General features: G+C 36.5%; 3 protein-coding genes, 1 long non-coding RNA gene and 1 pseudogene across 5 annotated transcripts; 1 reads left to right on the plus strand and 4 right to left on the minus strand.

The window, feature by feature from the left end:
• Positions 1-26,994: 26,994 nt before the first annotated feature.
• Positions 26,995-33,638, minus strand: LOC113317871. 2 transcript variants are annotated; one of them, XR_003344074.1, is made up of 8 exons: positions 33,326-33,638; positions 32,650-33,229; positions 29,982-30,971; positions 29,805-29,897; positions 28,649-29,718; positions 28,268-28,574; positions 27,574-28,190; positions 26,995-27,482 (listed from the first exon to the last, which is right to left on the minus strand). It is a non-coding gene; the product is annotated as an uncharacterized LOC113317871 (long non-coding RNA). The 2 variants fall into 2 exon arrangements; XR_003344073.1 differs by having other exon boundaries at positions 27,574-28,574.
• A 3,741-nt stretch (positions 33,639-37,379) lies between these two features.
• Positions 37,380-37,955, minus strand: LOC113317969. Its single transcript, XM_026566085.1, has 2 exons — positions 37,776-37,955; positions 37,380-37,686 (listed from the first exon to the last, which is right to left on the minus strand). The coding sequence occupies exons 1-2, from the start codon at positions 37,899-37,901 to the stop codon at positions 37,396-37,398; spliced, it is 417 nt and encodes a 138-aa protein (XP_026421870.1). The 5' UTR covers positions 37,902-37,955; the 3' UTR covers positions 37,380-37,395.
• Positions 37,956-38,649: 694 nt separating this feature from the next.
• On the plus strand, positions 38,650-42,101 carry LOC113317074 (putative F-box protein At1g67623). The gene is made up of 3 exons (XM_026565222.1): positions 38,650-40,492; positions 40,793-40,955; positions 41,595-42,101. Exons 1-3 carry the CDS (start codon positions 40,362-40,364, stop codon positions 42,030-42,032), a joined length of 732 nt encoding a protein of 243 aa, XP_026421007.1. The 5' UTR covers positions 38,650-40,361; the 3' UTR covers positions 42,033-42,101.
• Positions 40,525-44,169, minus strand: LOC113317073 (annotated as a pseudogene).
• A 21,355-nt stretch (positions 44,170-65,524) lies between these two features.
• Positions 65,525-67,628, minus strand: LOC113315307 (protein POOR HOMOLOGOUS SYNAPSIS 1-like). The gene is made up of 5 exons (XM_026563601.1): positions 67,491-67,628; positions 66,993-67,091; positions 66,783-66,886; positions 66,195-66,664; positions 65,525-66,091 (listed from the first exon to the last, which is right to left on the minus strand). The coding sequence occupies exons 1-4, from the start codon at positions 67,626-67,628 to the stop codon at positions 66,517-66,519; spliced, it is 489 nt and encodes a 162-aa protein (XP_026419386.1). The 3' UTR covers positions 65,525-66,091; positions 66,195-66,516.
• Between the last annotated feature and the right edge of the window lie 4,461 nt (positions 67,629-72,089).

The following is a 72,089-nucleotide window of genomic DNA, read 5'->3' on the forward strand; positions in this document are numbered from 1 at the left end:
GTTTGTTTTCCGATCCTATTTTAATGATACGCGTGTAGTTGTGATCCCAAACTATCTTCTCAAATTCTTGCATAACGGTCCTCCCTTCCCATTCCACCCTTATAATGGTTGCTTGTGCGCTATAAATTGTACTTAGGGAAGAAACGTTTTGATCATCCTTTTCCTTGAAGCCTCTGAGAATTACTCTTGGTTTGATACATGCTTTGGTCATTATCTTTACATCCTCGAATTCATGAGTTTTTAGCTCCGAAACTAGGGAGTGACCAACAAAATCTTTCGGATCCCAGTGGTTATGACGGCAAACCACACCGTACAATCCCATTTCTTTTCTTTGTCTCTTAGATAGAATACAAGCTTAAAGGGGAAATTATCCTTCCTCGTACGAGTCTTGTATACCCTATTAGTCTTCTTTGGATATACATAACCCTTTCTCTTATGGCTATCCTTCTTCTTGTATTGCCCACTTCTCTCGCAAACCATCTCAAAACGATTATCTGAAAGTTGGGTATTCCTCACCAACATACACATGTTCTTAAGAGCCGTCTCTTTTTCCCAAGCAATTGCTTCCTCTGGAGATTTTATTCCCTACATAAGGACAACAATGGGAGATTATAAGGTTAATTACAAGCAATCCCCACATAAAGTTCTAAAAACTAGGTGAAAGTATTGTTTGGTAACATACCGGAGGCATTTTATAGCATTCGGACGTATCCGGACCAAGCGGTTTGGAATTTGTTGGATCAATGTATGTCACAATCTAAAGAATGAATGAAAAGAAAATTGAGTTAGTTCCAAATAAAATTAAATTACTATGTCGGGTACTAGTTCTGGCATGCTCGACAACAGTACCGCCAAAACAACCAAAGTCAGAAACATGTGCCGGCATTCTCGAATAATGATCCGGCATTCCGAAACTGCACTTGAAAAAGAGGACCTAATTTTAAACAGTATCGGCATCGTATTTTCTTGAACATTAATGCCGGAATTGGAAATACCGGCATGCTCGTTACACGAGGTTCGAAGCCAAAAAACGGCACCGACATTGTCGATAATTTTAAAACCACGCCGGTATAATACTTCTGGATGTTTTTCTAGTGGTACCGGCATGCTCTATAGGTAAGGTTTCAAGCCGATATTTGTTTCCGACGTGCTACATAATTTATAAACCACGCCGGAATTCTGTTCCGGCGTGCTCGATAATTTATATACCACGCCGGTATTTAAGTTCAAAATTCTTCAACTCCTGGATGTTTTTCTTATGGTACCGGCATAGTAAAGTTAGGAGTGAACCATGCCGGTTTGGATATTCCATGGAATATTCGGTGGTAGGTGAAAAGTTAACTGCGTGCCGGCATGGATTGTTTCAAAATGGGGGATATTTTTTGCCGGCATGGAAATAGTATGAGTACCATGCCGGTTCTAGTGGTGTCGGCGTGGTATTCACACTACGTGTATGCCGGCACCAAGCTTTTTCAGAGAAAAAAATGGCAGTTTCAAAAAAAAAATCAAATTTTCGACCTCTTAGCAACATTACCTGTGTATTGGGGATGCTTGTATGTTGAACTTGTTTACTTTCTTGGGTTGGTTCTTCAAAAAACACTTCATGCTCACGAAAATCATATTCCAAGGGTGTTGGTTCATCAGATAAGTCCAATTGTGAGTTGTTATCATTAACCGAAGATTGAAGATATGCTTCTTGTTGTAGTTGAGCTAAAGATTCAGCAGATGCAATTCTCTCCTCACAATCATCTTCCATTTTCACAAAAAAAATCCACTAAAAAATATTTTTCCCTCCTTCTACTCTCACCTTACTCACACAAATTCAAATAAAAATACACAGTAATCTATACCCCTAAATACTTAAGATTTTACTAATTATTATTAAGCACTAAACCTGATTAGTGAGGTCTAGATTAGGAATTAAAAAAATTATTACATAAGGGTTGACCCAGATTTGATATTTGGATCCAGTTTTTGTCATGTAGCTATATCCTCCAATTAGTTTTGATATCCCCAAATGGAGCGTTCTCGATTTTCCTTGGCAGAACTTTTCTTTGCCTTTTCTTAGTTGCGGTTTTGACTTGGTTGATATCCAAAACTTGGAGACTTCTTTGCTTCTTATTTCTTTATACTTATCACATATCTTTTTAACGGCACCTTCAAGCACTACTTCCGAAAAATCAAGTTGTGTTGCCGAATCAAGTTGGTTTTGAAATTGTGACATTTGAAAATTTTAAAAAAATAAATTAGATTGAGAAAGAGAGAAATGGAGAAATTTAGATTAAGAAAAAGAGAATTAGAGAAAAAAATTGTGTAAAAAAAATTGGGGTAAACTTCTGAGTTTGAAAATTACCTATTTTTATAGCGATAAAGAACTAGTCGTTGGTGCTAGAATTAATATCGACCGCTAGAATCTCCGTCCCATAGTGGCACAACTCGTTTTCCATGCTACCTGGTATGCCAAACAACATTTTTTTGCCATACCCATAGGAATAGGCCTTATAGATCAACTTCCAAATCCAAGTCTTTCTCAAATCTTCCATCTCCTCTTTCCAAATTCAAGCCAAATTCTTCATCCAAGTCCAAGTCCAAGTCCAAATCTTTACACCCATGAGTCTGGAATACTCTTCACAAAATTCTGCACATATTGGTTCGACGGAATATTATTGGTACCGCCGGAATAGTGCTACTGGTCATTGGAATATTCATATCTGATAAAGGAATACTCCGCCAAGATACCGTTAACGATCAAATAAGTCAAACCGTCAGTCAATGGGTCAAGGCAGAAAGAGTGAATCATCCGAGTTAGCATTCTGAATCGGTCTTACTGGATCTTACTCAGTTGAGTTATAGGAGTTGATCAATCATTGCCAGGTACCGAGTTAACTCGCTGGCACAGAAAAACGGTCGAGTTTCGTATGTTTACAGGACATTCCGGCCATTGTTTCAGTCCATTCTTTCTTCATTCCCTGTATCAATCCTACACATACATCTAACTCATATTGCAGCAGCAACAACATCATGCTTGCTACCACCCATTCTTGCTTCAGATTCATCGTTCCCTGTACAACAACTCCAATTTCTCCTCCACTGCATCACCAGGACTCGAACACTTCAACTCCATCATCTCAAACACCAACGCAGTTTCATGACCAAACCCATCTCCGATATCTTCTCTTTCGAACAACAGCAGAAAGAGTCGTCGATTAAACCCATTATAGACTGTAATTGCTCCGATTCGGCAAAACCCTAACCTCAATTTCTTCTTCCTCTATGCACTGCAGCAATCCATCTTCTTTATTATCTCTAACCCCATTCCAGATACCATCGTAATCCTTGAAAATCACCCACGAAGTATGGCAGGAGCATCAATTTCATATTTCTTCTCAACGAACCAGTATCATCAATTCCAGCCGGCTACAACCCTTTCATCTCTGATATCGACCAACATCTCAAATCCATGTTCTTCTCAGCTTCAAGAACACCAGCAGATCAGTCACAAACTCCATCATCTTTATTCAACAGAGATCCCCAATTTCTTCTCTCAATTTCTGAGTTCGACAGCAACATCAACTTTGTGTCCACAAATCAAACCCATGTTCTTCTCAAACCCCAAATCACATCCGTCTGTTATTCGAACAGCGAAAAACCCATGAACATCAACATCAGATCCCCTTCTTACACAACCACATCTTCTACATCATCTATCATGCCGATTTCATTCACCCTCTCTGTGTTGTTCAACAGTAACAATACCACCTTGTTTGTTTGCAGCTGACTCGGCGTCTGGTTCTGAATCAACCCCTGATTCGTGCCGAGTCAGCAGTTAGACTGTTTGTTTTCATTTTTTTGCAGCTCCTAACTCGCGATCTGACTCAGAGGTAACCCCTGACTCGGGAAATATTGAGTCAGACGTAGAAACGCCCCTGAGTCGCTATCCCTTGTCTCTGAGTTGCGGTTTATTACTGTAATAACCCTCCATCCCTTAAAAGAAAAAACTTCCATTCCTTCCTTTCTTTCACAACGACAGCATCGACAGCAAAATGGAGAAACTAAAACCCCTAGATCTCCTCCACCTCTTTCACCTGATCTCCTCCATCTCTTTAATTTGATCGGTTCATATATTTCAGATGACCTTCTTTATTTTATTGGAGCACTTTTGTCGATTTTGATTTGATAAAAAGAAAGGTTTCATTGAGGATTTTGGTTTCATCAACTGTAGGTATAACTTCTCCCATGAGTTTTCTTACTGTTTGGTTTTTATTGTGATAATATTTTAGGGTTTTCTTTATTGTGAAATCAATTTTTTTGGTTTAGGTTATAATTCCATCTTTATTGGGTCTTTTGCTTGTGTTAGAACTAGCAGATGTTGTAGCATTAGCTATTATACCTTTGCAGCGTTGTAAATTTGATTAAACCCACATTTATTTTTGTAGGTTTTACTGGAATTAATCAATTGATTCATTATTTCCTAATTTAAGTAGATTAATAATCTATATATGTAATTGCATACAAGGGGTTTGATAAAATATGTAAAAAGGATTTGGAAACCCCATTAATCAAATGTATATTTTACTGACTACAACATCAATCTAGTAAAAATTATACCAGTAAAGGTAGGAGCCCCAGTGCCCCACTACTAAAGACTTTTTACAATTGTTAAGATTATGGGCACCTAAGGAAGTACTACTAGCGCTTTGACAACCACCAAATCCTGTGTAGAAATTTACCATGCACCTGTAAAGAGCATAGCGGTTATGTAAAAATTAAGCCTTGGCCCTCTTATGATATGCTTTCGGTAACATAGACCTAAAATATATTGTTGATCAGGGGGTGAGGTAAAACTATACTACCATGATGTGGAAAGTAACTTTCTGGTAGTCTTACTTTTTTTTTCCTTTGAATGATTCTGGTCGTACATCTAAATTTTTATAAGTTCGTAAAAGCAGTCACTCTCACTCTCTATAATATGCACTGAACTATGCTTCCTGATTTAAGTAAATGATGTCCCCGGACGATCAAACCAAATAAAATGTATGGTGTGGTTGCACTACTACTAAAGAAGTAGCTATCACTCTCTCTTATATGTCCTTCGCCTTTACCTTTATTTTTAAACCCATATATGAATGCTTAGAGATCATGCTTAGTAGCTTTTATGTTTAGTGGTAATTTACTCTTTCTGGTAATTCGCAGTAGCTAGCACTCTCTCTTATGTCTTTAAATTACCCATATATTGTATTTGTTTTACATGTTTTACTTTATGCTAGTTCTCTATGGGGAAAAAAGACAGTGAGAAAGCAGATAACATAAATTTTAGTAACCCCAGAATTTAAAAGGTTATTTAAACAAGGTAAGACACTGTTTCTGTTTTGTTTGGAATTTTGTTTGCAATGAAAAAAAATTTATACTATATGTCAGTTGAACTATTAGATGATTTCTGAACTACGTATTAAGGAGATGATTTGATATTGATGGGTTGTAAAGTAGGTCAGTCAATTGCCTTCGCCCTTACCTCCAATCGTCCTTGAAGACCTATTTTGATAACTAATAGGTATTGATTATGCTTTCGTAGCTCGTTAGTGTTTCGAATACTTTCTTAACTGCAATCTGGAATTATATAATATGCCAAGTTTTCGTTTGGACTAATGGGTTTTTCAATTTTTCCAGGGTTGCTCAGGATTCTATTTCCCAACAAATGTACAACATTGGGATGGAGGAACAAACCCTAGCAACTCTTCGGATACTTTGTGGTGAGCACGTATGCAAGTAAGGATGTCTTGGCCCTGGTTTCTCTTTCCTGATCCGTCTGCTAGTCCCAAGTTTGTTTTGAGCATGTGTGCCAGTAAAAGTTGACCTGTCAAGCATTGAGCCTGGCTCTACTGTGACTATCAAGTGGCGTGAGAAAGCATTTTTCATCAGACGCCGCACTGAGGATGATATAAAACTTGCCATTAGTATCGAGTCGGTCGACCAAGGCACCCTGTGTGATCCAGAGGATGATGCAGTTAGAGTCAAGAACCCAGAATGCCTAATTGTTGTTGGTGTCTGTACTTTTCCTAATGGATGGGGATTTTGGTGGTTGTTCTGTCCATGCCATGGTTCTCACTATGTTATTTTAGGCAGGGTTCGAGAGGGCCCAGTACCAAAGAACCTGGAGTAAATGTTTACAACTTTTTGGAGGATAAGATGTTGTTTATGCTTTTAGGATTTTAAAACTAATATTTACTATGGAATTTATTGTTTTGTGATGTCTAATATGTTTGATTACATGAAAAAATATGATAGTCTAATGAATAAGTTGGTAGTGGTAAATGCTTATGGTCTAAAATGTGTACAAGGGTATTTTCTGTCCCATAAAGTGCAGTCAGTTGAGTCAGATCTGACTCACTAAACAAACATTTTTTCTGAGTCAGACCTTAGTGACTCAGACCCAGATGAGTCAGGTGATTTCACTGAGATCCAGATGATTCAGATCCAGATGAGTCAGCTGCAAACAAACAAGGTGTACATCTCGATCTTCTCTGAATCTCGGTTTAATAACAGCAGTTGCGCTGCTTTTCTTCTCTTCTAAATTTCATGTGCAAATGATTGAGAAAGAAGATGATTCTTTTAGATATAGGGTTAGGCTAGATTTGGGTGCTAACAGCATAACCATCTCCTGGATAAGGGCTACCCAAATTAGTAGCCCCTTAACATGAGCTGACTGTCTTTAATACTTCTCCAAAAGAGTTGCCCTTAACTTTGACTGGGCTCCAGATAGTTTTCGCCCATGAAATGACAATCTTGCCCTTTTTACATAAATTTGGATGATTTATTTTTCTTTTCCTTTGTACGATTCTAGAGTACCTAATAACTCGAAAACACGCGTTTAATATATAATTTACAAGAAAAATAGCAAAGAAAGCATAACCAACAAATAGTAAATCAAAGTGTATTCTACACCTATCAGATGCCTTAGCATTTATATCCTCTATTCTAAGGGACCGAAACACCACCGTCGTACAAATTGGAAGGATATACGAACCTTCGATAGAAGGACCCATCTCAGGCGCAGAAGAAACATTGTCCGTCCATACTCGGGCTATGAGAGAAGCAAACGAGGAAATAACAAACGAAGAAAAATAAAGGAATCAGACGAAGAAGTGAAACAGTCCGATGAAGATCAATTCATGCCAGAAGAAGGCGAGGGAAACGAGTCGAAAGATGATTGGAGAGTTCCAATTCACCAATACCTTGACAAAGGTACGTTACCAACCGAAATAAAAGAGGCTCGGAAACTCATGTCAAAGGAAGTCATGTATAGCCTTCGTGATGGAGTATTGTATAGGAGGTCATTTCTCGGACCCCTAATGCGGCGCCTCTCACGAACCGAAGGAAGAAGAATACTCCATGATATACACAATGGAGACGCTGGCAACCACAGCGGAAGAAAATCATTGGCAGTTAAAGCCAAAATATAAGGATACTACTGGCTAAGCATGGCTAAGCGATGTGAAAGGTTCCAAAGCTTCACCAAGAAGATCAAAGCACCAGCAACAGATCTAAACTCGGTTATCATCCCTTGGTCGTTCGTCAAATGGGGGGTTCATATAGTCGGACCTTTGATAGAGGAAAAATTAAAAAGGAAATACCTCATCGCGGCTACGGACTACTTCACTAAGTGGGTGGAGGCAAATCCTTTGGAAAGAATCATAGACACAGATGTCTTCAAATTCTTATTTGAGCAAATCATATGCAGGTTCGGAATACCAGCAACCATAGTCTCGGACAATGGAAAACAACTACAAGGAAAGAACATTGACATGTTGGTTGACACCTTCAACATTCAAAAGAACAAGTCAACTACGATCTATCCCAAAAGCAATGGAAAAGCGGAGGCAACTAACAAGACCATATAAATGAACTTGAATAAGAAGCTTGGCATGCACAAAAATAGGTGGTGTGAACAGTTACACAACGTTCTATGAGCCTATCGAATAACAAGAAGGTCAGTCACGGGAGAAACTCCATTTTTACTAACTTATAGAGCCTAAGCAGTCATCCCAATGGAGGTTATACTTCCAACAACAAAAATAGAGGCCTAGGAGAAAAATCTAACAACAGATTTAATGTTAGAATATCTGGATGAACTTGAAGAAAGAATGGAGGTGACCCTGCAAAAAATGGTGAATTATCAGCGAAGCTATTGATAGGTGTTGTAAAACACCTAATTTTATATTTAGTATTTATGCTTTCTTTGCTATTATCCTTGTGAATTGCATCTCTTATGTTTAGTTTTGAGTTATTAGGTGCAATGGAGTCCTTTTGAGCAAAAGAGAAAAAAATCGTACATTTGGAACGTAAAAGGCAAAAAGGTCAATTCACGGCGAGTGATACTTGGAGCCAGCTAAAATGATGCAGCAAAAGAGGTGAAGAATATCCGTCAATTCCGTGCAACTGACAATTAATCAAGAAAACAGAGTGGGCAGTCAGTCCTCTAAAACTGACAAGCCAAATATCACTTCGTGGCCCTTATCAAGGAGTGTAGGGTGCCAATATCCATTTTATTCATTACAGCCCTAAAACCTAGAGAATTCTCCTCATTATTGTGTCTGTCTGAAACTGAGACACTTGAGGAAATAGAGGCGCAGTCGAGAGTAATTGAGAGATCCATGAAGTTTTGATCGGAGATGATGGAAGCGGTGGTGAATACTGGTTCGAATTAAATATATATATATATATTACACGAGAAGATTGTGGTGGTGATTCTGGCAATTACAGAGAGGAAGAAGGTTTATTGTGAGAAGAACTGAGATGAATCAGCTGCTACTGGTAGGTCAAGGAAATGGAGGAAGTAATGAAGATTAGGAGATGGGTTTGTCGGATTATTGGGTTTGATGGTGTTGAATCTGATGATGGTGTTGTAATGAGAAGAAAATGATGTTAGGGTTTCTAAAGAGAAGAAGAAGATGATATCAGTGGAGATGTTCATGGAATTCGATGGATTTGAGATTGAGGCCTGAGAGATGAAATCCATGGGATTAACGGCTGAAGTTCTTGTCGATTTTGAGAAAGAATTGTTAATGGGTTCGATGGTTTATTTCAAATGGATCTGGTGGAGATAATTGTGCCATGATTTACAGGGAGTTGGTTCCTTTGTATGATTTTTAATGTCAACGGGTTTCTTTAGAAGCTAGGGATCGAAATTGATAGTGAGTTGGAGCATTCTTGGTGTTTGAACTCAATTGAAAGAATGGGTCTCTACTGTGGGGATTTTCAAGGATAGAGAACAACACGGGAAGAGATTGCAGTGCAGTGGACTGAAGTGGAATTAGGAGCTGATGCTGTAAAGATACAATGGGTCAAGATGGTGCTGTTGTGATGCTGCAAGACTCTGCAATGTAATGAAGATGTTGCAGGCAAGGACTTGTTGGTGCAGTGAGAGCTTTGGAGATTGGTTTTGAGCTGTTGAAGTGAACGTGGTCTTGTAGATGTGCAAGGAGAAGGTTCAGGCTATGTGTTGCTGCAAATGGTGATGAATTGTGCTGGAAATGAAGCTCGAATTTGAAGGAAGATGATGCTGCCAGATCGATACATATGGGTCTGAGATGGTGATGATGTTCATGGGGTTAGACCTGATAATGAGATTATGAAGTTGCATTACAGCAGAGTTGAGCTGGTAGAAGCAGTTGAGATGGAGCAGCAGAGATGAAGCGCAATGATTGCAGATTAGATTTGGCATGTGCAATGGCCTTGGCCAGAACTTACACCAGTCAGTTAGCTGAATCAGTTTGGACTCAACTATGACTCGCCCCTGACTCAGTCACTTTGACTAAGTTGACTCGAGGATCTGACCAGTTTGACCGGTGACCGGTGGACTTTGCCGGTCACTTGAGCCAACTTTCAGCGACTTTCCGACTTACTTCCGACCACTTTTCGGCAGAGTTTCTACACGGGTTTTTATGACTTTTGGGCCACGCGGATTTTCGTCTAATGGGCTTTGAAATTTTGACCTAATTTTGGGAAGCAAAGGGATATAAAAAAAAGACTTATACAACTTTTAAAGGGCATCTTATTTTATTATTCTTCTTGGAGCTTTGGAGAAAACTACTTCTAGGGTTTGCTTTGCTTTCATCTTCTTTATTATTTTATTGATCATGATGATGATGAACTCCATTATTATGAGTAACTAAATACACTTGTTGGTTATGGGATAAAAGTTGACTTCTCAATGCATGTTATTTGATTCTATGGATTAGTTTTGTCTCAACTTTATTGTTTATGATTCATGGTTTATAGTGTTTTAGGATTTGATTGTTTGATTGGTTGAGTCCGGAATCAATCTGATTTGCTTTCATCTCTAGAGCTACATTAGGGTTTTCAATACGTAAAAGTTGTTTGTCCCTGATTTTAAGTAGCATAATTGTGGTTAGTGCTTGTAGTGATATATCCTACTAGTCACATATGAATCATAACCTTGGTTAAAACAAATTAGTGCTCTTACACGTTTGTTTGCTTTGATTAGTATTATTCCATAAATCTTAAAGCTTTTAGGGAGTTAAACTTAATTGTGTTTTTACACTTTGGGTTGCTTTCTAGGAAGAATTCACATATGCATCTTTTAATGTGGTTGTGATGAAATTAGGGAATTAGCGGGATACTCTTGCGATCACGGTATTCTAGGACTTTTAATAAATAAGAGATTAAATTATCAATTCTATTCAATGATGAAAAATACATGCTTGTGAATGATACTATCCCATGACCAATGTCTTCTCTTTATTGATTATTCCAATTATTTACTTTGCATTACTTTATTTCTACTAAAACAACAAAAAAATCACTCTTGGTTATCTTAGAAACCAAAAATTGCATAACAACAAAAGCCTCCATGTGGATACGAACTCTTTCCTACCACTTTCAACATCATTGTAGTTGAGTAAGGAAGTGAAATTATATTTGTCGATTGACAACCGATCAAATTTTGGCGCCGTTGTCGGGGAGGCATCGGCTTGTTATTATGTTTTTAGTTTCTTTTCAGTATTTTTGCTTCCATATTTGCTTTTTGTTTCTTGTCTTTTTTCTTACTTGTTTGTGAGAATTGTTTTCAGGTACCTAATCCCTGGCTTTTAAAGATTGGAACTATCCAAGGTGCGGAATAGCCACTCGAAGAGGCACAATACTCCAACCAAGTCAAGGTACAACGGAAGAACAAGAGCTAGCAGTGGAAGAAGAGTTACAACAAGATGTACCGGTTGAACAAGAACCACCTTTTGAAGAAGAAGAAGAAGAAGAAGAAGCAATGGGTGATGCAAATCGTACACTCAAGGACTTGGCTTCTCACAAGTTGGATACACAACAAGGGTGTATTCAATCAAATTCTACTTTTGAGATCAAGCGGGGGTTGCTTAGAGAATTACCAAAGTTCCATGGCATGGTGAATGAAGACCCAAACAAGCATCTTATGGACTTTCACACCATTTTCATGGCCATGCTTCCAGCGGATGTTGAAGCGGGTGGTGCAATGTTGAAAGTTTTTCGATTCTCTTTGATGGATAATGCTAAGGATTGGTTGTGTTATTTACCTCCCGGAAGTATCACAACATGAAATGGGTTGAAGAAACTCTTTCTAGAGAGGTATTTTCCAGCATCCAAGGCTACTCAAATTCGCAAGGAGATTTGCGGGATGAAGCAAAATGTGGGAGAATCCTTATATGAATGTTGGGAACGATATAAGAGATTGGTGGCAAGCTGTCCTCACCATCAATTCAGCAATGCAATGATCATCCAATACTTCTATGAAGGACTCAATTCAAGTGATAGGAATCTTCTTGACGCTGCGGGTGGTGGTGCACTAGTGAACAAAACGGTGGCACAAGATAGAGAGTTGATTGAGAACATGGCATCAAACTCCCAACAATTCTTGAGTCGTGATTCGGACGTGCTCTTAAGGAGAGTAAATGAAGTGAGCGAGGTAGAGAAACTTCGTCAACAAATGGGTAACGTGACAGCAATGTTGCAATAAGTTGCAGCCGCGGTGATACCAAGTTCTTCTCAAGGGTATGAAGACTCCAATGAACAAGCTAATGTGATCTTCCCAAATCAGCAAAGACGGTATGATCCCTACTCCAACACTTATAATCCGGGATGGAGAGACCACCCCAATTTTAGCTATGCCAACAAGCAAGGAGCGGGTCAACAACCTACTTTCAACCGTCCAAGTGGATTTCAACCACAACAACAACAATTTCAGCAACCACAACAATCAATGCAAGGTCAAGGTTCGGATATTGATGCATAACTTCAAAAGATGATGCAAGGCATTGGTACCATGTTTCAAGAGAGCCAACAAGAGACTAAGAGTGCTATTAAGGAGTTGCAGACACAAATGGGATCCATGGCGATTGAGATAAAAAAATTGAAAGCACAAAATAGTGGGAAACTCCCTTCTCAACCTATTAACCCAACAGAGGGTATCAATGCAATTACGTTGAGAAGCGGTACACAACTTGTGCAACCCGAAGTTACTGATTCGGGCAAGGTGGAAACACCCCAGGAGACGGTGTTGGAGCAAAAGAGGGATGAAGTTCCCCAAACAACCGAGGTACCGATTCCTAACTCTAAAACTCCTACTCCTACTTATGTTCCTCTTTTACCTTTCCCTCGCAGATTTGCAAAGTCCAAAATGGAGGAACTAGAAAAGGGGATTTTGGACGTATTAAGGAAGATTCATGTGGACATACCCCTCATAGATGCTATAAAGCAAATTCCAAAGTATGCAAAGGTGTTAAAGGACTTGTGTACCAATAAGAAAAAGCTCCAAGGTAATGAAGTGCTAAGTGTGGGAGAGAATGCTTCGGCAATCTTACAACATAAACTCCCACTGAAATGCAAGGATCCGGGTAGCTTTGACATTCCCGTCATTATTGGTAACACTACATTTAACAAAGCAATGTTAGATTTAGGTGCATCCGTTAATTTTATGCATGCGTCCATATATAATTCACTTGATCTTGGTCCTCTTAAGAAGTCTGGAATTGTTTTGCAATTAGCCGATCGCTCTAATGTTTACCCAATGGGTATTGTTGAGGATGTTCTTGTGCAGGTTAATCAACTTGTATTTCCAGCTGACTTTTGTGTGTTAGAGATGAATGAAGGTTCACCGGACTCATCTCTTCTATTGCTACTTGGGCGTCCCTTCATGAAAACGGCGAAAACCATTATTGATGTGGATAAGGGAACGCTAACTATGGAGTTTGATGGAGAAATAATACGTTTCAACATTTTTGAGACGATGAGATATCCTTGTGACGTCCACTCTTGTTTCTCTATTGATGTTATGGATACATTAGCACAACAAGTGTTTGAATTGAATGGTGGTGATGCTTTGGAAACCGTTTTAACTACATCCATGGATAATGATGTAGAGTGTGGTAATGAAGTCAAGGAAGCCCTTGGTGATCTTAGTTCAGTACAAGGATGCCCGGAAATTCATAATATCTATTTTATTTCTTTAGCATGCAGTGATGAAAAACTTTTACCATCTATTGTTAAATCTCCAAAACTAGAATTGAAATCTCTTCCAAGTCACTTAAAGTACTTGTACTTGGGTGACAAGGAAGAGTTACATGTGATTGTTTCTAACGAGATTAGTGAATTACAGGAGTAACAACTTCTAAGGGTGCTAAGGAAGTACAAGACGACCATTGGATGGACAATCGCTGATATCAAGGGTATAAGCCCTGCTGTTTTTATGCATAAGATTCGTTTGGAGGATGATGCAAAGCCTACAAGGGAAGCGCAACGTCATTTGAACCCTCCCATGATGGAAGTTGTGAAAAAGGAGATACTCAAGCTTTTGGATGTGGGTGTTATATACCCCATATCCGACAACAAGTGGGTAAGCCCGGTATAAGTAGTACCAAAGAAATCAGGTGTGACGGTGTGGAGAATGATAAGAATGAACTTGTCCCAACTCGTGTGCAAACCGGTTGGAGGGTTTGTATTGATTATAGGAAATTGAATGCCACTACTAGAAAAGATCACTTTCCTTTACCTTTTATTGATCAAATGCTTGAACGTTTAGCTGGACACTCTTACTATTGCTTCCTTGATGGCTATTCAGGTTATAATCAGATTGTGATAGCACCGGAGGACCAAGAGAAAACCACTTTCACTTTCCTTTCGGTACTTTTGCTTATAGAAGGATGCCTTTTGGCTTGTGCAATGCTCCAGCTACTTTCCAAAGGTGTATGGTGAGTATCTTTTCAGAATATGTTGAAAACATAATCGAAGTGTTCATGGACGATTTTAGTGTCTTTGGTGATTCATTTGACCTTTGCTTGGACAACTTGTCTTTAATCCTTGAACGATGTGTTGAAACAAACCTTGTGCTAAATTGGGAGAAGTGCCATTTTATGGTAACTCATGGCATAGTTTTAGGCCATGTAATATCTTCTAAAGGCTTGGAAGTTGATAAATCTAAGATTGACCTTATTCGTGCTCTAACCCCTCCACTACTACGGTGAGGGAGATACGTTCTTTTCTTGGACACGCAGGTTTTTATCGTAGGTTCATCAAGGACTTTTCCAAGATAGCATCACCACTTTGTAACTTATTGCAAAAGGATGTGGTTTTTAACTTTGATGAAAAGTGTATGGAGGCATTCAATCGCTTGAAAGAGCTTTTGATTTCAGCCCCTATCATTAAACCACCGGATTGGAGCAAGCCTTTTGAGCTCATGTGTGATGCAAGTGACTATGCGGTTGGTGCGGTGCTTGGGCAGCGTGTGGGGAAGTTTCCTCATGCCATTTATTATGCTTCTAGAACGTTAAATGAGGCCCAACAAAACTACACAACCACTGAAAAAGAGTTATTAGCCATTGTTTTTGCTTTAGAAAAGTTTCGCTCTTATCTAATTGGTACAAAAGTTGTTGTCTTTTCTGATCATGCAACACTTAGATACTTGCTTACAAAGAAAGAGGCGAAACCGAGGCTCATACGATGGATTTTGCTCTTGCAAGAGTTTGATCTTGAAATCAAAGAAAAGAAAGGAATTGAGAACACCGTTGCGGATCATTTGAGCCGACTTGTTGTGGACAAAGAAGTTATCCCATTGCGTGAAAGCTTCCCGGATGAGCAACTATTCTCAATTGCCCTTGGAGAACCATGGTATGCGGATATTGTTAATTACTTAGTTTCTAAAAAAATCCCAAAGGACTTGTCCCGTACTGAGAGGGACAAACTTAAAAGGTTAGGTAACCAATACATACGGGATGACCCTTATTTGTGGAAACAAGGTAGTGACCAAGTATTACGTAGGTGCATTCCCGAATCTGAATTTAACTCTATATTATCTTTTTGTCACTCATATGCTTGCGGAGGACATTTTGGGAGTAAGAAAACAGCTCACAAGGTGCTTGAAAGCGGTTTCTATTGGCCAACCTTGTTTAAGGATGCACATAAATTTTGCACAACTTGTGATAGGTGCCAAAGAACAGGCAATCTAGGTGCTCGAAATCAAATGCCACAAACTTTTATTCAATTTATTGAAGTTTTTGATGTATGGGGTATTGATTTTATGAGTCCTTTTGTCAACTCTCATGGGAATTTTTACATCTTACTTGTTGTTGATTATGTGTCGAAATGGGTGGAAGCTAAGGCCACCCCAACTAATGATTCTAAAGTGGTTTCAGATTTTGTGCAAGCAAATATTTTTGCAAGGTTTGGAATTCCAAGGTCCGCAATTAGCGATGGAGGTTCTCACTTCAAAAAAAGGTTCTTGCAAAGCTTGTTAAGGAAGTACAATGTGTCGCATAAGATTGCAACACCTTATCATCCACAAACGAATGGACAAGCCGAAGTTTCCAACCGAGAGGTGAAGTTCATACTTGAAAAAACGGTGAATCCAACAAGGAAGGATTGGAGCATGCGACTTAATGATGCTTTGTGGGCTTATAGAACCGCATACAAGACACCTATTGGGATGTCTCCTTTTAGGCTTGTGTATGGTAAACCTTGTCACTTACCTGTGGAGATTGAGCATAAAGCGTTTTGGGCTATCAAGCAATGCACTATGGAGATGGATGGGGCTGGAAAGCAAAGGAAGTTACAACTCCAAGAGCTAGAGAAGCTTCGCAATGATGCATTTGAAAGCTCACGCATTTACAAGGAGAAAACTAAGGCATTTCATGATAATATGATTTCTAGAAAACAATTTTGTGTTGGGCAGAAAGTGCTTTTGTTTAATTCTCGCTTGCAATTATTTCTGGGTAAATTAAGGTCACGATGGATTGGACCTTTTGTTGTTACTAATGTGTTTTCTCATGGTGCAGTCGAAATTCGTAGTATTGCTACAGGCAAGGAGTTTAAAGTTAATGGGCACCAGTTGAAACCATACTATGAGAACTTCTCTTCCGAAGTGGTGGAAGAAGTTAATTTTGTGGATGCACTCCCTCTGGAGGAGTCATAGAAAGCAAGGAGAGAGTCGGGCTGACGACTTTAAACCAAGCGCTAAGTGGGAGGAAACTCACCGGTTTTCTATCTTTACCTTTATTTTTTTATTTTTCAGTATTCTTGTCTTGTTTTTTAGATTTTTATTTTCTTGAATTTCCCACCTTGACTTACTTTGGATGATTCAATTTACATTGAGGATAATATAAAGTTTAAGTGTGGGGGAGTGGTTAAGCTTTTGCTTTGTACCTTTTTCATGCATTTTTTCAACTTTTTTGTAAATTAGTGAATAAGAAACTCCAACTTGTAGTTAGTTTAGAGTCACATAGTATACATGTCGCTAAAATTACATCGAGAATCTCATAAGAGTGACTGAACTTAGAGATGACAGAGAACGTGATTGGGTTTCTTACTTGTATGAGAGTTAAAGTTGGATTTAACCATCCAGTGGAAAATGAGGTGCAGATTGAATTCGGTATTAGATTTGTGATCCCCTATAGTGGAGACTACCCATATTACATTATGAGAGGCACCGACCTTCAATTCTTTGTACCTGTCTAAATATGTGCTTTTAGAGTGTGTCTCACCATACGTAAACTCCGGGTAGAATGGTGATCTACCCAACCTCCCACCATAGAAGCACTATTTTGATCTCTTGAGTGCTATTTTTATCAATCATGAATGGTGACATCGAATTGCTAACTTACATACCACTTGTAATCTTGTTCGCAGTTAGCACCTTCCACTTTATCTCTCTCTACACCAACGGGTCCATAGAAACACCATCATCATCAACAAGAAAAGCATCACAAATTTGAAGGAAAGCTGAAGACGTTCAAAGTTTATGAGCAACAGTACATAAATGAACAGATTTCAGATTCAAGTAAAGCAACAAGACAATGAGCAAAAATTTTACAAGTCGAAGACTATTGTACAAGAGTGAAGATTATCAAGATGAGAATTCAAGAAGTTTATGATATCAAGACATACAAGTTGTGAAGAATTGAGTGGTAAATTACTCATACCATGGCCTTTGCATTTTCATTTGTTAGTTTGTATTTTATTTTCTCAAAAAAAAAAATCCATTGTATTATATTTTGGTTTGTTTAGTTCATTTTTGGTTTTATATTCATTCAATAAAGCCAATGGAAGAATAAATATCCATAATGAAGTTTCAAGAAACAAGGAATTAGAGGAAAGAATCACATTGTCAAGATTCTACGAAGTTTAAGAGTTATCATCAAGTGTTGAATACCGAAGACGAAGATGAAGAAAAGGATTGAAGACCGAAGACGTTTCTATGGATGCTGTGAGAGTGGTGCTAACTGCACGCCGAACGGATAACAAGGTAAGTAAGCATATTCCCACCTTCGTTAAGTGGTTGATTTCCTTTCTAAGAGATCGTCAGAAAAAATGGTTTTCAAAATGATAAAAGATGTGGGTTTTCAAAATACTTCGGAGGGTCTTTACCTTCCTACCATTCAAGGTGTCGCAGGATTTTCTCTTCATTCCTACCTGGACACATCTGTGACCCATAAAGAGCTATTTATTATTGAGAGCAATATCATAAAACCCTTTCTTGTGAGGCAGAGTCGAGACTTTTGATCACTCCAAACCCGATTTTCTTTCGGGAAGGGATGGTTATTTCTCTATCAACTTTTAAGGATGAGATTGTGTTCATTTATGTGTCTAACTTCTTATTTCTAGTGTGCATAATTTCTATGTCTTCTTAGCGCGTTGGATACTATCTTTTCGGAGAACTAGTAAGTTGGATAGTAGGTTTTGTAGGCATACCTCTTATAAACCTTCACGAGATTATAACTCGTCCACTAGGGACACCTAGGGGTTTAAAGGCTTGTTATTTATGCTAAAAGTGACCGTAGCCTCGACGACACGGAGTTGTATGTATTTTAGAATTATTTTGTTTGATTTGCTCGAGGACTAGCAAAGTCTAAGTGTGGGGGAATTTGATATGTGTTGTAAAACACCTAATTTTATATTTAGTATTTATGCTTTCTTTGCTATTACTAAATGGTGATGAATTGTGTTGTGCAAGGAGAAGGTTCAGGCTATGTGTTGCTGCAAATGGTGATGAATTGTGATGGAAATGAAGCTCGAATTTGAAGAAAGATGACGCTGCCATGGATCGATACAAATGGGTCTGAGATGGTGATGATGTTCATGGGGTTAAACCTGATAATGGGATTATGAAGTTGCATTACAGCAGAGTTGAGCTGGTAGAAGCAGTTGAGATGGAGCAGCAGAGATGAAGCGCAATGATTGCAGATTAGATTTGGCATGTGCAATGGCCTTGGCCAGAACTTACACCAATCAGTTAGCTGAATCGGTTTGGACTCAACTATGGCTCGCCCCTGACTCAGTCACTTTGACTGAGTTGACTCGAGGATCTGACCAATTTGACCGGTGACCGGGTGGACTTTGCCGGTCACCTGAGCCACTTTCCGGCTAACTTCCGGTCACTTTTCGGCGACTTTTTGGCAGAGTTTCTACACGGGTTTTTATGACTTTTGGGCCACGCGGATTTTCATCTAATGGGCTTTGAAATTTTGACCTAATTTTGGGAAGCAAAGGGATATAAAAGAAAGACTTCTACAACTTTTAAAGGGCATCTTATTTTATTATTCTTCTTGGAGCTTTGGAGAAAACTACTTCTAGGGTTTGCTTTGCTTTCATCTTCTTTATTATTTTATTGATCATGATGATGATGAAATCCATTATTATGAGTAACTAAATACACTTGTTGGTTATGGGATAAAAGTTGATTTCTCAATGCATGTTATTTGATTCTATGGATTAGTTTTGTCTCAACTTTATTGTTTACGATTCATGGTTTATAGTATTTTAGGATTTGATTGTTTGATTGAGTCCGGAATCAATCCGATTTGCTTTCATCTCTAGAGCTATATTAGGGTTTTCAATACGTAAAAGTTGTTTGTCCCTGATTTTAAGTAGAATAATTGTGGTTAGTGCTTGTAGTGATATATCCTACTAGTCACATATGAATCATAACCTTGGTTAAAACAAATTAGTGCTCTTACACGTTTGTTTGCTTTGATTAGTCTTATTCCATAAATCTTAAAGCTTTTAGGGAGTTAAACTTAATTGTGCTTTTACACTTTGGGTTGCTTTCTAGGAAGAATTCACATATGCATCTTTTAATGTGGTTGTGATGAAATTAGGGAATTAGCGGGATACTCTTGCGATCAAGGTATTCTAGGACTTTTAATAAATAAGAGATTAAATTATCAATTCTATTCAATGATGAAAAATACATGCTTGTGAATGATACTATCCGATGACCAATGTCTTCTCTTTATTGATTATTCTAATTATTTACTTTGCTTTACTTTATTTCTACTAAAATAACAAAAAAATCACTCTTGGTTATCTTAGAAACCAAAAATTGCATAACAAAAAAGGCCTCCTTGTGGATACGAACTCTTTCCTACCACTTTCTACATTATTGTAGTTGGGTAAGGAAGTGAAATTATATTTTTCGATTGACAACCGATCAGCTATCTCGGGAATACAAAAAGAAGGTCATCCCTCGAAACTTTGTGGTTGACGAATACGTACTATGTCAGATACCACCGTATCAAAGGAAGAAGGAGTAGGTCAAACTAGCTCCAACATGGGATGGACCCTACATCATACATGAAATCGCTGGGAAGGGATCTTACTACCTAAGAACCACAAAAGGAGAAGTGCTACAGCACCCTTGGAATGCGATGTACTTAAAAAGTACTACCCGTAGTAGAATGGTGATTAAATCAAGAAAAGAAAGATATGGGCGGTATCCCACCATGTTCTGTCCCTGAAAAGAAGGTATTATAAACCTTACTAATCAAAGAAAGAAGCTTTAATTGATATACATTGGGTTAGAATAGACACCCACCGTCAGGAGGGACGATGAAGCAAGGCAAGGCATAACTGTACATATGTCAATCTCGGATCCTCGTGGCTACGGTTCCTTCCATGAGGCATAAGAAAAGATAAGATATCCCCTATAGAGATAACCTGTCGAAGTAAAGCAGCCTTCACGCTGAACACGTAGGGTTACAGGAAATTATTGCCCACGTATGGACCCTCGTCACCATGGTACCTTATGGCCAAAGGATATCCTGGTAGGACGTTGAATGTTCCACCAAAGGTTAAACATATCTTAGCACCTTGTGATGACTTGATTGTGCGACCGGTAAGATACATTACGTCTAAACGAAAAAATTCATGCAAAAACATAGGTGAAATAATAATTTTACCAAAATATGTCTAACATTTCTTTAAAAAGTTGCATGGCAGATAACATGAAGGTTCAAGCAACCATAAGACATTGTTTCAAAGAACGGAGACATCTCGGCTAAAGAAGATATCTCAGCTGAGGAGATAAACAACAAAAAGAAGTTTACTTAAACAAAGTACAAACGATAGAATCAAGGGTAAGGGAGACGATCAAAGACAACTCCATCAGCTTAGCGTTCAGCTTCAACAAAGGCCTTATTTATATAATCAATATCCGAATGCTCATATTCCAATTTCATCCGCGAAGCCTGAGCCTCCAAATCAGAAGATGATTTCTGACAGAGCTCCATCATCAGAGCACTTAGCTGGTCATTGGCTTGCTGAAGTGCCTCAGCCTTGAACTTTGAAGCAGCATCAAACTGACGGGCTATCACCAATGAAGATACTTAGCTTTGAAGGTGACTGACCTTGGCGTTCACACCTATGAGTTGTTCCTGAAGATCTGAGGACATACAAGGGATAAGTGAGAAACAAAAAGGCATCAATACGGGGCATAGAAGATGATACGGAAAAAAGAAGCCCCTAAGTTACCTCCTGCGTGGCTAAGAGAATCTTCCAAACTACGCTCATCTTTGGAAAGATCTTCCTCGGTAACATTAAGATCCTCAGCCAAAGTATCACATTCGGTCCGGAGATCTTCAACATTTATCCGGAGCGAAGCATTCTCGGAGGATAAAACTCGGTAAACATCCTCTAACTCTTCCAACCTTTTGACCATAGATGCATGGGATGCGGAAGGGGACACTGAAGAAACCTCACTAAGTTTATCCTTAAGGTAACGAACCTCAGAAGATAATACGTCACGTTTTGCGGTAACTTTAGCTAAGGAAGCGCAGACATCTTCAAAGTCTGCATGATGCTTTTTCGGATAATATCTTGAGCTGAGAGACGTTTTTCAACTAAGGAAATATCCTCCTTTTGATTTAATATGAGATCCTCTTTCCACTTAAGGGTTTCGTCACACTCTTTACGAAGGAGAGCCATCTTCTTCACAAGGTTTGAGTTATGAGCAGCCTCAAGGGAGATTTGTGCCTCATCATGAACAGTCATGTTCATTAACCTATCAGACTTCTTCTGATAATACCAAATATAGGAGGTCACTTGGCCACTTGCTGACTCGGCGTCTTAGTCTGAATCAACCCCTGATTCGTGCTAAGTCAGCAGTTAGACTGTTTGTTTTTATTTTTTTGCAGCTCCTGACTCGCAATCTGACTCACAGGTAACCCCTGACTCGGGAAGTATTGAGTCAGGCGTAGAAACCCCCTGAGTCGCTGGCCCTTGTCTCTGAGTCGCGGATTGTTACTGTAATAACCCTCCATCCCTTAAAAGAAAAAACTTTCATTCCTTCCTTTCTTTCACATCGACAACATCGACAACAAAATGGAGAAACTAAAACCCCTAGATATCCTCCACCTCTTTCACCTGATCTCCTCCATTTCTTTAATTTGACCAGTTCATATATTTCAGCTGACCTTCTTTATTTTATTGGAGCACTTTTGGCGATTTTGGTTTGATAAAAAGAAAGGTTTCATTGAGGATTTTGGTTTCATCAACTGTAGGTATAACTTCTCCCATGAGTTTTCTTACTATTTGGTTTTTATTGTAATAAGATTCTAGGGTTTTCTTTATTGTGAAATCAATTTTTAGGGTTTAGGTTATAATTCCATCTTTATTGGGTCTTCTGCTTGTGTTAGAACTAGTAGATGTTGTAGCATTAGCTATTATACCTTTGCAACGTTGTAAATTTTATTAACCCCACATTTATTTTTATAGATTTTACTGGAATTAATCAACTGATTCATGATTTCCTGAATTAAGTAGATTAATAATTTATAGATGTAATTGCATACAAGGGGTTTGATGAAATGTGTAAAAAGGATTTGGAAACCTTATTAATCAAATGTATATTTTACTGACTACAACATCAATCTAGTAAAAATTACACCAGTAAAAGTAGGAGCCCCAGTGCCTCACTACTAAAGATTTTTTACAATTGTTAAGATTATGGTCACCTAAGGAAGTACTACTAGCGCTTTGACAACCACCAAATCCTGTGTAGAAATTTACCATGCACCTGTAAAGAGCATAGCGGTTATGTAACAATTAAGCCTTGGCCCTCTTATGGTATGCTTTCGGTAACATAGACCTAAAATATATTGCTGATCAGCGAGTGCGGTAAAACTATACTACCATATTGTGGAAAGTAACTTTCTGGTAGTCTTGCTTGTTTTTCCTTTGAATGATTCTGGTCGTACATCTAAATTTTTATAAGTTCCTAATAGCACTCACTCTCTATAGTATGCACTGAACTATGCTTCCTGATTTAAGTAAATGATGTCCCCAGACGATCAAACCAAATAAAATGTACGGTGTATTTGCACTACTACTAGAGAAGTAGATATCACTCTCTCTTATATGTCCTTCGCCTTTATCTTCATTTTTAAACCCATATATGAATGCGTAGAGAACATGCTTAGTAGCTTTTATGCTTAGTGGTAATTTACTCTTTCTGGTAATTAGCATTAGCTAGCACTCTCTCTTATTTTTTTAAATTACCCATGTATTGTATTTGTTTTACTTGTTTTACTTTATCCTAGTTCTCTATGGAGAAAAAAGACAGTGACAAAGCAGATAACATAAATTTTAGGAACCCTAGAATTTAAAAGGTTATTTAAACAAGGTAAGACACTGTTTCTGTTTTGTTTGGAATTTTGTTTGCAATTAAAACAAAAAAATTATACTATATGTCAGTTGAACTATTAGATGATTTCTGAACTACGTATTAAGGAGATGATTTGATATTGATGGGCTGCAAATAAGGTCAGTCAACTGCCTTCGCCCTTACCGCCAATTTCCTTGAAGACCTATTTTGATAACTAATAAGTATTGATTATGCTTTCGTAGCTCGTTAGTGTTTCGAATACTTTCTTAACTGCAATCTGGAATTATATAATATGCCAAGTTTTCGTTTGGACTAATGGGTTTTTCAATTTTTCCAGGGTTGCTCGGGATTCTATTTCCCAGCAAATGTACAACATTGGGATGGAGGAACAAACCCTAGCAACTCTTCGGATACTTTGTGGTGAGCACGTATGCAAGTAAGGATGTCTTGGCCCTGGTTTCTCTTCCCTGATCTGTCTGCTAGTCCCAAGTTTGTTTTGAGCATATATGCCAGTAAAAGTTGACATGTCAAGCATTGAGCCTGGATCTACTGTGACAGTCAAGTGGCGTGAGAAAGCAGTTTTCATCAGACGCCGCACTGAGGATGATATAAAACTTGCCATTAGTATCGAGTCTGTCGACCAAGGCACCCTGTGTGATCCAGAGGATGATGCCGTTAGAGTCAAGAACCCAGAATGCCTAATTGTTGTTGGTGTCTTACTTTGCCTAATGGCTGGGATTTTGGTGGTTGTTTTGTCCATGCCATGGTTCTCACTATGTCATTTCAGGCAAGGTTCGAGAGGGCCCAGCACCAAAGAACCTAGAGTACCTGTTTACAACTTTTTGGAGGATAAGATGTTTTTTATGCTTTTAGGATTTTAAAATTGAAACTTACTTTATAATTTATTGTTTTGCGATGTCTAATATGTTTGATTACATGAAAAAAAAAAATGGTAGTCTAATGAATAAGTTGGTAGTGGTAAATGCTTATGGTATAAAATGTGTACAAGGGTATTTTCTGTCCCATAAAGTTGAGTCAGTTGAGTCAGACCTTAGTGACTCAGACCCAGATGAGTCAGGTGATTTCACTCAGATCCAGATGATTCAGATCCAGATGACTCAGATGAGTCAGCTGCAAACAAACAAGGAGTACATCTCGATCTTCTCTGAATCTCGGTTTAATAACAGCGGTTGCGCTGCTTTTCTTCTCTTCTAAATTTCATGTGCAAATAATTGAGAAGGAAGATGATTCTTCTCGATATAGGTTTAGGCTGGATTTGGGTGCTAACAGCATAACCATATCATGGATAAGGGCTACCCAAATTAGCAACCCCTTAACATGAGCTGAATGTCTTTAATACTTCTCCAAAAGAGTTTCCCTTAACTTTGACGGGGCTCCAGATAGTGTTTGTCCATGAAATGACAATCTTGCCCTTTTTACATAAATTTGGATGATTTCTTCTTCTTTTCTTTTGTACGATTCCAGAGTACCTAATAACTCGAAAACACGCGTAAAATACATAATGTACAAGAAAAATAGCAAAGAAAGCATAACCAATAGATAGTAAATCAAAGTGTATTCTACACCTATCATATGCCTTAGCATTTATATCCTCTATGTTAAGGGACCGAAACACCACCGTCGTATAAATTGGAAGGATATACGAACCTTCGATAGAAGGACCCATCTCAGGCACAGAAGAAACATTGTTCGTCCATACTCGGGCTATGAGAGAAGCAAACGAGGAAATAACAAACGAAGAAATAAAGTAATCAGACGAAGAAGCGAAACAGTCAGACGAAGATCAATTCATGCCAGAAGAAGGCGAGGGAAATGAGTCGGAAGATGATTGGAGAGTTCCAATTCACCAATACCTTGACAAAGATACGTTACCAACCGAAATAAAAGAGGCTCGAAAACTCATGTCAAAGGAAGTCCTTTATAGACTTCGTGATGGAGTATTGTATAGGAGGTCATTTCTCGGACCCCTAATGCGACGCCTCTCACGAACCGAAGGAAGAAGAATACTCCATGATATACACAACGGAGATGCTGGCAACCACAGTGGAAGAAGATCACTGAAAGTTAAAGCCAAAATATAGGGATACTACTGGCTAAGCATGGACGAGGATTCAAATAATATGGCTTAGCGATGTGAAAGGTTTCAGAGCTTCGCCAAGAAGATCAAAGCACCAGAAACAAAGATTAACTCGGTTATCAGCCCTTGGTCGTTCGTCAAATGGGGGGTTCATATAGTCGGACCTTTGATAGAGGGAAAATTGAAAAGGAAATACCTCATCGTGGATACGGACTACTTCACTAAGTGGGTGGAGGCAAAGCCTTTGGAAAGAATCAGAAACACAGATGTCTTCAAATTCTTATTTGAGCAAATCATATGCAGGTTCGGAATACCAGCAACCATAGTCTCGGACAATGGCAAACAACTACAAGGAAAGAACATTGACATGTTGTTTGACACCTTCAACATTCAAAAGAACAAGTCAACTACGATCTATCCCAAAAGCAATGGGAAAGCGGAGGCAACTAACAAGACCATATCAATGAACTTGAATAAGAATCTTGGCGTGCACAAAAAGAGGTGGTGTGAACAGTTACACAACGTTCTATGGGCCTATCAAACAACAAGAAGGTCATCCACGGGAAAAACTCCAGTTTTACTAACCTATAGAGCCGAAGAAGTTATTCCAACGGAGGTTATACTTCCAACAACAAAAACAGAGGTCTAGGAGAAAAATCTAACAACAAATTTAATGTTAGAATATCTGGATAACCTTGAAGAAAGAAGGGAGGTGACCCTGCAAAAAATGGTGAATTATCAGCGAAGCTATCTCGGGAATACAAAAAGAAGGTCATCCCTCGGAACTTTGTGGTTGAGGAATACGTACTATGTCAGATAGCACTGTATCAAAGGAATAAGGAGTGGGTCAAACTAGCTCCAACATGGGATGGACCCTACATCATACATGATACCTCTGGGAAGGGATCTTACTACCTAAGAACCACAAAAGGAGAAGTGCTACAACACCATTGGAATGCGATGTACTTAAAAAAGTACTACCCGTAGTAGAATGGTGATTAAATCAGGAAAAGAAAGGTATGGGTAGCCCACCATGTTCTGTCCCTGAAAAGAAGGTATTATAAATCTTACTAATCAAAGAAAGAAGCTTTAATTGATATACATTGGATTAAAATAGACACCAACCGTCAGGAGTGACGATGAGGCATGGCAAGGCATAACTGTGCATATGTTAATCTCGGATCCTCGTGGCTACGGTTCCTTCCATGAGGCATAAGAAAAGATAAGATATCCCCTATAGAGATACCATGTCGAAGTAAAGCAGCCTTCACGCTGAACACGTAGGGTTACAGGAAAATTATTTCCCACGTAGGGACCCTCGCACCATGGTACCTTATGGCCAAAGGATATCCTGGTAGGACGTTGAATATTCCACCAAAGGTTAAACATACCTTAGCACCTTGTAATGACTTGATTGTGCGACCGGTTAGACACACTACGTTTAAACGAAAAAAATCATGCAAAAACATAGGTGAAATAATAATTTTACCAAAATATGTCTCACATTTCTTTAAAAAGTTGCATGGAAGATAACATGAAGGTTCAAGCAACCATAAGACATTGTTTCAAAGAACGGAGACATCTCAGCGAAAGAAGATACCTCAGCTGAGGACATAAACAACAAAAAGAAGTTTACTTAAACAAAGTACAAACGATAGAATCAAGGGTAAGGGAGACGATCAAAGACAACTCCATCAGCTTAGCGTTCAGCTTCAACAAAGGCCTTATTTATATAATCAATATCTGAATGCTCATATTCCAATTTCATCCGCGAAGCCTGAGCCTCCAAATCATAAGCTGATTTATGAAGGAGCTCCATCATCTGAGCACTTAGGTGGTCATTGGCTTGCTGAAGTGTCTCAGCATTGAACTTTGAAGCAGCATCAAACTGACGGGCTATCTCCAATGAAGATACTTAGCTTTGAAGGTGACTGACCTTGGCGTTCACACCTATGAGTTGTTCCTGAAGACCTGAGGACATACAAGGGATGAGTGAGAAACAAAAAGGCATCAATACGGGGCATAAAAGAGGATACGAAAAAAAAAGAAGCCCTTAAGCTACCTCCAGCGTGGCTAAGGGAATCTTCCAAACTACGCTCATCTTCGGCAAGATCGTCCTCGGTAGCATTAAGATCCTCAGCCAAAGTATCACGTTCGGTCTGGAGATCTTCAACATTTATCCGGAGCGAAGTATTCTCGGAGGATAAAACTCGGTAAACATCCTCTAACTCTGCCAACCTTTTGACCATATATGCATGGGATGCGGAAGGGGACACTGAAGAATCCTCACTAATCTTATCCTTAAGGGAACGAACCTCAGAAGATAATACGTTACGTTTGGTGGTAACTTTAGCTAAGGAAGTGCAGACATCTTCAAAGTCTGCATGATGCTTTTTCGGATAATCTCTTGAGCTGAGAGACGTTTTTCAACTAAGGCAATATCCTCCTTTTTCTTTAATATGAGATCCTCTTTCTACTTAAGGGTTTCGTCACACTCTTCACGAAGGAGAGCCATCTTCTTCACAAGGTCTGAGTTATGAGAAGCCTCAAGGGAGATTTGTGCCTCATTATGAACAGTCATGTTCATTAACCTATCAGACTTCTTCTGATAATACCAAACATGGGAGGTCAACTTGGCCACTTGCTCCCAAAGGTGTCTAAGCTCACCGGAGCTACCAACTGGCAGGCGTAGGTACTCTCAGTACCATGCTACCAGACAAAAATAAAAATGAAGCTAAAAGGGAGAAAGAACGAACCTATAACTTTGGAGGATTCAGAAGCCAAAGCAAAGTCAACCGCTTTGCGTCCCTCCTCAGCAACCTTTGTAGCATCATTGGCTTTTTTAAGAGCCATAAAACAAGCTTCTAAGGACCTTTGAGTCTTTCTCAACTCACTCTTCAACAAAGGTACCTTAGCAGAAGAAGCAGCATCACCTGAAGAAGACTGTTGCGCACTAACGAAGGCATAATCTTGGCGAGCACGCTCCAAAAGAGCACTCAAGTGAGTACACTTATCCCTATAGAACTTGAAAAAAGTACATCCAACATCGATTTGCTTGCGAAGCTACAAAACAATAGAACATAAGAATAAATGAAGGTTCAAAGCAATGCACAAAAGGTGGAAGAATAGTCGTTTACCGAGAACAAGGAAATGAGAGGAAGAAAGTCAGCATATGTATCCATGAAAGTCTCCATATCTTGGATGCTAACCCTGTGGATTTCACCAAAGCTCTGGCTAGAACAAAGTCAGTCTGGATCAATGAATAGGTCCTTAGCCACTCGATACTGAGCCTTCAGAGTATCCAATTTTGAATCAATCTCCCGAGAATCACTCAACTGATGACGATCAACCTCAGCAGAAAAGGGACCCTTAGCATCCCGTAATATGGATTCAAGGATGGCATCATCAGAGCTCCCAAGGCTCAAATTCTTAGGTAACTTACCTTTCCCAAGATCAGTAAAAACCCCACTAGTCGCTTGATAGCGAGCATGAGGTATCAATACTTGATCCTCACCACGACGAAGGGATGGCATGGTGGAAGATCTAGGGAAAAAATCAAGTACCTGTCTAGAAGAACCAACCAAATCCATGTCACCGGCAGAAGGAAGGATACCCATGACATTCCAATCAGGTGACGAAGGAGGTGGCCTAACAACCTTGCTAACGAGGGAAGTAGAAGCAGACTGACCACTTCCCAATGGAGCGGGCATAACATTGAAGAAGAATCTACCAAGATAAATCACAAACTTCTTCTTCGGCCGAGAATCCGAACTGCTGACCCTTACTACAGGAACAACACCCTTCGCGAACGAACCGCTTCAATGACGCGAAGTAGCAGGAGAGGACAGAGGTCCCTTAGAAGACAACACCATAGCACTAGTGACATCCGAAGCAACAAGTTGCATATCACTCGGGGAAGAAAATGCAGGCACCTCAACAAAGGAGTAGGGATCACAGCCATGTGAGAACTCGCTTGGCTCATTAGCAAAGAGCCACCGCCAACCTGAAGATTATCGCCTTCAACAGAACCACCACGAATGGGACTAGGACCTTCTTTTGAAAAATCTTCCTCAATATCCTCTAAATTAGGACTAAGGGAAGTATCATCCATGTCCTCATCATCAGGTTCCTCTTCAACAACCTTGGGATCCTCATCAGATTCTTGAACATCGATCACGGCTTTCAACTTTCCTTTCTTCTTGGAAGACTGTACAACAACACATGCGTAAGCTGAGGATTATGGGTAAAATACTAAGATACCTACGAACACTAAGGTAGGGTTATAATCCTTACCTACGCAGGTGTTGACTTAGTTGCTCCAATAGAAGCCCTCATTTTCCTTGTCCGAGTAGCTACGGAGTTACCAGCAGAAGAAGCGGGGGCAGGCTACAAAAAGAAAAGCATCAAAATACTTAGCAAAAGGCTAAATAACAAAGATGGAAAAACTGAAGAAATTCCAACGAAGCTTACCTCATCATAATCGGCAGGGTTAAAAACCCAAGGCTGGTAGCCATCATATTTAGAAGGCAGGGACGAAGCTGTACGAGGAACGTTGGGATTTGCGGTAGTAAATCCGTAGGCCCAAGGACCAACGACACGAAGAGGAGTACGTTCCAAACGATTATCATGATCAAGACGAATACGATCAGACTTCGGCAAGAAAATCCTAGCCAAGTAAGGGATAACCGTCAACCCAGTCTTGTCAATCTCCTCCAATAAATGAAGGCTATTGCCTTCCCTAATCTGCTTGGCAGAAACGTGAATGCGGCGTGGACCAACACACTAAGGAAGAAGATTGCTTTTCTGAATGGGCATCAGCATACGTGGCATTGAACTTGGAAGGGGTGTAATCCTCCTGCTTATACCTCTCAGGAGAAAAGGGGTCATAGACTCATAAGATTTCAGAGTAGTCTTACCCTTGCTACGGTACCAACTTTCACGAAGGGCACGACAGTAGTTACCGGTATACTACGTCACCCCTCGGACCTGAGTCTTGTTCACAGGGTCATCCCTGGTGGACTTTACATCGTAGTAGAAGGGATCCTTTCTATTATACAAAGGTACGAGCATACCTTCAGCCAACTGGTCAACGCTGATCAATAGGTTGTTCTCATCATAAGGAATGCTCCGAATCAGAGACTCAGTGAGAACGTCAGGACCATCAACAAAGGAATTTCAAACTTATGCAGGCGAAAAGACTTGGAGATTTCAGCAAGGGACCATCCAGAATAGCTGTCCTTGTAGAGAAGTTGCAATCTATGTAATTCATAATGTGGCAAAGGTGAAGGTCTATCTCAGGTAACTCAGTATGCTCAGCTGCCTCAGGCACCTCAATATCCTCAGTAGCCTCAGGAGGAGGGGAAGGCGTAGCGTCAAGATGATCCACACGCGGAGGAGGATCAGTCGAGGATCTATGCCTCGGATCTTTACGCGCAGGTTTCTTCGGAAGCCTCATAATTCCTAACACCAGAAGGAAGAACAGACCATCAACAATGGCGGAAAAAAATTGCAGTCAACTCAAAAATTCAATTGGGGGAAAAACGAGTGTACTTTGGGCATGGGTTTAACTAAACCAACCAAAGGAAACAAGTAGGAAACTATTTAATCAACTCATGATACGCAACGAAGAACGAATGACCCTCATGGTCAATTTAGCAGGCGAAGAACAATCATGACATAATCATGGTAAAAACGCGAAATGGGGAATAACCCATGTTCTTAAATAACATGTAAAAGCACGGGAAGATCAAAATCACTTCATGCAAGCACCACATCAACATCGACAATCAAGAGGAAAAAAATTCGAACCAAGCATGAGGAATACATAAAGCTACAGTAATCCGACAACAAATGTTTACCAACCTGCTGATGAAGATCGAGCGAGAGATTTTGGGAGTGGAAGAGAAGACCAACAGTTGAAAGCAAAAGAGAGAAGAAGAAATCTCCGTCAAAGAGACAGAGAGCGATAGTGAGAGAAGGAAAAGGAAGATAATGAATATCATTCCTTAAATTTCTTCTTATAGGAGGCGGCTGAAAAATCCAAAATTTAGTTATCTCGAAATTCAAGGGGAAGTTATTGCATGAAAGGACACATCGGTACCACCCAATCCATGCATGCAAAAATGGCGGTGTTATGGAAGTTTTTTCTTCCAATCCTACCAGTGGATAGAATAAGAAAGAAAAGGGGCAAACTGTGAATACCAATATTCAGTGGAGTACATGTCACGGTTTTAGTGACCGCATACAAAATAACTGTGTGGCCCCCGGTGAACGAAGGTACCATTTTTATGATATATCAGGATACGATGGACCCAAAGACATCAAAGATATATCTAGAACAGAAGGGGCTATAAATATCAAGCTTCACCAACAAAGAAAGGCATCCAATACCCAGGAGAGACGATCTAGTCTTAAGCTTATACCTCTTCAATGTTTAGAACTTAAGTATTTACTACAACTTGAGTTCTCTCTACTACTTTGGGAAGCATTTAAGATCTTTGTAACAACCAAAACTTAATACAAACAATCACCCATTACCCCGTGGACGTAGACGAAAGTCGAACCACGTAATCTCTTGTGTCTCATGATAAATTAGTAGCATTTACCTTATATTAGATTTCTTCGTTATTATTATTATCTTGAGTAACTTTTATTACTTAGCATTATCAGTTCAACTGAGATATCGTTACTACTTAGTATCAGATTTACTGAGATGTATACATTACGTAGACTATGGGAAAATTAGTAGTCACAGTTAGCGTATCATCAATCACGAAAACCGCAGATTTAATATTGTGATTAGGTTGATATTCTTGATTGAGGACAAAACTATTACCAAGATGATCTTGTAACTATTATATACTTAATTAAAGATCACAAAATATAACCACGACTGGCATTTCATTTAATTTTCTCATGACCTTAGTTTTACAATAACTTCACTTATTAACATTAATATTAGATTGATGAACTCCCACAACCTTAGACCATGGAAAAAATAATTCTTCAAAGCAGTTCACATCCCACAGATGAAAAAGAAGACCATGAATTCCAATGGAATGAGAAATATCATAACTATACACTCTGTTAATATAGAAATCTCTAAGCTTCCAATGACGCATAATGATTATCGACTTACCAATCTTAAATTTCCGCTCCTCGTGAAACTGACCAAAAAATCCTCTTTGACTTGGCCAAGAAGAAATATAATTTCAAATTAATACATCGTATATTCAAGATTACTAGACCAGTTAAATTTTTTAGAATTACCATTAACCAATCTTGTTCCTCGTCGAAAGAATGTTCTGAATTTCACAAGCAATATCATTATATTTAGAACCTATAAGTAGCCAAACTGAATATTCAAAACAGGAAAATAATCTGGTTAAACATAAACAGACGCTTAGCTTCAGAAAATGAAATAATCGAGGATCGTAAAGATTTCCAAATGGATCCTGAATTACCACACGAAATAAAGAAAAATATAAATCAATAATCTTTAGATAGCTCGATTCTTGATATTTTCATAAAGCACCCTTGTGAGTTAGTAACATTCCTATAAGGACTTCTAGATGAAATCTTTGAGTCAATTTCTTAGGTTTGAGAGACAAGCAGGAAACTACCTCCAAAGTAGAATTATAAACCCAATTCATTGATTTTTCCGGAAGAAACTTTGAATCTCTAGAAACTTTGAACTTTTTCTGCTTTCCTCTTTGATCCTGAGACGATTCAAAAGATTTTAAACTCAACAAAATTGTAGAACTATGATGAAAACAAAGAAAATATAAAAAGCGACGCAAGAAAACTTTACAAACCAATAAGTCCTGGCTCTAAGAAGAATGACTCAAATATCCATCTTTAGACAACAGAGAAGTTCAGTTTGCATAATCCTAACCGTATCAATTATAAGGATTGACGCGGTTAGAAGTTTAGGTTCTTGGGAAGATGCGACATGCAAGAAAAAATTCTGAAAAAAGTCGGAAAAGGAGAGAGAACATTCTATACAATGAAACAATGTGCTTTAAACTATTCCTACCATTAGAAAGTGATTTAAACACTGCTCAATGTTTGAACGATGCTTATGTTGAGGTCTATTTTATCCATCGAGCTTAATTATCTGCATGCTAAATTTAGTAATTGTTATACCATTGAAGTTTGGAAGATATGGTTTAATGTTAAATATAAGATTTTCATTGCCACCCCAAAATGGCAAATGTATCATTTTACATTATCCATCGTGGATAATTTAAAGGTCAAGCTCAAAGATGGGATTTTTTTTTTGGGAACTTCAACACAGAAATGGGTGTTCGTTTCTAAACAATACAAGAACCGGATAATACCTGAAAGAACTTCGATCTCATGGAGTGAATTATTTTACCAACCTTTTTCTTCGAATATTTTCCTCAACAAGCCTCCAATTACAAACATTCATCTAAACTACATCTCTTTTTTCCCATAATAAACCTGTCAACTTGTCATGTCATCAGAAGAAGGGTTATCATGATGGCTCTCCAAATAAATAATGATAATGGCTTAGATATGCATGATGCAAAAATATTTTCGAACGAAGAACATGATGCTACTAATATTATCCCTCCAACTGGAAATTATTGTAATATAAAAACACCATAAAGTGGGATGCAATTTGATACTATTGAAGAAACGAAGGAACATTATTATACTGAGTAGATTGACTAAATAGGTTTTCTATGAGAATTCGAACAAGTGTAGGCGAAATGACAACAATTTTTATGGTGTGCGCTCGTGAGGGAAATAAAACAAAAGAAGAAAATAAAAAATATTAAAGTTGAAATACCTTCATATCTGACTGCAAGGCAAAGATTCGATTTTTTCACGACAACGGACGGATAGTAACACAACTTTTTGATATTCACACTCACAAATTTGTTCCACTAATGAAGAGGAAGCTCATGCTCATTGAGAAATGCATGTAAGATGGCACAAAAGATCTGACAATGGCATTTTACAGGGAGCTCCAGTTTTTCAAAACCTTATCGATCTTTGGTAGTGCGGAGATATAATCTAGCCGAATAAATTGTTCGAATCATTTAGACAATGTCAGTCGTAAGAACTTGGAAGTTGCTATGCCTATTCAGTCATCAATAGTTTACGGATAATACAATTTGAAAAGCCATAGCTTTTTTATGCAGTTCAAGTTGATGAACAAGGCAGAGCAGTAAAAATTTTTTGGGTTGATGCTCGGTTACGTATTTTTCTTTGATAATACATAGTACATACAGAACAGATAAATATGAGATGTTGTTTGCTCCTTTTACAGTGATGAATCACCATCATTAACTATACGGCTTGGATGTGTATTTTTACAGGTTGAGACCGAAGTTATGTTTTCATGGTTGTTTAGTATTTGGCTTGAAGCTATGAGAGGCTAACATCAATTTTCAATTATAACAAACCAAGATGCTGCCACAGCGATTGCTATAGAGAAGGTATTCACAAACAGTTATCATTGTTTATGTCTCCAACATATTAAAAAATCAGAGAAAAGTTATCTCACGTTTACTTAGAAAAAGCAAAATTTAGGAAAGATGTGATTTTTGATAGGATAAATGGAACACCGTGATCAAAGAGTTTGGCTGAAGTAACAATAATTGGTCAAAACATTTATATGGATTCATGATTTTTTGAGTGCCCATTGTAGTTATATAAAATCACTGAGAGGCTAAAAACGAGAATCTAGGGTTTTGAAAGTGAATTACGGGAGGTTCAACATGAATGGTCTTCGCCTAAACCACACACAATGGTCGTTCAAAGGCTACTTCAGTCATAAGAGGGGCCGGTTTTAAGGAGAGAAGCGGAGATGATTAGTGACATCAAAGAATAAATAATAGGTCCGAGAGTTTATGAGAAAGTTGTGTGTTAGCTTGGAGAAATAGAAGATCTATTTAGAGCTGAATTCTTTAATCTCAGGTCAGTGAAAATAGGGATTGCATGTCGTGCTGAGAAATTTTCATGTCTTTGCATGAGTATATTGAGATAAACTAGGCGGAGAACTCTCTTCTGTGATGAAAAATAGGCAGGATATTTCTTACACGTGCCATAAACCGCCAGAAAAAATCCCTAATTGATATCCCTCATTTGCGTATGACTAAGCCAGCCTTTGTGATGATGTGTCGAAAGAGAGAAATATTCTATGTAGCCGACGCTGGCCAAGATAAAGAGATATTCTCTGTTTTGTGAACATGACTATGATGAGTCACGTGAAAATGCAAGTAATGCCTCAGAAATCATGTGTAGAGTGTGAGAGGAGATGGGATTAGACTCCATCTCTTTGTTTCCAGTCACATATGTCATGTGGAGGCCGAATTCTTGGCTGTGGGTCCCTTTGGTGAGCATGAGGAGCTTTTGGGAGTTTATCAACGTTTTTTGATAAACATGTACAGTTCATGCTCAATTTACTAGCCTTGAGCGTATTTGAGATGCTAAGAAAGAAGCATGTGCCCTAGATGAGGCTTGTGCCCGAGTCTTGTGGTTGTACGAAACTCTTCATAAGAGATGGTTCAGCTGGGACGTATACTAGAAATCGTAACTATGAGTGCCTGAAAGACCAAGAGATGAGTTTTTCTCGTGAGAGTTGAGATTTGACCTATAGAGCTGAGCTTGTCTTTTGGCAATGAGGATCGAACTTATGTTCAAGGCTCTCTTTTTACGCTCAGTCATCTCCTATTTTAGTTTTGCTAAACTTTGGAGGCAATTATTGGCTCAGAATGATGACTCGGTCCCTAGTTGTAGAATTACCATTTTGCCTCCAATCTTTAAATGACAAATATGCCCTTCATCTAAATTTCACCATTCTGGACCTGTAAACCACCGTGGAACTTTTATGGTAACATGAATATAACTGGTTGTGGCGAAGGTATAAATGCAGTTTTTAACAAATTTATCTCGCCAAAGGCCAATCTTAAAGAATTTGCAATTACATATGAACAAGCACTAGAAAAGATTGTTGACAAAGAAATTGAAAAAATTATGTTCCATAGCATACAAATCAACTTATTATTGAAAAGAACTTAATTCTAATATTAAAGCATGAGGCCGATATATACACTTGGAATATTTTTGGAAAGTTTCACGAGCAATTATATGAAATGGAAAGAGTTGATGAGTTGACACCTAATTCAACTTATGTATATCCATAATATGAACCCTACATGACGTACAACTATCCACCAATTCAGACGACGAGATGAAGCGGAGGAGGAGCATCACCATAATAACCAAGAACGAACTCAGACGAGGAACAGACTTTCTTTCGGTAACGGAAGAACAAAATGTGGAGAAAGAGAGAGATAAGATTCATTTTAGTTTCCTTTACATTATAAACTTTTTATCGACTCTGCTTGGTTGGAGCTACAAGGCTTTTGCTGGGAAAAAAAAGGATGCCACCACATCAAAATTGGTAACCGTTAACAGTTAAATGTGTAGAGATAGACGGTGAGAAACTTTTGTCCGAAGCTTTAGCTAAAATCGTGAGTCTCGTGATCCGGACCCTTAAAGCAAACAAAAATTTCACCGTAATGTTAAATGTAAAGTAACTAGAAAGCATGCGACTGAAATAAACATTATCACCATAATGTTTATGATAATAATTTTAATAATTATCACACATCAACATAAAACTGAAATCGACTCGTAAGAACTCGTCGCTATGAAAACTTTAAACATTTTTCATCAGAATAATTAAGAAATGAAAACTTCCCATTTTTTTTTAATTTATAGTTTTAAAAGATGTATGAATTAAATGATATTTTCTGATTAAAAATCACCTGTCTTATTTTGGCATTAGATTAAAAAAAAAATTATTAAAATTAAAAAAAAACTTCTGGTTGTTTTAGTACCTGGAGTTTTAGGAAAAACAATGACTACCCGTAAGGTGGATATTGTTTATCCTAGACTCTAAGTTACCAAATTCAACAAAGGAAAAGGCATGCATGGGAATGCCTCCGGTATCTCCCAACAAACAGTCAACCTCGGTATCCCATTTGAAGAATAACCGATGATCATTCTTCGATGGAAGAAATCTGGATTTCTCCGTTGTGGTGTTGAACTTGGCGAGTGTATAGAGCCCTCCTTCATGGAGCAATGGCCTGAACTTCCATATCAATTTCTTAGGGACGATGTCGTGCATGGTATCTCCCTGTGTAGGATGTAAAGATTGATTAGAATGCTATTTTATTGTATTTAAAAAAAATAGTCTCATTCAGATCGCAATAACAATATACTCACGTTTTCGTCAATCATTAGTAAATCCAAAGTAGTGACTTCGTTCGTCGCCATGAAATCGATCTCTTCCCATTTTCTCGCAACACGAAACTTGAGTTCTGAAGGTTCATTTTCATCACAATCATGCATTCTCGAAAAGGAAGCAAACACATTTTGGGTAACGCTTTTCTTGGGGCTGCAACTAATCATGTTTGACATGTTGATACTCTTAAGCTAAAAATTTCACCAAAAAAAAAAGTTGGGAATGAGTGAATGAATGAGAAATGTGTGAATGAGTGGATGGGTGTGGTTGAAGAAATACATTCCTGTATTTATATACACGCTCATTGAACAATAGTAATAAGTGTACCTTTTAATTTATTGGGCGTTTTTTTTTCTTCTACCTATTATACATGAATAATTAGGAGCAGCCGTTTCGTTGCATTGTATTTATGATGATGGGAGGATAATTAGGTGAGAAATGGTGAGATTTATTTCTTAAGCTTTAATTCTACATATTATTTGGTAAGTATTTCTATTCAAAACGGTAAGCTTTAACTCTTAAATTTGTAACGTTTGCCGAGTTGAAATGGTGAGATTTAATCCTAAATCTTAGTTGTGCATGCCCATATACTATCCGATTAGGTAAGTATTTCAAATGGTGAGATTTAATCCTTATTTAGCTGTGCACGCCTTAAGTATTAGCTCCGTTTATTATGAGTAGAAATTTATATCTTTTAATAACGTTTCCTTTTCGGTCTCTCTTCCTTTGTAAAACTATTATTATTTTTATATTATTCTAACATAATAAACTTTATCAATTGGTTTCAAAAAATGTACAAGCTTTTAAAAAATGTTTTTGAAGATCATCCATTCTTCCTTTTTTGTAGCTGTAAAGTTTCCTCGAAATAGTATGCAAACATATATTTATTCGCAAAGAGGTTGTTGCAACGTTTCCTTTCTAAGTATATATTTTTTTAAAGTTCTTTGTTCTTTGGATTTTACATATGGCAACTCTAATGTTATTTTTATTTTGCAGGTTGATTGTAGTTGGCTTATTCGATTGCCATCTTTTTGGGGGGCTTTACATATAACAACTTCCAAGGTATTGCACTCTACGTAACTTTCCTCACCTTACTCGATTGTTTCATTTTTCTAAAGTTCTTTTTTTTTGTGTTTTACATATAGAAACTCTAATGTTATTTTTATTTTGCAGGTTGATTAAGGTTGGCTTATTCGATTGCAATTTTTTTTTTTTGGGTTTTACATACTACAACTCCCAAGGTATTGCACTCCACGTAACTTTCCTCACCTCACTCGATTGTTCCATTTGTCCAATGAGTACAATGGAATCATGCTTTGTATTTTTGAAATTTTTCATGAGTAGAATAAAAATTGTTCCTATTATTTTTAAAAAGAATACATTGTTTGTGTTTTGCAGATTGTTGAAGATTGGCACCCCTTTTTTTTTTTGAAGACATGGTTAAAAGTTATTGTAGCAGTTGAAGATTCGCACCCTCTTCTTTTTTTAAGACATGGTTAAAAGTTATTGTAGCATTTATAGTTTAAATTTTTTTTGTTTGTAATGCTACCATTTAATGGTTGTAACGTTTAATTGAAAAAGAAGTAATTAAGAGGGCTAGAGGGGGTTACAAACACCACAACCGCTATATATCTTTTGCTATGATGAGACTAAGTTGGTCGGATCACATATTTGCGACCGTCCAAGACTCAAAAACCTATATTGTTTTGTATTATAGATATCACTCACAATAATCAGCTCGGAAAAGAAAGAAAATGGTAAGAAAAAAACACGACCGCGTCCATCTAGTGATACTCATTGGTGGACTACAACGCATCATCTTAGGGGCTACGGTTGCGTAGGCCTCTGGAGTTCCAGCCATTACTGGTGTGGTACGAGATATCTCGAGTTTAGTGGTCAATATTGGCCATCAACAGGTCCTACTTACAGAAGTAGTCAAAACGAACATGACTGCAGCGCTGATTAATTAACCAATGGGATCCCACTTAGTTATATAGACTATTATAGAGCGCCGCTATTTTTGTCAAGGGCTAAAACTTCAAAGGCAGCCGAGCCGATTATATTCCTAAGGTTGTTCAAAAAAAGATTATTCCCATTCAAAGTCAAAGACAGTTGCTAAAGGCAGCCAATCCTATTTCCTAAATTATCAGTCTCTGTAACTTGTTTGATGATGCCTGATTAAGTATAAGGAATATCTGACTCGTTTTACTGCGAGTGACTACCGTTAAAACGTGTAAAACTTCGTGATCACAACTAGAATATGAATGTATTTAGTGTCTTTTTACCATGACTTCCTCCTGGTTAGGAAACAAAACCAATTCCTAGATGAACTCAATGTCAATCATTCATTACAACCTATAAATATCAACTTCCCATCGTTATTCTCTTCCATTCATAAACTTTTGTTCTACCTTCTCTCTTTTTTTTTTCTCTTTCTTTACGATCAGTGGGTCATTCTTTTTTAAACTTACTACAAATTTGCAACAGAGAGGACACGGGCTTCTACTTTAAGGTCAGGGAATAAGAAAAAGTCAAGAAAAAGAATAACCAGAACCAAATCATCAACAATGGCTGATATTAAGACATGTTATAGAGGGAGTATGCTGATGATCAAATCCATACCGCATGAAGTTCTTACAGAGATATTGGCGAAGGTGGCTTCTTCATCATTAGCTGACCACTTAAACGTCAACCAAACGTAAGCAATGTTTTCAATGGTACTTTTCTTTCTTTGCTGTTTATCTTTATTAATTTTTGGGTGTAATTAAGATTCATCTAATAGCCTTCTTTTATTCTTATTGCCTCACAAAACACAACAACAAAGGCATTTAAAAAAACCAGGAACAATGTTGGACACTTTTTCTAACTCTATAGATTAACATAAAGGTTTTGAAATTACAAAACAGCAATAATTTCACTTACTGGTTTGTAGACCTTTAGGAGTATAACTTTACCTGGCTGACATCAACATGGATTCTTATCTGTCATCATACTGCAGTTGCAAGTTTTTCCATGAAGTTGCACAGGACGATTTTATACTCCGACATGCCTCCCTTGATGAAGTCCCAGTAATTCAATGGACCTCGAAGGCCGAGGTTGCATCTTTCCTGAAACGATGCGAACACGCTCAAAATCCAGAAGTTCTGTATAGGCAAGGAATGGTATGTATTTGTTTCATAAAACATTCTCTTACTTGTTGTACTAAACACTAGTGACGGTAAATCAGTTTGCGGGTTGAAAAGGCGAATACATGGTTATTGATGCATCTTTGATCTTTCTAGTGATATATCTTTGTCGGACTGACAAGAAATCAATATTTACATTAGGCTGACATAATCAAATAGCAAACTTCCTGATTTTCTGTTCCATTTTGCAACTTTCTTCTAGTCACATCACATGACAACGAACCACTGAATGGGTTGATAAAAATTAGATATCTTGTAAGCTTGCGGGTCTTATGTGGATCTTGTAATCTTTCTTGACCACCGAGCTTGCGCCTATATCAATCTTTCTTAACCTAACTTTTCTAAGATTACTTGGGGAGTGGCTTTTCTAAGTCCCACAAGAAAACCATTTAAGCTAATAATCCTTTGAAGCCTTTTGCAACAAGGTCCCTGGGGTCATTCAGATTGAAGACCACCTATTGGTGTGATGGCTTGTGCGAACAGATATCAATATACAGGACCCACAATTGACTCACATCTCAGTTTTATGAAATTCTCTTCATTAATCAGCAAACACCTAAAGTTTTGTTATCTCAATTTGTCTTAAGTTTCTTTTTTTTTTTTTTTTGGTCTTAGGTGGAGTTCTTTTATAACAACCAAATCGAGTTAGGACGGGAGTTATTGCAAAGATCATCTAATTCTGGGCATACAGTTGCCACATATGTTCTAGGAATTATATTCCTTGATTCTGGTGATAATCAATCAATCCTTAGAGGGAGAGAATTATTGAACAGAATATTAACAAAAAGATCCAATAACGAGAGATCAAGAGGTGAAGATGTCGAAGAATGTCGAAGGAAATCAAGGAGGGTTATTAGGCAATTGTGGGTTAACAATTCTCTTAATCCCTCAAATCCCTCACAAAGCCAAGCTTGCAATAGTTCAAGATGCACAACTAGTCAGAAAAATGTAAATGGATGGTCGTCGGATTACGAAGATATGTCGGATTGCGAAATATGCAGATGCAACCGCGAGTTTTCTCATTTTATTAAAATGGTACTAGGTGTCAACTAGTTAGTCATGAGTCTCGTAGTAACTAATAAACAATTTTCTTCAAATGGGTAGTTAAACTGATTATATGGCATACAACGTACCTTAAGAATATCATTCGTGTAGATTGCTTTACTAGTCTCTGAAGTTTGTTGGTACTGTCATTTCAGTGAAGTATTCCTTCTGTACGCTATCAGCAGAGCAAAATCTCACCTGCATATAAAAACTAACCATATTACCAGGCATAATAGCAATATACATCCATCGTCATACATACATTTTTGGAGCACTGACCAGGAACAAACTTGCAGAGGTAGATTTTAGTTGAACTTACAAGAGAAGCATATGATCTTAATAAGGGCTTGATTAGCTGCCAAAGCGGAAAAAACAAGAAGGGGGTATCTACAAACAGAACCTGTCCCGACCGCTTTGGATAGTAATAATAGAACACATCAAACTGTGAAATAAAGAAACAAGCCAATTAGTCATAACGTATTTGACATCTTCAAGTGGATGGTAGAATTCAACTATATAAAGTCCCTAATGCGGATGACTGTATATATATTATTCATCTTATAGTGCAATGATACAATGCCACCAGAAACTTCTATTAATTAGTTTTCGAGATGAAATCATAACTCTACGTAAAGAAAAAAAAAAAAAGAATGAAGAATGAAATGTAGTGACTGATCGAAAATTGTGAATCCAGAGTTAAGTTAACATTACCAGAAACCTCAAAAATTCAAAGTCGGAATTCTCTGTGCCAAATCCCCGGAAGTCAAATATTCCAAGTATTTCTTCTTTCCCATCTGGGAGTCTACTTAATGCCTTCTCAATCAGAAAAACACAAAGTTTCTCATTCTCAATTTGATCTTCCTTCTGCAACCACATCATTGTTGCAGTTACAAGAAAACATGATATGACAGCTTAAGAAACACCCAAAGAACCAAGTAATATCAGATACCATGAACACTGATAACGCAACAAAAGATAAAGTTCAATGCTATAAAAGAATACAACGTTTTCTTGAGATCACTAATTTATATCCATGATACTAAGAACAACGTACATAGGGAATTGACTTTTCAGTCTTACATCAGGAAAATGCTTAGAAGCCACAACCACAAGTACCGGCATGCCGTTGACATCAAGACAGTCATGCACCTAGGCTTTCCCAGATCGAGCTAGTCTCTCTACAGATTCCTCCGACAATTCTGAAACGTTAAACTCTTGACGCCATTTCTAGTTGGGTCAAGGATGAATACTACAATTTGCATGAATGACTGAAAAGAAAGTAGAATGCTATGCGAAACTGTAAAATCAAAAGCCAATAACAAAAATTTCCACCATATTTGTAAAGTTACTTACAGAATACTTGGTTCAGGTAATTGAATATAACAGGAATCTAAATACTTGAACCAAACATGATATTAATGCTAATGAAATACTTTTCCGTGCAAAACAACAGAACTTCCATGAGACTAATTGAAGCAAGCAGTCCAAAACTCCAAATGCTATTTAATATTAATGAAATCATGAATAAGGTTGTAATGGATACAATGGCTTTAGTCAAATTTGAAACAGATTCCCCAATGTCAAATTTTCTATCTTTAAGAAACCAAAGAATCATATCTTCGTCATCTCTTCCGTTCTTTCCAACTGGGAGATTTTTGTAATCTTTCTCAAGCGTTTGTTTTACTTTCATTACCATCTGCAGAACTTAAAAACATGGTTCCTATAAATTCGTACACAACTTATTCAAGAGCTCTATAGTATGAAATTGAGTTCCCTAAAAACATAATTGCATACTACTGAACTAAGTAGAGAATAATCCAATTACCTTGTGTGGTTCAACTGGTTCTGATTTTTCATTCTTAATTGAGAATTTGCGAATTCGAAGAGGTTTACTGGTATGTTGATTTGGATATAATAAATGGTGACGAAGAGGGTGACTCAGACGGATAGCCATTTCTCTCTATCTTCTAAAACTCTCTCTCCCTCGCTCGCTTATCTGCCTTTGTTTTGAAGCCTCGTACAGGAGCCTACAAATCCGATAGAGGGGCTTCTCTAGGATTCCTAGGTGACTAATCTAACGACTACAGTAGCACTTCACTAGTATGTAACCCGTGATATACACCGGGTACGATGGGAATTGCCGTTTGATGTGATGGGCTTCGCTCCGCACCCGTTACCTGCAATAAAATATCTTCAAAGAATTTATGATTTGTCTGATTATTTTTAATGGATGTGGAAGTTTGATACTCTTTAGTAATCAAACTATTTCTTTTAACAATCAAATTATATTATATATATAAGTTGCGAAGGATTTGGACGTGATGTGATGTAAGTATAAATCAAATTTTACGTTACTGATCAAAGAATTTTGTGTTAGAAAGGCTTAATCTTAATGGAATATCAACTCTAGATAATCCATGTCTTTGTATACTAAAACTTTTTCGAATCGTAGTCAAGCTCAAACGTTGCTAGTTGATTAATCACCGTCCTATTGACCACCGATGATAAAGACATGAGAATTATAAAGCACCCAATTTCTTGTAAATTGTTTGGGCTTGGTCTAAACCACCTAAGACGATTATGGACAATATTTGTTTTTTTTATGGAAAATAATAAAAGATGACCTGTGGTTAATTTAAGATGACATAAGTGTCTAACAAGAAACAACTTTTGCATGCATCAGGAAACTACTGTACTCGAATCAGTTAAAAGACTACAAATCTGTTCATCTATAGAAAGTTTTGGGCTTTATAGTACATTGAAAGGTATACTGAAAACATCAACATCCTCAGTCCAAATAGGAAATCTAAAGTAAAACATGTACATTATCTTCAACGGATACATATACGTTTAGCATGGGAGCTTCCTAGATTGTCGCGACTTGACCCTTCTGGTCGACCACTTTCACGGGACAACAAACATAATATGTATATCAAAAAGTAATTTAGTCGTTTGAAACAAATAAGATTTTGTATGTAAAGTTGTAGCATTTCTACCCCTCTAACGTAAATTAAGGTTCTATCTGACATTTCCCTGAGCTTGGAACACACATTGAAGCAGAGCTCCATTACTTGCTCAGAAAGATTTTATAGTCTAATAATATTTATGGCCAAAAACCGTATTGCCATATATAGTAGATTTATGTTCCCACTTACCAATAACAATTTTATGGAAAACATTGCAAATAAATATAGCTTGCAGGCTTATGGAAGTGATTAGGTTCGATATAGATACTAACAATAACGTGAACAGGAGGCCAAACCTCGATCTATGAGCCTTCTCTTTTATAGCCACCATTTTTTTTAAATATCTAACTGGGTGCACCAGCCGCAAAAGCTACCAAAATGAATTTGCAATATTAAAGGTGTGAATCACTGAATGTAAGTGTTTAATAGAAGCCAAAAATCAACTTGATGCATGTTTTAGCATATATAGTGCAACATTGGATATTTGACAGTAACAAAAAATCAATAACTGATATTTTCTTATTTCACCTTCAAACATAGCTACTCAGTGTTGGATATCTTATGGACTGGGAGGAGCTAAGGAGTTAAATGAGTATCTTTTTAAGCAGTTCATCACACAATTCATACCACCAAAGTTTGGAATACGCAAACATGAACGCATCAACAGATCCCAAATCTGGCTTGATGAATACTTGCAATTACACAAAAGAGAGCATTGAAAAATCTAATACATTTTTTGCCCATATACACCTGATTGGATCAGGAGGCGATTGAAAAGGGAACCCAAGCATTTAAACCTTGATGATGATCAGAACACCTCAAATTTTAGGATAAGGTTTTCTTACGAACACCTCAAATTTTAGACGCATGAAGTCAGGGAAAAAAATATAGCAAAATCAATAGTAGATAACTAATTTTCTATGAAAGATCTGTATAACTTATTGGGTATAAAGTAAAAATTTAACTCTCGTACCCATTGCATAATCTATCTAAGCATATACTTTCACTTGTTGCACATGGCAGTGAAAGTAGTCACCATTTACTCATACCTCGTATCGGAAAACCTATGTCCAGAACCTTTGTAGAAGCAACTCAAAAACGTGGGATAAATTAGAGGTTATATGACCAGAAATGGTTTAATCGGACTTTCTCAAAGAAATTTTTTGCCGCAAAGGGATTTAAAAAAGGGCCCAATTCCGCTTGTGGCAAACGTAATGTTAAATTCCAATACCAACAAACATGATCAAAAGGGCAAAATATGACCAAAATAATGTCGCTCATATCCCTGAAATGATGACATACACGACTACATGATCAATACAGTAAGAACAATTTTTGGAACGCACTAATATTGCGTCCGAAATATTAACCAATCAACTGGACTCATGTTCATTGGTCAACAACACACGACACTACGCAGTCAACAGTACGTTTTCTGAGTGTCCAGTAGGAGTACACCGGCGTATTTGGGTTAGTCAACTGGACTCAATGTTACGCAGTCAACGGTCAAAAATACGTTTGTTGTACGTTTGCTGGACTCAATGAGTCCTCGGTTGACCGAAATCGTTGAGAAAAGTCTACCGTGGAAGGTAAAAAAGGTATAATACCATTGTCAAAAGTCCAAAATGTCGTTTTTGAAATTTTTGAGCCGAAACGGTACATGCCCGAAATATCACCCTTTTCTAATCCCTTTCCCGGTAAACAACTCTTCTCAAAGAACCGGGTTTATTAGAGCCATATTGACCTCACCTAGCAATTTATTTATTTTTTTGTTTAAGTCTAGAAAAATGACAAATCCCTCCGCTCCGTGAAATAAACGCCCTTTGGTCGCATCTACATTAATCTTCATGCATACCTCCACAAGCAGAAACACAAAATAGAGTCAATATCACGACAAAGTCCTAACATTTACTAAGGCCACTTGTTTCATACTTCAAGTGAGATGACGGACCTAGATTCTAACTTCAGAAGAGATGATTTATTACTCATTGAAGTTTTGTTGCATATTACAATAGCAACAAAAGATGGAACTGCAAGTGTTAGTTCACCAATTACCCCAAGTTGTAACCTTGGCAATGTTTCTCTCATTCTTCTGCGTAGGAAGAAAAAAGTGCACCTTTCTATTCAGAGATTGAGAAAAAATACTGACCGAGGCGGAACTTTATAATTAAATATCATATGTGTCCAATGTGAAAAACTCACATATTAATACTGGCATGCGGTTTAATTTCTTAATTAATCTAAATCTAAAAGTAAGCATGTGTGACTCAACATAGCCAACGTGATACATCTATATTCTACAACATAAGTTAGAGGTTGGGAAAGAAAAGTCAACTCAACATACCTCGAATGAAAACCCACCACAGTATACTCTTATAACTCATATCCTCGTGTATCTCCCATATTGTAGCCAAGATAATTTAATGGACCAAAAAGAGATTGAACCAAACATCAAAGAATTTAATGAATAACCAACCAACCAAAGTTTAAATAATTTGAACACGATTTCAAATGGAACAAAGAAAATGCTCTTTTAACATGTAATTGACTTAGACTTTCATTATTATATCCCGATCTTTACTTTAGTATTTTGTTCAGTTTGTTATTTGGGACATGTGGAGTCATTTACTTTATATCTCTGACACTCTTTTCCTAGGTAAGTTACACTTTCAAGTTTCTCGGATGCTCTCGTATAGACTTTCCTATACCTTCAAATTGTATGATTGGTTTGTTATATTGCATTCCGAAATCATTATCTTAAATACAAAGTGTTCGATATCGTGTATTATAGGCGGATACTTAAACTTAGTCTCATTGAATTAGTTTTATGGTTACCCTGAATGACAATGATATATCCCGTGCATCGAAAGCTGAATAATTTTTTATTTTGAGTGTACATATGTTCATGGTGACACCATATATTATAGAATGAGAGTGGGTATCTATGTATAATAGCTAGGTACCTTAAATTGTATCCATATAGTTAGTTTTTGGGTACCCATAAGTATAAGATGATGATTTTTGATACATTCTCATATTATCCACCAAACCGACTAATTTGGTTTGGCAGCTTGTTGAAAACAGTAACTACACTAAGGGCCTCATTTTTGATTTTTTGTTGCTCGTACACCATTTTTATTGGCACCAAGAGCGCTAAATATTTTCTGTATCTTACGTTTCTTAGAGCATCTCCAAGAAAATGAAAATTTATTTTCTTGTGACACATAGGATTTTAGATCCTCATTTAAATTAAATTCATCTCCAACAGTAGGTCCTATAAAATAGGAGGGGTGCCAAAATAAATACAAAGGTCTTTGCGAAAGTAATATACTAATATTTAGACCTTCGGAATGACCTCCATGTCATCTTCTTAACTATTTTCTTAATTATTATTTATAAATAAAAATGTTTCAAACCAATACAATAAAATTGTTATTTTTGCCCAAAAAAATCATAAAAATAAGAACCCACACCATTAGATATGGTTTATGAGCAAAATATTGTTATTTTTTCCACATATATAAAACCCTATAAATAAGGGCCTAAATAAAAACTTCACATATAATTTTTAGCACTCACCGTTTGAGGTGCTCTTAGCTTCTCGCTTATAGCAGCAAGATAAGCTATATATAATGCTATATTGAACATTTTTTATACTTACTAGCTTGAAACTCGTGCTACGCATCGGGACTTCTGGAATTTCTTACATCATCGGTTCATGTTCACTGAGGCGGGGTTTCGGTCCGCACCCGTCCTAATAATAGTTCTAATAAGCTTATAGAATTACTATCCAACAGATTGACAGTTAACAGTTAAAATTTTATAATAATTAAGTATATAATATTATTATTATTTGAAGATCTAACATGGTTTTGAAAACTAATTTCATGCAATATAATAAAATAATAATTAAGTTTACAAATAAACTAAAATATTTTAGGCTATAAATACATAATTAATATTTTTTTAGTATTTAACCCGTGCTTCGAACCGGGTACGGCGGAATCGATCCTCAGTTGGGCGAAGCTTCACACCCATCTAAGAAGGGATCTCATTTAACAATTGCAGTATACCATGAAAACACCAATTATCATTTTTTATTTATGAATCAATCATTTAGTAGATTAACAATCAGAACCAAATTATTCACCAATTACATATTATTTAAAGTGTTGGAGATTAAGAAATCCTCTTAAATAAAATACTTTTGAAAAATTATACCGACCTTTGAAATCAATAAGTAGTTCATTACATTACATGTATCAATACTATTGGCAGTTAACTGAAATATCACACTTTTTATACAGTTGTATCAATATCTGATATTGGAGACACTAAAAAAAACACGATATTAATATAAAATAGATTGAAAACTCTAAATGGTGCACAACATATGAATTGCTTCCCGTCAAAGAAAATGTTATCAAGGAAATGTATTGATATATCTCTCTTCGAAAATCATATATTTGTGTTAAAAATTAAGGGACCAACTCAACTGCTCTTCCAAACTCCAACTTCTTATAGTTAAGTGAAAAATCACACTCATTAGCCATTATATAGGCATCAATATCTAAAGTTAGAGACACCAAAATATCGTGATATTATTATAAAATAGATTGTCAACTCTAAATTTGTCAAAGCATATGAAGTGCTTCTCGTCAAAGAAAATGTAATTAAGGAAACGTACATATATATTTTTCTTCAGAAATCACATACTTGCGTTAAAAATAAAGTGGCTAACTCAACTGTTTTTCTAGGCTCCAACTTCTTGTAGTTCTTGTAGTTGAATGAAAAATCACACATATTATGTAGTTGTGTTGATATCTGACATTAAAGACACTAAAAATAACAGGATATTAATATAAAATTGATTGCTAACCCTAAATATCGCAAAGCATGTAGAGTGCTTCCCGTCAAAGAAGTAATCAAGAAAATGTACTGATATATCTTTCTTAAGAATCATAAGCTTGTGTTAGGAACCAAGCAGCCAACTGAAGTTCTCTTCCAGGCTGCAAGTCTATATATTTAAATGAAAAATCACACTCATTATATGGTTGTATCAATACCTGATATTAGAGACATTAAAAGAACACACGATATATAACATAAAAATAGCTTGCAAATTCTAAATAGTGCAAAACAGATGAGTGCCTCCATTCAAAGAAGTTGTAATCAAGGAAATGCACTAATATCCCACTATGATCCCGTTTGAATACCCATGATTGTTGCTTTAACCATAAGGATATCTCCTATTGATAATTGGAGTGTTTTTATTGGCAAATGGAATCTAAATTATATTGGTTATGAATTCTCATCATTTTTTTCTTTTCCTATTTATGACTCATACTGGTCAGAATTGTATTTATTGTTAATATAAAATAGATTTTCAACCCTAAATATTGCAAAGCATATATATGAATTGCTTCCCGTCAAAGATGACGTAATCAAGGAAATTCACCGATCGATATTTTTAAGAATCATATATTTGCGTTAGGAATCAAGCGGTCAACTCAAGTTCTATTCCAGGATCCAAGTCCCTATTGTTAAATGAAAAATCACACTCATTGTATAGTTGTATGGATATATGGTATTAGTGATACTAAAAATCGATATTAATATAAAATATTTTTTCAACCCTAAATAGTGAAAAGAATATAAAGTGTTTCCCGTCAAAGATGATGTAATCAAGAAAATGCATTGATATATCTTTCTTCAAAAATCATATACTTGTGTTACGAATCAAGAGGTCAACCAAACCCAGGCACCAACTCCTTATAGTTAAATGAAAAATCACACTCAAATATTATTATATGATATTAGAGACACTAAAATAACACACGATATAACATAAAATAGTTTTCCAATTCTAGATGACACAAAACAGATGAAATGCTTCCCGTCAAAGAAGTTGTAATCAAGCAATGAACTAACATCCCACAAAGACTCTGTTTGAATACTCGTGATTGGTACTTTAACCGCAAGGATTATCCACTATTTAATGATTGGAGTACCTTTATTGGCAAAGAGAATCTAAATTGTATTGGTTGATTAAATAATTTGGTTGCTGGATTTTTAGTGATGCATATAGCTAATTTTATTATGTATGCGGCTTGAAACAAAACATAAAACTCTCTTGAAATTGAACGATTAAAGGGGAAAAAAAATTCACATCAACCGTAGGTCAAGTTAACGAAGTGCCGTTACAGCATGGTCTATTAAACATAGTAATTTCATGCGTATATCATGTTCGAGAAAGAAAAAGAATAATAAGAATAGGTTTCACAAAAAACTATAATTCGATAACCCCATCAAAAATATTAGAAAAATTTATAAAGGAAAGCTAAGAGAGGGTAGGATGCTCTTACGACAATAAATTAACAATGTTGCTTGGGATTTATATCCATCCTTATTTCTATTTCCCTACTTCATATTAATATTTATCCTTTTGGCTCTACATAAAATTGAAAATGATGGACGGGGCCAGTATCATCCTGGTTTATAATTATATATTCACTACTACATCATCGAAAAGACTTGTACAGATTTAAAGAATATATTTAAGATGACAGAGAATTATTCATTTTACAAATGTCCATGCCGGTGTCCTTAATATAGACCTTTGAGACTCGGCTGCAAAGAAAACAATGATAATTGAGAAATGAAATGGAATGGAATTAAATTGCTTTATGTGGCAAAAAAATATAACAAAGTAATGGAAAGATTTTTCTTCCCTAAATTAATTCGAAAAATACAGGGTAAGGAAAATATTTTTTTAACATACTAAATAGTTAAGCTAGCCGTTTGAGATTCTTTTACCATAAGTAGACCTCTAAAGATTTATTTTCCTTAAGGTTTTTTTAGATATTTTGAGTTTTATAAACACCAATTTAAAATTCTCTTTCCAGTGACAATCATCACCACAAGTACATTCCCACGACCCTCCAACAACCCATCCTTGATAGCATGAACTAAATCCCCCCATAGGGTTACTTTCATTGTAGTTCCCATAAAAATAAACAAAAATCCATCAGGATAATCCACTCAACAAAAATTATTGAATCTAAAACCCATAAGATACCATGCAGTTTACCTTTGATTCTCACTTATAATCTCCCTCATAAGCATATCACTTGATTTGTCGAATTCTTCAATTGATTTCGTCACAACATTCGACCCAGAATTTAACCTTCCAATCACAGCTGCAGGAATTATATAAGAAGAGGTTAATGTTAGCTACAATGCTTTTTGCAAAAAAAAAAAAAAAAAAAAAAAGTATATCTTATATTTTCGACTGTTCACCTGTATAATATGTAGCATCATTTTTTCTGGTACCAACATTCCCGAGAGCAAGAAAACTGAACATCTTCTGGGGAAATGTTGGAGACCAACTTTCAGATGTTCCACCTTGGTAAACCTGTTCAGCCAAATTACATGTTCAAATGACACAATTTGAGTGTGAAAAGTGAAGTCAAATTCAAAAAAGAAAACACGGGTTTAAAAAATGATTATACCGTACCATTGAATGAATTTCGAATTACCTAATCCGGAGCAAACAACAGTCTACGACAATCTTGAAGCAGATGATCAATGGTATTATCCTTGCTATCTGCATGATCTACCTAACCTGCGCAATAATTAGAGAAGGAACCCTGCTTTTCGAATCATGAAAAACCGCAAGAAAAAAAAAAACCAACGAAATCCTAAACATAGAAGAAAAGAAATGCAGAAATTGCTTAGAAAAAACGCGGGAACAGATTTAGATTTTGGGTGTATGCTTTATATATAGTGACAGAAAATCCACAAATCTCTTTGTTTTTATTATTTTTCTTTTTTAATTTGGAAATAAAGACTTTGTTTTAGAAACAATATACTATTAATGGATCTCAAAATATCAATGCTTCAAAAAATAAATCTAAAAAAATCTAAAATATTTATATTTTTTTATATTATAAGATAATTATATTTATATTTACCCGTGGAGAATATACTACACGTATATTTTAGTATTAATTAAAGGTTTTTTACCATTTAAAGAATCATTAATTTAGGTAAACCAGACTTTAAAATTTTTAAAACAGTATTTATACTATACTACAATTAAAAGATTTTTAGATTCTTAAAACCATATTAAATATCAAAATAAAAAGATTTTTAAAACTATAATTCAAAGATTGTTTACACAAAAATAATATATGAAAATATTTTTAGTCCTTTATAAATATTTTTTACCCGTGATATCATACCCTATAACCCGCAGATGACTTGCCAATGCTAAACCTTTGAATAGAATACACATTTCCCTCCTCGAATTTCCCTTCAAAAAGCTCTATGTAATCTTTCCCTACCCTAGCATGCATCTGAGTACCATGCATTACGTCCAATAAACAATTAATTTCTATACTTGATCGATCCAAAAAAAAATTTGTACCGAAGTCGACTAACCCACCTCTTGGTTAATGAGATGCAAGTCAAGACTCCATAATTGACCTGTTTTTTTGTTTTCAAATCTTCGTTTTTTCAGAACTAAAGACTGCACGGCTTTCTGATGTGTCTGATTCCTAACCAGGCGCTTGAAGGAGGTATAAACTGTCCTCGAAGGCTTCTTGCCTACTTATACACACACCAGACATTAAATTTTTGTATTTGCTTGTTACAAATAAAAATTGCTTAGAGAAAAAAAAAACAGCAACCTGGGAACCTTATTGATGCATATCCAAACTGCGACACTTGAATGGGTTTACATACCATGGAAATCAACTGCCATTGCTCCCTCTTCGATGTGATTTTTCCTGTTCGCTACCTCTTTTTTCACATAAACTAAAAGTACGTGGGTTTGTGTAGGGATGAAGAATGATTTGTATCCTTTATATAGATGTGGAAACTTGTCTCTAAAGAAAACCTTTACAATTGCTATGGAATTAATTCATGTTATATGGCAATATAAATAAATATAACACACAAATATGGTTTTAATTAATGTGACTTGAACAATGGTTACAAACTTTATCATATTAACCATTGGCTTTGTTTATATTAGTAAATTAACTGTTAATGGAGCCCGTAAGATTCTGTTCAGGTAAATAATTAGATTTTTTCAGATACTCTAAACATAAATATTAATTTAAAATATCAACTAATATAGTAATTTTTAGATGTTAGTAATTTTTTTTAGATGCTTATCATTAATATTAAAATTAATATAGTCATTTCTAGATTTTTTTCCTTATAAAAGATTCAACAAATACAAATCTTATTATTTTATTCCATAAATATGTTGAATTAATTGTTTTTATTTTAATCATAAATGTCAAAATTATATAGTAGTTTTCTTTACCATTTCCAGAGTTTTTTTCCTTACAAAAGATTCCACGAATTTAAAACTTATTATTTTTCCATAAAACATTGAGTTGATTTTTTTCAGTCATAAATGTATAAAATTAATATAGTATTTTTTATTATTTTCAGAGTTTTGTATAATAACTACATAAAATTATAAAATATTAATAAAGATTAAATATAGTAATCTTTTTGTCATTTCTATATTTTTTCTTTATTATCCTTACAAAAGATTTTAAAAATACAAATCTCGTTAATTTATCCGTAAATACGTGGAATTGATTTTTTTTTTTATTTTACTCGTAAATGTAAGAATTAATATAGTGTTTTTTTTTTATTTTCTGGATCTTCTATAATAAATACATGAAACTATAAAATATTCAAAAAATATAAGTTATATTATTTTATTTCATAAATATGTTGAATTGATTTTTTTTATTTTAATCATAAATGTCCGAAATTTATATAGTAGTTTTCTTTATTTTCTGGATTTTCACAATAAATGCACGAAATTAATATAACAATTTTTCTAAATAATGAGGGTCGTCCGTCGCGTGTGTCCCAACAATCCACCCAATCTACACCGCACATTGTCAGATCAACGTACCATATCTAACGAAACTTCATCCGACGAATACGAATGGTTTCTCAATTAGCCAATGAGAACGCAAGGTTACCTTCACCAACCAATAGGAGAGAGGATAACCTCCACCAGTACTATTTTTATTCTGGAGTGAGGAATAGTATTAAGTTTTTAGGTTGTTGATGGAACAAATACGCCGATGTCACTATTATCTCTTGACCCGTTGGATACTCCTAATCATCAACCCGTTTGTTTTCGGTTTGCTTTAAAATATATACACAAAAATGGCATGGACATCATGTTAGCTTCTACGTTACGAGGAATCATCAGTTCCTAAATAGACGTTCCATTCTCACCCATGTTATCTTAAAGTGGGAAACGGGTGATGCGAGTTTCATAATCAGCTTTGATGATTATACAACTTTTATACACAAACGGTAGAATGCATCTGAGTCGGAAGTAGTCTAATCAAAATAAAACGCGCATCAGTAATCCTAATTTTCCTGCATATCAATAATAACATTTTCGCTTCTTAGCAAAAAGAAAAAGAAAATAATAACATTTTCGCAGGATCAAGTTCAAGTCAAGTCGATTATCAAAAAAAAAAAAAAAAAGTTCAAGTCAAGTCTGGAATATATGCACAAAAATTCCTAGGGAAATTATCAAGAACATTCTCGAGGAACACCCCCTGGTTAGCTTATTTTTTGTAATACATATAAGCACCATTTAGTACCACTTAAAATGAAAAGGATAATTAATTAATAATTTTATCTAAAAGAGCTCTCAAATAGATAGGTAAATATCATTGATATTTTGACGGAGTTACCCAAATAAATAAAAATATCGAGGAAGAAAAAGGTTTTGATATTATCATTTGACGACTCCGAAGGAGGTGAGCTTATGCTTGATCGAGCTACACATGTAGTGGGTGCGGAATCGACTTCCGCATATCAAACTTCCATATATCAAACAACATATAGAACCTTGTCAAATAATCTGTCCAACAACATTTAGCCACAACAAAAATAAATATAAAGAAAATAGGCTTGAAAAGAAGCAAGGATTATTCGATAATAACGCAGGAAAAACTGCATAAACATATAGAAGGAAAAGTCTACATCACCACTGAAGAGAAGAAGAGTCTATTCAACGAGGGTATTATATACATGATACCTGTAGTCAAGGCACCTGCCAACAAACCATTTCATGCATTTTCTATGTTTTTTGCTTCCATCTTCACCATCATATCCATATATATATATACTTCATTACATAATCTGGAGCAGCCTTGGAAGCCATGAGTCTCTCAAGATATTGGTTGTCATTACTTCTATCGTCTTTCATCGTCAAGTACGTCTATACGTAGCTTTAAAACACAAAACACGCTTGCTCTTATGTACTTCCTCGGATGGAGAATTACGCAACTGTGAATATCAAATAATGGTTGTCCACGTGGCGGTCGATTATTATCAGGAATGCGGCAGCATAAGTGGACCCAGCATTAGTGTCTGCACGTCAGGGGTGGCTAAGAGGTCGACTCAGCATTAAATGCAACGGTAAAGAAAACTGGCGTGTGTTCTTCTCTCTCGTGGGGTCAATGACGTGGCACCCTTTGGATGGACAAGGTCAGGAGCCAACAAAGGTACAAGATTGATCGAAGACCATCATATCTTGATGGGTCTCAAGATAGCAAAGAGGTTTAGACAAACTAAAAGTGCTTCCAAGCAAAAATCTAAAGACAATACTTACCGACAAAAAAAACAAAAAAAAAAAACAAAGAGGTTTAGACATGAAAGAATATATACAACTACGTATCGTCCATCTACGTATAGATCGAGAGGTTGAAACGGTTAAACATAACAATAAAGTATTTATAACATTATTGAAATCTACTAAAACCTAAAATAGAAACAAAAAGTTTCGAGATCAATGAACAAATTTAAGGCATTGTAATCCTTCCCTGTGCTCTGGAAAGTTTGATTGATCACCATCTAACAACTCTTTTGACAGGGCGAAAAGATACTACATTGGCGATGTATTGCTAACAGTTCAACTGTTAAAGAATCCTTCTAATATTTTTAATATTCTTATAAAACAATAAATCTGCATTGTTGATGGTGGAATTTCGACAAAGACTATAATCGTAAAATCATGATACTGCATGTTTCTGACCCGGCTTCAAGATTGTATGTGACAATTCATATTTTATGATCCGTGAACCATTTCACAATCTCTGACTGGCGAACTTCTTCTCAGAGCTATGATGAATATGTTTATCGAAAAGCCTCTCAGATGAGCTTTCAATGTTTCACACATTTCATCATCACCTCTACATATAATCAAAATGATTGGGCGGCTCCTAGACATATTGCATGCTAGTATAGAGCCTAACGCCTTCAGGACGTCACGCTGCTCGTTGTTCCCTGACTACGTAGAGAGACCGTGAATAGAATCTCTTAATGATTGGGCGGCTCCTAGACATATTGTATTCTAGTATAGAGCCTAACGCTTTTAGGAACTCACGCTATCCGGTGTTCCCTGACTATACACCCCCCTCAGTACGAGTATGATGCTTCAATTATCTCATATCTCAATTCTGCAAACAGGTTAATTCTAGCGTGTCATTCATCAACTGAGTTCCTAGAAAATAATCTATTCTATCTCATTACTCTGTTTCATGGCTGATCCTCAGCTGGATTCCATGGATTAGTAATAGATACTCAACCCATTTTATTACTCTGTTTCATGAATTATTCTCAGTTGAATTTCATGAAGTAGTAATGAATTTTATTAGTAATAAATATTCACTGATCGGGCATCTGGTCCACCACCGAGTAAGCCCCGAGAAAATGGTGCGAGTGTACTTAGCAAATAATGTACAAACAAGCACCCGAATGCATGAACGAGCATTCAAAAATATGGACGAACGAGGAAACCTATGCAAAATATGAGAGAAAAATAATACTAGTAAAATAATAAAAGAGAGACGCCTAGGGGACCGGGCCCATCGGACGGCCGGTCATGCCACCGTGGTCGGCCCCACACCTCTCCCATTATTTTATTACTTTTCCTAATCTCATGAAAACTACTTCATTCGAGCAAAACTCCTAGTTTCTCCATATTTTCCTTCAAACGATGAAAAATAGTAAAAATAGGGAAATGTGTCAAGGGACCGGGTCACCTAGCCGGCCGGCCATGCCCTAGCCGTGACCGTGACCGGTCCCACACCTTACAATTCCTTATTTCTCATATTATTATTTCTTTCATCTAATGAAACTCATTCGTTTGAGCAAAAACCCTAGTTTTTCAATATTTTCTCAAATATTGCTCAAACCATGAAAAAGCCAAAAAGTCAAATGGTCACATGACAGACTAGGCTTCTCACGTTAAAAATTAAAATATTATTATTTTAATGTTCTCAAAACATTGGTCGCATGGGCATAGTTCTACTTACTCATTCGAGCAAAATCAAGAGTTTCAGTCAAGATCAAACTCTTCTGAACCGCAGTATCCATCTAAAAAGCAATAATGGCTACGTCCAGCTAATCTCTCTAGCATTTGGTCGATGAAGGGAAGGATAAAGTGGTCCTTCCTAGTGACCTTGTTCAATTTCCTACATTCAATACAGACACGCCAATCCGTGGTCACCCGGGTTGGGATTAACTCATTGTTATCATTCTGTACTACAGTAATACCGGATTTCTTGGGAACAACCTGAACGGGGCTGACCCACTTACTTTCTGAAACGGGGTAGATAATGCCTGCATCTAACAGCTTAAGAACCTCGGTTCGAACTATTTCTTTCATATTAGGGATCAGTCGACGTTGCATCTCCCTAGAAGGTTTGGTGCCACTCTCTAAATAGATATTATGCATACAATCAGTAGGACTTATACCCTTAATGTCTGCTATGGTCCATCCTAAAGATTCCTTGTTATTCTGAAGGACGGTCACTAGCCTACTTTCCTGATCACTATCCAATTCGGATGCTATAATCACAGGTAAAGTTTCAGATGGGCCTAAAAACACATACTTCAGGGAATCTGGTAATGGTTTAAGGTCCAACTTAGGATGCTTTTCTAACGAAGTAACTAGGGTACACTCAGAAACGGGTAGAGGTTCGAACTTGGGTTTCCAGCCATTACTAATGTCTATCAAAGGGGTTGAATCTAACAAAGCATTCACCTCATTAATCACATCGTCATCATCAAAATCAATCCCAAAGTGGGCTAGGCATTTCTCTAATAGATCTTCTAACAAAGTGTTTGGTAATGACTCCTCGACTAATGTTCCTATCATGTTCACCTCTTCTATGCTCGAGTCATCTAGTTCAGAGGGTAGCTTACTAATATTAAAAATGTTCAGCTCAATAGTCATGTTATCAAAAGACAAATTCATAATACCATTTCGACAGTTAATGATCGCGTTGGATGTAGCTAAAAAACGGGCGACCTAAAATCACTGGTATTTGGTTCTCTGGGTCAGGGACAGGTTGGGTATCTAGGATAACAAAATCCACAGGATATATAAACTTTTCGACCTCTATAAGAACATCCTCGATCACACCACGAGGAATTTTAACGGACCTATCAGCTAACTGAAGTGTCATCTGGGTAGGTTTCATCTCACCAAGTCCTAGCTTAAGGTACACATGGTATGGCAGTAAGTTCACACTTTCTCCTAAGTCAAGCAAAGCTTTATCGACACAGTATTTACCTATTGTGCAAGAAATAATAGGGGACCCTGGGTCTTTATACTTAGGAGTAGTGGTATTCTTAATAATAGAACTCACATGACTAGCTAGGAAGGCTTTCTTCTGGACACTAAGTTTTCTCTTTCGCGTACACAACTAGACACTTGAGAGGCTATAAACCTATCATCAGGTTCAACAAGAGACCTATGTTTAGGATGATTCAATTCCAAAGCTTCTAACCTTCTAGACAAAGCAGCAAACTTAGCATCATACCCGAAGCTTGTATCTACCACATTGGTGCTACCTCTATTGACCAAGAGTCTTTTGGGGGGTTCAACACAAGACTCCCATTGTTGGGATTTTTCAGCGACAGCTCCTAAGAAGGTAAAAGCATCATCAGCACTTTTACTAGTGAACTCACCAGCGCACATAAACTCAACCATGGATTTGGTTGAATAGTCTAAACCATCATAAATAATCTCTACTAGTTTCATCTTATCAAATCCATCGTGAGGACACTGGGATAGGAGATCATTGAATCTCTCTAAAAACCTATAAAGAGACTCTCCCTCTTCTTACACACTAGCACTAATTTTCTGCCTAACAGACGCAGTTTTATGCTTAGGGTAGAATTTCATATAGAAAGCATCAATAAGTTCCTGCCATGTTTCAATGGATTCATATGGTAGGTTGTTCAGCCAGGTCTTGGCTTTATCTCTCAAGAAAAAGGGAAACATCTTAAGTTTCAAGATTTCATCAGTAAGGTCTTTTATTCTAATTGTCCCACAAATTTCCTCAAAGTCCCTAATATGAAAATAAGGGTTCTCATCATCTTTCCCTAAGAATATAGGGATCATCTGAAGAATACTAGGTTTTATCTCGAAATTAGTCGTAGTGGCTGGCAATTTAATGCACGAAGCTCGGGTGGACCTAGTTGGGAACATGTAATCTTTCAAAGTTGCCGTCGCTGGCACAACTGATGTATTAGGGGTATTTTCCTCATGAAGAGACAGAGTCTCAAAACTGAAGTTTCCAAAAACAGGGATCTCAAAAGAAGAGTCTTCGAGCTCCCCGCTTTCACAAGAAGAACTACTAGGTTTATCACTAATCAAACGACCTAGAGTGTTTCTTTTCCAAGCCCGCTCTTTAATAACCTTGGGCATACACTAGAAAAAAAAAATGAAATCCTAAAAGGAAAGGAAGTTCTATGCAAACACAAACAAGGTTGACTCCACCACAGCAAACCTATAGATTTATAGCAAACAAAAAGAATGATGGCTCCACTTAGATTGTTTCTAGACCAGCTTCTAATCCTTCGAAAGGGAATTCGTTACAATTTAAGCAAACCCCTCTGGAATCAATCCGAGTTTAAGTAAGTTGAATCGAGACGAGGGAAGCTCAATGGAGCTTTGATACCCAAGGCCTCACCGACGTTACAAGGAGGCGTATTCAACTCACAGAAACCATCATGAACTTTGAAGCATGCTTAAAAGAGTAACCTATATTTTTCGAATGACTTTCCTATTAACCTCGTTACCCTATAGGCCTCTTTCTAGTCAAATTTTAGGCTTAGGTTCGTGTTTGCTTTCGTTTTCCTAAGGCGGGCAAGAAGAGAACGGTGATGAAATCCGAACCCTTATCTTGTATGGCCAGTCCTTGCCCTTTACTAGGAAATTAAAGCAACCGTTTTCAAATCCTCAGCATATATGTAAACGAAGGAATACAGTAACTCACTGACAGGGGATTCGCGAGTGTTTCGACAAACTTACCTCCCATACCAGACGGGGGATGAACCGCTGAAGTCGACTCGGGCCACGACTCCTATGTCATGTACGAACCCGAGGGGTCGAGGCGATATCGTAATCGTCGTCCTTCTCTGCAAACAGTTTATATTTAAACTACCCTTCCGTAGGGTTTTTTAAAAAAAAAATTCCCAAAGTCCACAGTCCAAAGTCCAAAAATAAAGTGCAAAGGAAAAAGATAATCTAAAAAAAAAATCTAAAAAAATTGTCTCTCTCTTTTTTTTTTTAATTAATTTTTATTCTTCTTTTCTTTCGCTCCCTTCGCTTTGCTTTTACTCCAAATCTTTAAGTATTCACCAAAAACTTTGGCAAATTTTTCTTTCGCTCCAAACTCCAAAATATGTAAGGAAAAGACAAAAACCCAAAAACGTAAAGAAGAACAAATAAAATAAAAATGAAAAACAAATAAAAACCTAAAAAAAAAAATCTAAAAACTCTAGCCTAAAGACAAGTCCGCGTCGACGGCGCCAAAAATTGATGTGATTTTTAATTAAGTTGTAGTAAAAAGTTCGCTGAGACTTGTGAAAGCAAAGATTTTAGATTTAATGAAATTTAAAAACAAACAAAACTTAATTCAAGATTATTAGGAATAACCAAGACACTGATTCCACTATCACACATGAATAAATTATGGCAAATAATCCAAAACTCTAATTATCTTTTAAGTCCCTTATTTCTTAATTCACAATTAATCAAACATATTCTCAAATATTAATTGTATTCCCCAAGCATAGACTATCAATTGATTAAACAAAGTATAATCTATCAAATTGAATCACAAGTAATTAAGAAAATTATGTAAACATTTAAAAACTCTGCAAGAGCAGTGATTGAGTGAATTATAATTAAAAATTAGAGAAAATAAAGTAGTTACCAATTATTCATGCGTAAATAGCTTCCTCATTGCCTTGGTTGTGGGAGATTTAGCTCATTATCATGTTGGAAACACACTCAAAAGTTGATTTCATTGCTCAAATGGTGTTTACAAATGATGAAAAGAGAGAAATAATTCAAGACCGGGTTTGTAACGCTTATAATCGTTGCAAACCAAAGAACGATACAAATGATGTGTCACTGTTACTGTAGCTCTAAGACTGTCGCTGAGCAGTCGCAAATACTGTAGCAAAAACGTCTGCTTCTGTGGGTCTATGTTCTTCGTGTTCTTCAATGGCAGCAGCAACAGGTTTCTCTGGTGATCGTGTTACGCCTCTGTGATGTTCCAAATCCTTCTTAAACTCTCTGTAACCCTTCTAAGATGCCAGAACACGCTTTATATACACAACAGCTTCAAAGTATCTCGTAATAATGTCTCCAAATTCTCTCACAACAAAGCCATTACTCGGGAATATATTATTTCCAAAGTTATGGTTTTAAATCCTTCTTTACATCCTTCACGTGTCTATTGCAACTCAGAGTTCTCCATACATGTGAAGTACACGAAATAGAGTCCCAGCAGCACACGAAATTCATAGCAAGTCCCGTGAAAACTCTCCCACGGACGTGTTGCTCTGTTTGCTTCAAACCCACGATGCAGCCAACTCTAACCTAAACCATCGACCATACCATCCATGTTTGGTCCAAACATGCCCAAAGCAACCAAACCCAGTGATTGATTCTCACTTAAACTCCTCGAAATTCGAAACATAGCTTTCCATTTGAAGATAAACCCGAGATTCTGTTTTTCTTCAACTCCACAATTATAGCCAATTCTGGTCGAAACCATTGATCATACCATGCATGTTAAGCTTAAACAGGCCTTCCCATGAAATTTCAACCATTGAGTCTCCTTGAATCTTATCCAAAATCGAACTGTTGAAGAAGAACCAAATTTCCCGCCAAAAACATAATTTGAATGTTGAAGATGAAGTGCCATGAATCCGTTCTGCGGGTGCCCTTATCCAAAACGAGGGTGCCTTTAGTAATTTTCCAGGGTGCCTTTAACAACTTTTCGAGCCAAAATTTCCAAAAATGCTTATTTCCCAAAAATACCTACAAATACATAAAACACCAAAATAAGTACGAAATCGAGTACCAACAATACAGAAAATTAAGGACAACTTAGACATAAAAATGTGTCTATCACGAGGCATAGTAAATAGTCTAGTTTTCATAGAGATAATATAATCAGTAAGATTAATGATGGCAAGTCTACAAAAATTCGGTCTTCTAACTGGATTCCCTTTGCTGCTTCTCCACCTAATTCGAATAAGCCTAACTATGAAGATTATGTTTATGTTAGTGATCTTATAGATGTTCAAAACAACTGCTGGAATATTAGCTTACTGAATTATTTATTTTCCCCTGATGAAGTTACAAAAATTAGAACTCTTAGGTTAAATCCTCAACACAGTGATAAAATAATGTGGGCACATACGAAGAATGGTAGTTTTTCAATAAAGTCTGCTTACAAGGTTTATATGAATTATTATAGTTCCGTAAGTAATACTGTTTTTTGGAGAAAAGTTTGGTCGTTGAATTGTTTTCCTAAAATTAAGTTATTCATCTGGAAGGTTTTTGCGCAAATGCTACATGTGAATGATTTGCTTAAGTTTTATAATCATGATATAGATGACAAATGTCCAGTTTGTAAGAATGCGGTGGAATTGGCTTTTTATTTATTTTTCCAGTGCCCTATTGCTTTACCTATTTGGTTTGGTCTTTCTCTTCAACATTTAGTTCCTGATATGTTATATCAGATGAAAGATATTTTCTTGTATTGGTTAGATAGCTCCTTAGGTGTTACTCATTTTATTGTTGGTTGGCCAAGTGTGGGTGTTGTTATTATGTGGTGCATTTGGAAATTGATGTGATTTTTAGAAGTGTTTCAGTTGATTTTGATAAGGTTATTCTTGATCTTAGAAGAATGTTAAACACTTATATTGCTCCCCCAACAACTGTTCGGGTAGTTAAGAATAAAATGAAGATCTCAATAGAAATGGTGGATAATATTATGTTTGTATATGGCTCTTATAAAGACTTTAATAATAATGCAGGTAGAATAAAGGGTTAGCGAGCTGACTTTGGGCTGATTTCTGATGCGTTTGAAGCTGAGACGTCTACTCTTGTTTTGGCTGTCAACTGGGTACGATAAATGAATCTTCCCAAGATTCTTTTTGTTAGTGATTGTCTCCAGTTAGTTGAATATTTTCAAGGAGACTATGTAAATATAAGTTGGAGAAGTAGTGATCTTCTGGAAGATTGTAGGTGTGTGTTATCTAGTAATCAGACTTTTAAGGTTGTGTATATTAAGCATGTTAAAAATCATCTAGCTGATCGACTTGCGCGTCGGGCTAGGAAGTTATGTATTAAAAACAAATGATTTTCCTTTCCTCCTTTTTTTGGACTCTCTTGTCAGGAAGGACCCTTTGATAGATGTTTGTAACTTTCTTTTCAATTAATGTATGGAGTGTTTCTCAGCAAACAAAAAGAAAAAGATATGTCACATGTGATAGATAAGAGAAAATTTTTACAGTACTTCTCTTATATTAAGTGGATAAATTTTCCCTAATTTTTTCCATCATTATTAAAGGTTTTTGCGTTCTCAGTTTTTGGGACTCAAAAATGGCTGATTCTCCGTTTTCTAAATCCGGAAATTTTTAATCTTACCAATGTAATGATTATGAAATCAAACATAGCTTATCATCATATCAGTTTCTCCACCAAAACTAGAAACATGGTATTATAGGTATAGGAAATATATGGGCAAGGGTAATTGGACATTACTTCACTGTAACCCAGTTTCGTCTAATTGGCTGTTTTTGGAATGGGTGGCTGACATATCAAAGTTCTGAAAAATCAGATATACTCTACTAGTTAGCCTTCATCTGGCCTCTCAAGATTGTTACAAGCCCCGTTAGCTACCATACTCTCTAAAGGACAAGACATTAAAAGTCTATTGAAAGTTTGAAACAATTTAACTTCTTTTGCAAGTGGGTTCAAATGTTGTTGAAAATGGTGCAAGTGTAATTATCTCGCGAAGGGTTAAAGCCTGGAATTCCGGCCATGGTTAAGTACGTAAATTCAACACCACCAGCAGAAAAAAGAAAAGAAAAGAGGCTATAGAACGGTAAAATGAGTTTTGAGCCAAAGTAGTGATCACATATTTCAAGGCATTTCTTTATCACCAGAATACAGGATACAATTCTCATGGACTAATAGCAAAATAATGCAAATCAAAGTGCAATTAGTTGGCTGATGCAAATGCAAGTATGCATTAAAATCTTGCCATAATCTGTCACATTTATCACATTGGAAACTAACAAACATCAAAAACTGAATAAAGGGGTATTTACTTTGTGACGTTGTAAGCTAACATATCATGGCATGAACCGAAGAAAAAACTACTTTATCTGTAAAACTGTGTCTGGTTATAGTGATAAAACACCCCCTACTTCGTTGATTACTTCCTATACTTTAATCAGCATCATAAAAAGAAGAAAAAACACCCCAGCAGATCAATTCTCATAAAAGGGACTATGAACAAACAAACACCGAGTAATGCACATGAAATAGGTAGATCCCAGGATAATGATGTGGTGAGGAATCGAAGCAAAATCTTGATTCTTTTTAACTTTTTTTATTAATGGACAACAACCATCCTCAGGAGGATGCTGCAATGCCAAACCTAACGATGTAAAGAAAAGCTGCAGAACACTTGCACACCATGGAAAGAAGATCCTGACATGTTGCTGCAAAAGTATTACCAAAAAAAATGTTATAATACAGCTCAATAAGTACCGGTTATCAAGAGGTTTTTAGAAAAAAAAAAAGTAATTAAGTTCAGATTGTTACCATGCTTTAAGACTTGATATCAATTTCCTCAGGAGCCAATGATAGTTGCACTAAATAACACATTATTTTAATCAAGAAATACAAACAAGTAGGAGTGTGATTAAAATACAAACAAGTAGGAGTGATGTATGTATATTGTAACCTTTATATATTATTTACCTTCTCCGGCCTCAGCATCACAGGTGGTTAATAGTGCAGAGAAGCTGGAAAGCAAGGATCCACAAAAGTTTCCAGAGTCTATGCTGAGTAATTGGGAGCATGTGTTCAGTCCAATCTCTGGAGAAACACCAACTGGTTGAATTTTAGGAATACAAGCTGCATATTATGGCATCTTTGGAGAATAAGTGGCAGCTGGTGAAAGTTCAGCACTGTCTGTTGCAACTGGTGGCAGCTCCAATAAACGAGTCGTTTCTAGAGGATTCATAAAATAGTCGGTGGGATGAGCATTCAGAGGGTTCTCTTCACTTATTCTGCAGAAAGAATACAAAAAATGAGCATTGGTAATTCTATTTAATGTTCGACATATTTGCAGAATTGATAATTCATGAGAAGATAAAGAAACGTGAAAGGTTCTTAAATGCTTTTAACCTGTAACAAGGTCCATTTGAAGAGACAAACTCATAGTCGGACGAGATTTCTGACCGTAAATCAGTTTCTGAATTCCCAATCATATTCTTGTTTGTCAAACTCTCCTGATGGACAGGAAATGTCAATCAAAAGAAAAGTAAGAAAGACTATTGAAGTACATGTGAGGGTTGTGTATCATCTCTGAGACAAGAAAAATTTACAGATCAGAACCTGTTCTATAAATGCAGGTGGTGATGGTTGCACTCTTATGAAATCCATAAACACTTGAGCATCACTTGCTACTCTAAATCGCATAGCAAACTTCTGCATCTGGAAAATTCAAATAACAAGTATTTTTAACTGATTTGGACGGCATAATAATAAATGAAATATAGTTTCTGAAACGCAAGTTGTAACATGTAAGATACATTACCATAAGGCCGAAATTCATACACTAGAACTAATAAACCAGATAAACCAACATCCCAACTCTCTGACCGTTTAATATAACCACTATCAGCAGTTGTAAGGTTTAATATAACCAGCCGTTATCAAACGAAATCAACATTAATTCTATATAACTGAGCACTACGACCACTAATACCCATGTTTATTCCCTACCACAGAAGAGGGAGTAAGAGCTATGTATCTCAAGAAAGCATATGTGAAAGAATTTTAATATCACACCAGATCTTTATAAAATATCATGGATCAGTTTTGGAAGCTTGCCTGGCTGTCGCAGTCTCTGTAGCTTGCAAATATAACTCTACTTCCTCTAGGAGGGCACTCTATGTCACATGATACCTGAGGCCATGAGAAATGCAAATTGCACACAAAATGATGTTCCTGTATCAAGTAACAAAACATTAGCACAATCCTGAACATAACCTACTTGAAAAGTATAGATTACTAAATCTTCTACTAAACCACCCCCAACACGCTAGAGTAGGAATAACATTTGAACCAAATTAGGGCCTGTTTGGTACAGTTTTGAAAATCAGTTTTCAAAAATAGTTTTCCACTGTTTTAAAAACATACCCTTTTTTCCTTGTTTTCATTTTCTAAAATTTGTTTGGTAAACTGTTTTTGAAAACAAGGAAAACCAACTAAATCGGATCAAATGTAAAGATTCGTCTAAGAGATAGTGATATTAGCCATGACTCACTTGCAGTCATTCCCCATCTCTTACTTTGTTCTGAAAAGAAGAAAAGAATAAAGAAAAGAAAAAAAGAGAAAACACAGAAAACAATAATTTGTTGTTTTCATTTTTTTGTTTTTAAAAACAGAAAACAGATAGAAAACATTTTCTGAAAATGTCCTTACCAAACGCGTTTTCTCCTGTTTTCCGTTTTCTCTGTTTTTGAAAACTATACCAAACATGACCTAAGGTTCGGGAGTTTTTAACTTCCTAAGCGAGACCCTGAATAACATCGCACTACATTGTAAGATGGAATCAACTAATTGAAAGCAGATTTGCTCAAACTATAAATACTGACACGTCGGATCAAGAAATCAAGATTAAAACCTTAAACACAAACTCTAAACCCAAATGGCTGAAAAATCAAACATAAAAAGCTTTCACTAGATGAACAAAGTAAAGTATAACCAAGCAGATCGTCTTCATCCACGAAAGATGAAAAAGAAAACCTAAAACTAGTACATCGCTTCAGAAAGAAGGTAAATAATGTTTCCCATCTCAACCAAAATTTATACCACAGATAATCAGCTAAATAAATAATCCGAAGAGTAAAAATGGAATAAAAAATTTAGTTTACTTAAAACGATATTATCTTGGAGATAAACAACAAGGATAGTATCGAAATTTGAAGGATCGTGTATGAGATTAACTGAAGCAAGTAAAGCTGAAGACAACCAAGTTCCACCACAAAGAAATCTATGTTTAGGTAATATTTTGAGATTTGTTGAAGATAATGATGATTTTGGGAAATTGAAGAATCTTGCATACTCAACTTCCCATCCATACTTAAGGTGGTCGTTTTCCACTACTCTTACCAGTTGTGACTGATTCCTTTCTTCCATCTCACTCTCTCATGTTGGAGAAAATGAGTTTATTTGTTGGTTTAATGGTCTTGGTTTGGATTTGATCTTGTGACATATGAGTCACCAAGGATGCTTGCTCATTTTCTTACGAGTGAATGAAAGAGGACCTTTAGTTCCACATTGGATATACTAGAGGTAAATGTCATCCATATATGTTGAGTATCTTAGTTACCAATATGGATGGGCGGGCACGAGCGGGAAGACAATATTTTGTTCTCGCTAAGGCTTTGGGATTAGGGCTCGGGCTTGTGTCTGCGTCGTGGATGTATGTCAATCAAGGTTTATTTTTTTTGGTCAAAATTATTTTGAATTATCTTAAAGAATTTAAAATAATTTTTTGATTATCTATTAATTGATTTGCTTAACTTGGGCTTATGACTTGGGAGAAAATTATTTACTTATCAAAATGAGTTTTATAACTTATGTCAACATTATGACAGAAAATTTCCTAAATGTTTTTAATTAATTCTTGTCATAGTTTGTGACTTAATTTTTCCTTAATTAATGCACTGAATTAACTCTCCTTTTTGTTTATAAAAGAAAATGAATTTCTCATTTGCAAAGTGTGTCCAGAAGAGATATTATCCTCTTCTTTTCGTCTCTCTCCCTCTGTGTGGTTTTTATTCTTTGTGCCATTGCTGTTGAGTTTGTATGAGTGGGAAAGTATTGTAGTGCTAACAATATTTGCAACGGGAAGTTTTATCCTGGATACGACTTGACCACAGGGTATAGGCATCACTCATTCTTGAGGCGTACCGGTCAACTATCGTGTTAAGGACAGCGTGTTGAACAAGTGACTTTGTTCTATGTTTGTTGCTTCCATTAAGTGTTTAATTAAGCGTTTGAGAAATTTATTTCTAACATCTTCTTTGAGTATTTTATTGTTACAGGTTGCAACAATCTTAACACGATAGTCTTTTTTATCTATAACAATGGGTAAGAACGATGTTCATGGGTCTGCAAAATTTTCTGGGGATCTCATCCGTTTTGTCAAACCGATCACTACCATTATAAACGATATAAGTATCAATAATTTTTGTTTATTTGATTTTTCATTGTCTTTAATTATTGCACTCAACAATCATGGATGTTATTTGTGGAGTGAAAAAGCAAAAAATGAACTTTTTGGGTCAGTCGTAGAGTTTCGAGTTTATCTCTTAACCTAAAAAGAATTTTGATAAACCCTTTTGGCATAATGTATTAGACATCTTGATAGTTACCCACGTAAAATTTCAGAATTTTTGGAGTTGTAAAAGTATTTTTTCGATATTTTACAAAACAGTGAAATGTTCCTGAAAAATTCTGACGAGCAGAAATTTGTTGTTGACAATATTAGTTTTTATGGGGTAACCATGAGTTTTTTGAAATGGTGGTTCAAACGAAGTTTGTAAATCGAGATGTTATCTTCGAAATTCATATTTTATTTTCTGATTCGTAATTGTGATTTGTGAATAAAGGTTCCATCTACAAGGGACATGGCTAATAGGCGCATGTAGCTGAAAATAAATCTTCCAAAAATGACAAAGGTGAGAACATCGAATGCATTACTATGCATAGATCTTGTAAGAAAGGTATGTTTTGTAGACCTAAATCTAACATTACTTTAATTAAGGGTTATTATTATGTTTGTAAAATTCCTGGTCAAATGAAAGTAATTGTAGAAAACGTAAAACCTTAATAAGTAGAAAGTTAATGCTATTTTAGTTGAAAAAAACTAGTACGAGTTCGGTGGCATGATGTCAGAAGTTATTTTAATAACCAATGTGAGATATTTGTGGGTGGATTTTGGAGCCAACAAGCATTTTTATTGAAACATAGACCTGTTCACCTTCTATCATAGGATAGAGGATGTCGAGAAACTCTATGTGAGTAACTCATTTGCGACAGAGGTTGCATAAAAGAGAAAGGTCATTTGCGACAGAGGTTGCATAAAAGAGAAAGGTCGAGCAGCAGCTCATATTTGTAATATTCTCACGTTGAATGAAGTTTTCATGTTCTGGGCATATGAAAGAATCTTGTATCTTATTCTGTTGTAGATGATGAAAGATTTAAGATTTTAATTGATTCTAGAAAACTTGTTGTAACTAAGGGGAGTGATTTTTTACGCAATGGTTAATTAACTTGGGGTCCATATAAGCTTAACGAAAAATCTGATGAAGTAAACATAGTTGATTCGTGTGCTTTCTTTTGTGTGTTTGAATGTTTTGCATGATAGACTTGTAAATGTAAATTATAAGTCAATGCATAAACTAGCTAATGTAGGCTGCATACCCAAATTTAGTTTGGAATAGGAACACAAATGTGAAATATGCGTAGAATCAAGTATGCTAGAAAACCTTTTAGCAAAAATGTTCATAGAAATTCTAAATCCTTAGAATTAATTCAGTCAGACCTAGTTGACATGAAATCGGTTCAAACTAGAAGTGGTAAGAAATGGTTTGTTACTTTTATAGATGTCTGTACGAGGTATTGCCATTTATATTTGCTTAGAGGTAAGGATGATGCCTTAACAGCCTTTAAGATATATAAACTAGAAGTTGAAAACCAATTAAATGATACCATTAAAACAGTTAGCTCTGACCGTGGTGGTGAGTATAAAATTCTTATAGGAGATTTTTGTATATAAACTGGCTTAATACACGAAGTTAGCCCTCCTTATTTACCTCAGTCTAATGGTGTAGTTGAACGTAAGAACCGTACCATTAAGAAGATGATTAATGCCATGTTAATTAGTTCAGGATTACCTTCGAACTTGTGGGGGAAAGTGGTCCTCTCAGCCTGCTATATCCTGAATAGAGTACCCTTTAAAGGATCAGATAAAACTCCAAATGATTTGTGGAAAGGTAGACAACCTTCTTTTGCATACTTCAAAGTGTGGGGGTATTTGGCTAAGGTTCACATTCCTAAACCTAAAGAACCAATATAGGACCCAAAACTGTTGATTGTGTCTTCATAGGGTATCCTGAGCATACTTCTGCATATAGATTTATGGTTGTGAGTTCTGAAATTTCTGAAATTGGTGTGAATACTTTTATGGAGTCTAGGGATGCTGTGTTTTTTGAGAATGTTTTTACTTTGAAAACTGACTTTCGTAAGAGAAATGTTGATCCCCTAGATGTTCCTTCAACCAGTCAGACTTTACCTTTAGAGGAAGACGAAGTAGAAATTGAGCCTGTGAGAAGTAAAAGGCCTAGAACCAAAACCTTCTTTGAAGATGACTTCGTAACTTTAGTCGAGACTGATCCTCATACTTATAGAGAGGCCATG

Source organism: Papaver somniferum, chromosome 10 (genome assembly GCF_003573695.1).
Source record: "Papaver somniferum cultivar HN1 chromosome 10, ASM357369v1, whole genome shotgun sequence".
Classification (NCBI taxonomy): Eukaryota; Viridiplantae; Streptophyta; class Magnoliopsida; order Ranunculales; family Papaveraceae; genus Papaver; species Papaver somniferum.

What these genes read in the sequence shown, in the direction of transcription:
- LOC113317969 (XM_026566085.1), bottom strand. Translation starts at nt 37,901, where the DNA reads ATGCATGATTGTGATGAAAATGAACCTTCAGAACTCAAGTTTCGTGTT. An exon ending in TACTAATGATTGACGAAAAC is followed by an intron (nt 37,687 to 37,775) that starts GTGAGTATATTG and finishes CATCCTACACAG; the next exon opens with GGAGATACCATGCACGACAT.
- LOC113317074 (XM_026565222.1), top strand. Translation starts at nt 40,362, where the DNA reads ATGGCTGATATTAAGACATGTTATAGAGGGAGTATGCTGATGATCAAA. An exon ending in CACTTAAACGTCAACCAAAC is followed by an intron (nt 40,493 to 40,792) that starts GTAAGCAATGTT and finishes ATCATACTGCAG; the next exon opens with TTGCAAGTTTTTCCATGAAG. An exon ending in TTCTGTATAGGCAAGGAATG is followed by an intron (nt 40,956 to 41,594) that starts GTATGTATTTGT and finishes TTTTGGTCTTAG; the next exon opens with GTGGAGTTCTTTTATAACAA.
- LOC113315307 (XM_026563601.1), bottom strand. Translation starts at nt 67,628, where the DNA reads ATGTTTTGTTACTTGATACAGGAACATCATTTTGTGTGCAATTTGCAT. An exon ending in ACAGAGACTGCGACAGCCAG is followed by an intron (nt 67,092 to 67,490) that starts GCAAGCTTCCAA and finishes TGAATTTTCCAG; the next exon opens with ATGCAGAAGTTTGCTATGCG. An exon ending in TCAAATGGACCTTGTTACAG is followed by an intron (nt 66,665 to 66,782) that starts GTTAAAAGCATT and finishes TTCTTTCTGCAG; the next exon opens with AATAAGTGAAGAGAACCCTC.